Source organism: Coregonus lavaretus, assembly GCF_964263955.1.
Source record: "Coregonus lavaretus genome assembly, chromosome: 35".
In the NCBI taxonomy this organism is placed as follows: Eukaryota; Metazoa; Chordata; class Actinopteri; order Salmoniformes; family Salmonidae; genus Coregonus; species Coregonus lavaretus.
The window spans coordinates 12,876,972-12,949,060 of record NC_140022.1 but is presented as its reverse complement, the minus strand read 5'-3'; the positions used below and the strand labels follow the sequence as shown (position 1 = coordinate 12,949,060).

General features: G+C 43.2%; 2 protein-coding genes across 2 annotated transcripts; both read left to right on the top strand.

The window, feature by feature from the left end:
• The first annotated feature begins 41,440 nt into the window (after nucleotides 1-41,440).
• On the top strand, nucleotides 41,441-53,887 carry LOC311109676 (glycogenin-1-like). Its single transcript, XM_084152640.1, has 7 exons — nucleotides 41,441-41,585; nucleotides 42,436-42,571; nucleotides 42,741-42,915; nucleotides 42,999-43,161; nucleotides 50,005-50,131; nucleotides 50,602-50,827; nucleotides 53,124-53,887. Exons 1-7 carry the CDS (start codon nucleotides 41,579-41,581, stop codon nucleotides 53,292-53,294), a joined length of 1,005 nt encoding a protein of 334 aa, XP_084008766.1. The 5' UTR covers nucleotides 41,441-41,578; the 3' UTR covers nucleotides 53,295-53,887.
• A 9,403-nt stretch (nucleotides 53,888-63,290) lies between these two features.
• LOC311109666 (serine/threonine-protein kinase PAK 2-like) lies at nucleotides 63,291-71,255 on the top strand. The gene is made up of 8 exons (XM_084152622.1): nucleotides 63,291-63,471; nucleotides 66,795-66,990; nucleotides 67,197-67,306; nucleotides 67,484-67,625; nucleotides 69,167-69,183; nucleotides 69,267-69,389; nucleotides 69,615-69,735; nucleotides 71,071-71,255. The coding sequence occupies exons 2-8, from the start codon at nucleotides 66,813-66,815 to the stop codon at nucleotides 71,136-71,138; spliced, it is 759 nt and encodes a 252-aa protein (XP_084008748.1). The 5' UTR covers nucleotides 63,291-63,471; nucleotides 66,795-66,812; the 3' UTR covers nucleotides 71,139-71,255.
• Nucleotides 71,256-72,089: the final 834 nt, after the last annotated feature.

Genomic DNA, 72,089 nt, shown 5'->3' with positions numbered 1-72,089 from the left:
GTTGTTGTTTTTTAGGGTTTATCAAGGGATCTTACCTGTAACCTGTGGCTTGACTTTCAATGCGGCGAGTTCCGATTCCCTTGCAGACTATCTTTTTTCACTGACAAACACCGACCAGTTGTGCATTCCGAGATCCTTTTGTTATTTGCCTGTTTGTGGCCGCCTGTGAGCTTGCGTGATTCTTGCAATTTTCTTTCAACCTCTCATCAACTAGCTGTTTTTGCAGAATGTCAAAAATAGGATAGTTATTCACTACTCATACTAACTGTTATTTCCATTATCTGAAGTAATTTATTCATCAACTGGTTATTACAAAGCAGCATGACATGCAGGCGCTAAAGGTTTGTCAGAAGTGGGATTCGAACCCACGCCTCCAGGGGAGACTGCGACCTGAACGCAGCGCCTTAGACCGCTCGGCCATCCTGACTACATACAATTTAGTTGGGTATCGGGATGAACAGTATCGGTTAAAAGTAGGATTAGGTTTGCTGGTGCTAGTGTCTTCAGAATATGTGTCTGGAAGTATCGACAACCGTCAGGGTAAGAGTGCCAACAGGTCCACATGTCAAAATGGGGGAAATCTTAGCAAATGGCTTAGTGGTGATTCATGAGAATCGTTTTTTTTTTTTTTTTTAGGGTTTATCAAGGGATCTTACCTGTAACCTGTGGCTTGACTTTCAATGCGGCGAGTTCCGATTCCCTTGCAGACTATCTTTTTTCACTGACAAACACCGACCAGTTGTCCATTCCGAGATCCTTTTGTTATTTGCCTGTTTGTGGCCGCCTGTGAGCTTGCGTGATTCTTGCAATTTTCTTTCAACCTCTCATCAACTAGCTGTTTTTGCAGAATGTCAAAAATAGGATAGTTATTCACTACTCATACTAACTGTTATTTCCATTATCTGAAGCAATTTATTCATCAACTGGTTATTACAAAGCAGCATGACATGCAGGCGCTAAAGGTTTGTCAGAAGTGGGATTCGAACCCACGCCTCCAGGGGAGACTGCGACCTGAACGCAGCGCCTTAAACCGCTCGGCCATCCTGACTACATACAATTTAGTTGGGTATCGGGATGAACAGTATCGGTTAAAAGTAGGATTAGGTTTGCTGGTGCTAGTGTCTTCAGAATATGTGTCTGGAAGTATCGACAACCGTCAGGGTAAGAGTGCCAACAGGTCCACATGTCAAAATGGGGGAAATCTTAGCAAATGGCTTAGTGGTGATTCATGAGAATCGTTTTTTTTTTTTTTTTAGGGTTTATCAAGGGATCTTACCTGTAACCTGTGGCTTGACTTTCAATGCGGCGAGTTCCGATTCCCTTGCAGACTATCTTTTTTCACTGACAAACACCGACCAGTTGTGCATTCCGAGATCCTTTTGTTATTTGCCTGTTTGTGGCCGCCTGTGAGCTTGCGTGATTCTTGCAATTTTCTTTCAACCTCTCATCAACTAGCTGTTTTTGCAGAATGTCAAAAATAGGATAGTTATTCACTACTCATACTAACTGTTATTTCCATTATCTGAAGTAATTTATTCATCAACTGGTTATTACAAAGCAGCATGACATGCAGGCGCTAAAGGTTTGTCAGAAGTGGGATTCGAACCCACGCCTCCAGGGGAGACTGCGACCTGAACGCAGCGCCTTAGACCGCTCGGCCATCCTGACTACATACAATTTAGTTGGGTATCGGGATGAACAGTATCGGTTAAAAGTAGGATTAGGTTTGCTGGTGCTAGTGTCTTCAGAATATGTGTCTGGAAGTATCGACAACCGTCAGGGTAAGAGTGCCAACAGGTCCACATGTCAAAATGGGGGAAATCTTAGCAAATGGCTTAGTGGTGATTCATGAGAATCGTTTTTTTTTTTTTTTTTAGGGTTTATCAAGGGATCTTACCTGTAACCTGTGGCTTGACTTTCAATGCGGCGAGTTCCGATTCCCTTGCAGACTATCTTTTTTCACTGACAAACACCGACCAGTTGTGCATTCCGAGATCCTTTTGTTATTTGCCTGTTTGTGGCCGCCTGTGAGCTTGCGTGATTCTTGCAATTTTCTTTCAACCTCTCATCAACTAGCTGTTTTTGCAGAATGTCAAAAATAGGATAGTTATTCACTACTCATACTAAATGTTATTTCAATTATCTGAAGTAATTTATTCATCAACTGGTTATTACAAAGCAGCATGACATGCAGGCGCTAAATGTTTGTCAGAAGTGGGATTCGAACCCACGCCTCCAGGGGAGACTGCGACCTGAACGCAGCACCTTAGACCGCTCGGCCATCCTGACTACATACAATTTAGTTGGGTATCGGGATGAACAGTATCGGTTAAAAGTAGGATTAGGTTTGCTGGTGCTAGTGTCTTCAGAATATGTGTCTGGAAGTATCGACAACCGTCAGGGTAAGAGTGCCAACAGGTCCACATGACAAAATGGGGGAAATCTTAGCAAATGGCTTAGTGGTGATTCATGAGAATCGTTTTGTTGTTGTTTTTTAGGGTTTATCAAGGGATCTTACCTGTAACCTGTGGCTTGACTTTCAATGCGGCGAGTTCCGATTCCCTTGCAGACTATCTTTTTTCACTGACAAACACCGACCAGTTGTGCATTCCGAGATCCTTTTGTTATTTGCCTGTTTGTGGCCGCCTGTGAGCTTGCGTGATTCTTGCAATTTTCTTTCAACCTCTCATCAACTAGCTGTTTTTGCAGAATGTCAAAAATAGGATAGTTATTCACTACTCATACTAACTGTTATTTCCATTATCTGAAGTAATTTATTCATCAACTGGTTATTACAAAGTAGCATGACATGCAGGCGCTAAAGGTTTGTCAGAAGTGGGATTCGAACCCACGCCTCCAGGGGAGACTGCGACCTGAACGCAGCGCCTTAGACCGCTCGGCCATCGTGACTACATACAATTTATTTGGGTATCGGGATGAACAGTATCGGTTAAAAGTAGGATTAGGTTTGCTGGTGCTAGTGTCTTCAGAATATGTGTCTGGAAGTATCGACAACCGTCAGGGTAAGAGTGCCAACAGGTCCACATGTCAAAATGGGGGAAATCTTAGCAAATGGCTTAGTGGTGATTCATGAGAATCGTTTTGTTGTTGTTTTTTAGGGTTTATCAAGGGATCTTACCTGTAACCTGTGGCTTGACTTTCAATGCGGCGAGTTCCGATTCCCTTGCAGACTATCTTTTTTCACTGACAAACACCGACCAGTTGTGCATTCCGAGATCCTTTTGTTATTTGCCTGTTTGTGGCCGCCTGTGAGCTTGCGTGATTCTTGCAATTTTCTTTCAACCTCTCATCAACTAGCTGTTTTTGCAGAATGTCAAAAATAGGATAGTTATTCACTACTCATACTAACTGTTATTTCCATTATCTGAAGTAATTTATTCATCAACTGGTTATTACAAAGCAGCATGACATGCAGGCGCTAAAGGTTTGTCAGAAGTGGGATTCGAACCCACGCCTCCAGGGGAGACTGCGACCTGAACGCAGCGCCTTAGACCGCTCGGCCATCCTGACTACATACAATTTAGTTGGGTATCGGGATGAACAGTATCGGTTAAAAGTAGGATTAGGTTTGCTGGTGCTAGTGTCTTCAGAATATGTGTCTGGAAGTATCGACAACCGTCAGGGTAAGAGTGCCAACAGGTCCACATGTCAAAATGGGGGAAATCTTAGCAAATGGCTTAGTGGTGATTCATGAGAATCGTTTTGTTGTTGTTTTTTAGGGTTTATCAAGGGATCTTACCTGTAACCTGTGGCTTGACTTTCAATGCGGCGAGTTCCGATTCCCTTGCAGACTATCTTTTTTCACTGACAAACACCGACCAGTTGTGCATTCCGAGATCCTTTTGTTATTTGCCTGTTTGTGGCCGCCTGTGAGCTTGCGTGATTCTTGCAATTTTCTTTCAACCTCTCATCAACTAGCTGTTTTTGCAGAATGTCAAAAATAGGATAGTTATTCACTACTCATACTAACTGTTATTTCCATTATCTGAAGTAATTTATTCATCAACTGGTTATTACAAAGCAGCATGACATGCAGGCGCTAAAGGTTTGTCAGAAGTGGGATTCGAACCCACGCCTCCAGGGGAGACTGCGACCTGAACGCAGCGCCTTAGACCGCTCGGCCATCCTGACTACATACAATTTAGTTGGGTATCGGGATGAACAGTATCGGTTAAAAGTAGGATTAGGTTTGCTGGTGCTAGTGTCTTCAGAATATGTGTCTGGAAGTATCGACAACCGTCAGGGTAAGAGTGCCAACAGGTCCACATGTCAAAATGGGGGAAATCTTAGCAAATGGCTTAGTGGTGATTCATGAGAATCGTTTTTTTTTTTTTTTTTAGGGTTTATCAAGGGATCTTACCTGTAACCTGTGGCTTGACTTTCAATGCGGCGAGTTCCGATTCCCTTGCAGACTATCTTTTTTCACTGACAAACACCGACCAGTTGTGCATTCCGAGATCCTTTTGTTATTTGCCTGTTTGTGGCCGCCTGTGAGCTTGCGTGATTCTTGCAATTTTCTTTCAACCTCTCATCAACTAGCTGTTTTTGCAGAATGTCAAAAATAGGATAGTTATTCACTACTCATACTAACTGTTATTTCCATTATCTGAAGTAATTTATTCATCAACTGGTTATTACAAAGCAGCATGACATGCAGGCGCTAAAGGTTTGTCAGAAGTGGGATTCGAACCCACGCCTCCAGGGGAGACTGCGACCTGAACGCAGCGCCTTAGACCGCTCGGCCATCCTGACTACATACAATTTAGTTGGGTATCGGGATGAACAGTATCGGTTAAAAGTAGGATTAGGTTTGCTGGTGCTAGTGTCTTCAGAATATGTGTCTGGAAGTATCGACAACCGTCAGGGTAAGAGTGCCAACAGGTCCACATGTCAAAATGGGGGAAATCTTAGCAAATGGCTTAGTGGTGATTCATGAGAATCGTTTTGTTGTTGTTTTTTAGGGTTTATCAAGGGATCTTACCTGTAACCTGTGGCTTGACTTTCAATGCGGCGAGTTCCGATTCCCTTGCAGACTATCTTTTTTCACTGACAAACACCGACCAGTTGTGCATTCCGAGATCCTTTTGTTATTTGCCTGTTTGTGGCCGCCTGTGAGCTTGCGTGATTCTTGCAATTTTCTTTTCTTTCAACCTCTCATCAACTAGCTGTTTTTGCAGAATGTCAAAAATAGGATAGTTATTCACTACTCATACTAACTGTTATTTCCATTATCTGAAGTAATTTATTCATCAACTGGTTATTACAAAGCAGCATGACATGCAGGCGCTAAAGGTTTGTCAGAAGTGGGATTCGAACCCACGCCTCCAGGGGAGACTGCGACCTGAACGCAGCGCCTTAGACCACTCGGCCATCCTGACTACATACAATTTAGTTGGGTATCGGGATGAACAGTATCGGTTAAAAGTAGGATTAGGTTTGCTGGTGCTAGTGTCTTCAGAATATGTGTCTGGAAGTATCGACAACCGTCAGGGTAAGAGTGCCAACAGGTCCACATGTCAAAATGGGGGAAATCTTAGCAAATGGCTTAGTGGTGATTCATGAGAATCGTTTTGTTGTTGTTTTTTAGGGTTTATCAAGGGATCTTACCTGTAACCTGTGGCTTGACTTTCAATGCGGCGAGTTCCGATTCCCTTGCAGACTATCTTTTTTCACTGACAAACACCGACCAGTTGTGCATTCCGAGATCCTTTTGTTATTTGCCTGTTTGTGGCCGCCTGTGAGCTTGTGTGATTCTTGCAATTTTCTTTCAACCTCTCATCAACTAGCTGTTTTTGCAGAATGTCAAAAATAGGATAGTTATTCACTACTCATACTAACTGTTATTTCCATTATGTGAAGTAATTTATTCATCAACTGGTTATTACAAAGCAGCATGACATGCAGGCGCTAAAGGTTTGTCAGAAGTGGGATTTGAACCCACTTCTCCAGGGGAGACTGCGACCTGAACGCAGCGCCTTAGACCGCTCGGCCATCCTGACTACATACAATTTAGTTGGGTATCGGGATGAACAGTATCGGTTAAAAGTAGGATTAGGTTTGCTGGTGCTAGTGTCTTCAGAATATGTGTCTGGAAGTATCGACAACCGTCAGGGTAAGAGTGCCAACAGGTCCACATGTCAAAATGGGGGAAATCTTAGCAAATGGCTTAGTGGTGATTCATGAGAATCGTTTTGTTGTTGTTTTTTAGGGTTTATCAAGGGATCTTACCTGTAACCTGTGGCTTGACTTTCAATGCGGCGAGTTCCGATTCCCTTGCAGACTATCTTTTTTCACTGACAAACACCGACCAGTTGTGCATTCCGAGATCCTTTTGTTATTTGCCTGTTTGTGGCCGCCTGTGAGCTTGCGTGATTCTTGCAATTTTCTTTCAACCTCTCATCAACTAGCTGTTTTTGCAGAATGTCAAAAATAGGATAGTTATTCACTACTCATACTAACTGTTATTTCCATTATCTGAAGTAATTTATTCATCAACTGGTTATTACAAAGCAGCATGACATGCAGGCGCTAAAGGTTTGTCAGAAGTGGGATTCGAACCCACGCCTCCAGGGGAGACTGCGACCTGAACGCAGCGCCTTAGACCGCTCGGCCATCCTGACTACATACAATTTAGTTGGGTATCGGGATGAACAGTATCGGTTAAAAGTAGGATTAGGTTTGCTGGTGCTAGTGTCTTCAGAATATGTGTCTGGAAGTATCGACAACCGTCAGGGTAAGAGTGCCAACAGGTCCACATGTCAAAATGGGGGAAATCTTAGCAAATGGCTTAGTGGTGATTCATGAGAATCGTTTTTTTTTTTTTTTTTAGGGTTTATCAAGGGATCTTACCTGTAACCTGTGGCTTGACTTTCAATGCGGCGAGTTCCGATTCCCTTGCAGACTATCTTTTTTCACTGACAAACACCGACCAGTTGTGCATTCCGAGATCCTTTTGTTATTTGCCTGTTTGTGGCCGCCTGTGAGCTTGCGTGATTCTTGCAATTTTCTTTCAACCTCTCATCAACTAGCTGTTTTTGCAGAATGTCAAAAATAGGATAGTTATTCACTACTCATACTAACTGTTATTTCCATTATCTGAAGTAATTTATTCATCAACTGGTTATTACAAAGCAGCATGACATGCAGGCGCTAAAGGTTTGTCAGAAGTGGGATTCGAACCCACGCCTCCAGGGGAGACTGCGACCTGAACGCAGCGCCTTAGACCGCTCGGCCATCCTGACTACATACAATTTAGTTGGGTATCGGGATGAACAGTATCGGTTAAAAGTAGGATTAGGTTTGCTGGTGCTAGTGTCTTCAGAATATGTGTCTGGAAGTATCGACAACCGTCAGGGTAAGAGTGCCAACAGGTCCACATGTCAAAATGGGGGAAATCTTAGCAAATGGCTTAGTGGTGATTCATGAGAATCGTTTTGTTGTTGTTTTTTAGGGTTTATCAAGGGATCTTACCTGTAACCTGTGGCTTGACTTTCAATGCGGCGAGTTCCGATTCCCTTGCAGACTATCTTTTTTCACTGACAAACACCGACCAGTTGTGCATTCCGAGATCCTTTTGTTATTTGCCTGTTTGTGGCCGCCTGTGAGCTTGCGTGATTCTTGCAATTTTCTTTTCTTTCAACCTCTCATCAACTAGCTGTTTTTGCAGAATGTCAAAAATAGGATAGTTATTCACTACTCATACTAACTGTTATTTCCATTATCTGAAGTAATTTATTCATCAACTGGTTATTACAAAGCAGCATGACATGCAGGCGCTAAAGGTTTGTCAGAAGTGGGATTCGAACCCACGCCTCCAGGGGAGACTGCGACCTGAACGCAGCGCCTTAGACCACTCGGCCATCCTGACTACATACAATTTAGTTGGGTATCGGGATGAACAGTATCGGTTAAAAGTAGGATTAGGTTTGCTGGTGCTAGTGTCTTCAGAATATGTGTCTGGAAGTATCGACAACCGTCAGGGTAAGAGTGCCAACAGGTCCACATGTCAAAATGGGGGAAATCTTAGCAAATGGCTTAGTGGTGATTCATGAGAATCGTTTTGTTGTTGTTTTTTAGGGTTTATCAAGGGATCTTACCTGTAACCTGTGGCTTGACTTTCAATGCGGCGAGTTCCGATTCCCTTGCAGACTATCTTTTTTCACTGACAAACACCGACCAGTTGTGCATTCCGAGATCCTTTTGTTATTTGCCTGTTTGTGGCCGCCTGTGAGCTTGTGTGATTCTTGCAATTTTCTTTCAACCTCTCATCAACTAGCTGTTTTTGCAGAATGTCAAAAATAGGATAGTTATTCACTACTCATACTAACTGTTATTTCCATTATGTGAAGTAATTTATTCATCAACTGGTTATTACAAAGCAGCATGACATGCAGGCGCTAAAGGTTTGTCAGAAGTGGGATTTGAACCCACTTCTCCAGGGGAGACTGCGACCTGAACGCAGCGCCTTAGACCGCTCGGCCATCCTGACTACATACAATTTAGTTGGGTATCGGGATGAACAGTATCGGTTAAAAGTAGGATTAGGTTTGCTGGTGCTAGTGTCTTCAGAATATGTGTCTGGAAGTATCGACAACCGTCAGGGTAAGAGTGCCAACAGGTCCACATGTCAAAATGGGGGAAATCTTAGCAAATGGCTTAGTGGTGATTCATGAGAATCGTTTTGTTGTTGTTTTTTAGGGTTTATCAAGGGATCTTACCTGTAACCTGTGGCTTGACTTTCAATGCGGCGAGTTCCGATTCCCTTGCAGACTATCTTTTTTCACTGACAAACACCGACCAGTTGTGCATTCCGAGATCCTTTTGTTATTTGCCTGTTTGTGGCCGCCTGTGAGCTTGCGTGATTCTTGCAATTTTCTTTCAACCTCTCATCAACTAGCTGTTTTTGCAGAATGTCAAAAATAGGATAGTTATTCACTACTCATACTAACTGTTATTTCCATTATCTGAAGTAATTTATTCATCAACTGGTTATTACAAAGCAGCATGACATGCAGGCGCTAAAGGTTTGTCAGAAGTGGGATTCGAACCCACGCCTCCAGGGGAGACTGCGACCTGAACGCAGCGCCTTAAACCGCTCGGCCATCCTGACTACATACAATTTAGTTGGGTATCGGGATGAACAGTATCGGTTAAAAGTAGGATTAGGTTTGCTGGTGCTAGTGTCTTCAGAATATGTGTCTGGAAGTATCGACAACCGTCAGGGTAAGAGTGCCAACAGGTCCACATGTCAAAATGGGGGAAATCTTAGCAAATGGCTTAGTGGTGATTCATGAGAATCGTTTTTTTTTTTTTTTTTAGGGTTTATCAAGGGATCTTACCTGTAACCTGTGGCTTGACTTTCAATGCGGCGAGTTCCGATTCCCTTGCAGACTATCTTTTTTCACTGACAAACACCGACCAGTTGTGCATTCCGAGATCCTTTTGTTATTTGCCTGTTTGTGGCCGCCTGTGAGCTTGCGTGATTCTTGCAATTTTCTTTCAACCTCTCATCAACTAGCTGTTTTTGCAGAATGTCAAAAATAGGATAGTTATTCACTACTCATACTAACTGTTATTTCCATTATCTGAAGTAATTTATTCATCAACTGGTTATTACAAAGCAGCATGACATGCAGGCGCTAAAGGTTTGTCAGAAGTGGGATTCGAACCCACGCCTCCAGGGGAGACTGCGACCTGAACGCAGCGCCTTAGACCGCTCGGCCATCCTGACTACATACAATTTAGTTGGGTATCGGGATGAACAGTATCGGTTAAAAGTAGGATTAGGTTTGCTGGTGCTAGTGTCTTCAGAATATGTGTCTGGAAGTATCGACAACCGTCAGGGTAAGAGTGCCAACAGGTCCACATGTCAAAATGGGGGAAATCTTAGCAAATGGCTTAGTGGTGATTCATGAGAATCGTTTTTTTTTTTTTTTTTAGGGTTTATCAAGGGATCTTACCTGTAACCTGTGGCTTGACTTTCAATGCGGCGAGTTCCGATTCCCTTGCAGACTATCTTTTTTCACTGACAAACACCGACCAGTTGTGCATTCCGAGATCCTTTTGTTATTTGCCTGTTTGTGGCCGCCTGTGAGCTTGCGTGATTCTTGCAATTTTCTTTCAACCTCTCATCAACTAGCTGTTTTTGCAGAATGTCAAAAATAGGATAGTTATTCACTACTCATACTAACTGTTATTTCCATTATCTGAAGTAATTTATTCATCAACTGGTTATTACAAAGCAGCATGACATGCAGGCACTAAAGGATTGTCAGAAGTGGGATTCGAACCCACGCCTCCAGGGGAGACTGCGACCTGAACGCAGCGCCTTAGACCGCTCAGCCATCCTGACTACATACAATTTAGTTGGGTATCGGGATGAACAGTATCGGTTAAAAGTAGGATTAGGTTTGCTGGTGCTAGTGTCTTCAGAATATGTGTCTGGAAGTATCGACAACCGTCAGGGTAAGAGTGCCAACAGGTCCACATGTCAAAATGGGGGAAATCTTAGCAAATGGCTTAGTGGTGATTCATGAGAATCGTTTTGTTGTTGTTTTTTAGGGTTTATCAAGGGATCTTACCTGTAACCTGTGGCTTGACTTTCAATGCGGCGAGTTCCGATTCCCTTGCAGACTATCTTTTTTCACTGACAAACACCGACCAGTTGTGCATTCCGAGATCCTTTTGTTATTTGCCTGTTTGTGGCCGCCTGTGAGCTTGCGTGATTCTTGCAATTTTCTTTCAACCTCTCATCAACTAGCTGTTTTTGCAGAATGTCAAAAATAGGATAGTTATTCACTACTCATACTAACTGTTATTTCCATTATCTGAAGTAATTTATTCATCAACTGGTTATTACAAAGTAGCATGACATGCAGGCGCTAAAGGTTTGTCAGAAGTGGGATTCGAACCCACGCCTCCAGGGGAGACTGCGACCTGAACGCAGCGCCTTAGACCGCTCGGCCATCGTGACTACATACAATTTATTTGGGTATCGGGATGAACAGTATCGGTTAAAAGTAGGATTAGGTTTGCTGGTGCTAGTGTCTTCAGAATATGTGTCTGGAAGTATCGACAACCGTCAGGGTAAGAGTGCCAACAGGTCCACATGTCAAAATGGGGGAAATCTTAGCAAATGGCTTAGTGGTGATTCATGAGAATCGTTTTGTTGTTGTTTTTTAGGGTTTATCAAGGGATCTTACCTGTAACCTGTGGCTTGACTTTCAATGCGGCGAGTTCCGATTCCCTTGCAGACTATCTTTTTTCACTGACAAACACCGACCAGTTGTGCATTCCGAGATCCTTTTGTTATTTGCCTGTTTGTGGCCGCCTGTGAGCTTGCGTGATTCTTGCAATTTTCTTTCAACCTCTCATCAACTAGCTGTTTTTGCAGAATGTCAAAAATAGGATAGTTATTCACTACTCATACTAACTGTTATTTCCATTATCTGAAGTAATTTATTCATCAACTGGTTATTACAAAGCAGCATGACATGCAGGCGCTAAAGGTTTGTCAGAAGTGGGATTCGAACCCACGCCTCCAGGGGAGACTGCGACCTGAACGCAGCACCTTAGACCGCTCAGCCATCCTGACTACATACAATTTAGTTGGGTATCGGGATGAACAGTATCGGTTAAAAGTAGGATTAGGTTTGCTGGTGCTAGTGTCTTCAGAATATGTGTCTGGAAGTATCGACAACCGTCAGGGTAAGAGTGCCAACAGGTCCACATGTCAAAATGGGGGAAATCTTAGCAAATGGCTTAGTGGTGATTCATGAGAATCGTTTTTTTTTTTTTTTTTAGGGTTTATCAAGGGATCTTACCTGTAACCTGTGGCTTGACTTTCAATGCGGCGAGTTCCGATTCCCTTGCAGACTATCTTTTTTCACTGACAAACACCGACCAGTTGTGCATTCCGAGATCCTTTTGTTATTTGCCTGTTTGTGGCCGCCTGTGAGCTTGCGTGATTCTTGCAATTTTCTTTCAACCTCTCATCAACTAGCTGTTTTTGCAGAATGTCAAAAATAGGATAGTTATTCACTACTCATACTAACTGTTATTTCCATTATCTGAAGTAATTTATTCATCAACTGGTTATTACAAAGCAGCATGACATGCAGGCGCTAAAGGTTTGTCAGAAGTGGGATTCGAACCCACGCCTCCAGGGGAGACTGCGACCTGAACGCAGCGCCTTAGACCGCTCGGCCATCCTGACTACATACAATTTAGTTGGGTATCGGGATGAACAGTATCGGTTAAAAGTAGGATTAGGTTTGCTGGTGCTAGTGTCTTCAGAATATGTGTCTGGAAGTATCGACAACCGTCAGGGTAAGAGTGCCAACAGGTCCACATGTCAAAATGGGGGAAATCTTAGCAAATGGCTTAGTGGTGATTCATGAGAATCGTTTTGTTGTTGTTTTTTAGGGTTTATCAAGGGATCTTACCTGTAACCTGTGGCTTGACTTTCAATGCGGCGAGTTCCGATTCCCTTGCAGACTATCTTTTTTCACTGACAAACACCGACCAGTTGTGCATTCCGAGATCCTTTTGTTATTTGCCTGTTTGTGGCCGCCTGTGAGCTTGCGTGATTCTTGCAATTTTCTTTTCTTTCAACCTCTCATCAACTAGCTGTTTTTGCAGAATGTCAAAAATAGGATAGTTATTCACTACTCATACTAACTGTTATTTCCATTATCTGAAGTAATTTATTCATCAACTGGTTATTACAAAGCAGCATGACATGCAGGCGCTAAAGGTTTGTCAGAAGTGGGATTCGAACCCACGCCTCCAGGGGAGACTGCGACCTGAACGCAGCGCCTTAGACCACTCGGCCATCCTGACTACATACAATTTAGTTGGGTATCGGGATGAACAGTATCGGTTAAAAGTAGGATTAGGTTTGCTGGTGCTAGTGTCTTCAGAATATGTGTCTGGAAGTATCGACAACCGTCAGGGTAAGAGTGCCAACAGGTCCACATGTCAAAATGGGGGAAATCTTAGCAAATGGCTTAGTGGTGATTCATGAGAATCGTTTTGTTGTTGTTTTTTAGGGTTTATCAAGGGATCTTACCTGTAACCTGTGGCTTGACTTTCAATGCGGCGAGTTCCGATTCCCTTGCAGACTATCTTTTTTCACTGACAAACACCGACCAGTTGTGCATTCCGAGATCCTTTTGTTATTTGCCTGTTTGTGGCCGCCTGTGAGCTTGCGTGATTCTTGCAATTTTCTTTCAACCTCTCATCAACTAGCTGTTTTTGCAGAATGTCAAAAATAGGATAGTTATTCACTACTCATACTAACTGTTATTTCCATTATCTGAAGTAATTTATTCATCAACTGGTTATTACAAAGCAGCATGACATGCAGGCGCTAAAGGTTTGTCAGAAGTGGGATTCGAACCCACGCCTCCAGGGGAGACTGCGACCTGAACGCAGCGCCTTAAACCGCTCGGCCATCCTGACTACATACAATTTAGTTGGGTATCGGGATGAACAGTATCGGTTAAAAGTAGGATTAGGTTTGCTGGTGCTAGTGTCTTCAGAATATGTGTCTGGAAGTATCGACAACCGTCAGGGTAAGAGTGCCAACAGGTCCACATGTCAAAATGGGGGAAATCTTAGCAAATGGCTTAGTGGTGATTCATGAGAATCGTTTTTTTTTTTTTTTTTAGGGTTTATCAAGGGATCTTACCTGTAACCTGTGGCTTGACTTTCAATGCGGCGAGTTCCGATTCCCTTGCAGACTATCTTTTTTCACTGACAAACACCGACCAGTTGTGCATTCCGAGATCCTTTTGTTATTTGCCTGTTTGTGGCCGCCTGTGAGCTTGCGTGATTCTTGCAATTTTCTTTCAACCTCTCATCAACTAGCTGTTTTTGCAGAATGTCAAAAATAGGATAGTTATTCACTACTCATACTAACTGTTATTTCCATTATCTGAAGTAATTTATTCATCAACTGGTTATTACAAAGCAGCATGACATGCAGGCGCTAAAGGTTTGTCAGAAGTGGGATTCGAACCCACGCCTCCAGGGGAGACTGCGACCTGAACGCAGCGCCTTAGACCGCTCGGCCATCCTGACTACATACAATTTAGTTGGGTATCGGGATGAACAGTATCGGTTAAAAGTAGGATTAGGTTTGCTGGTGCTAGTGTCTTCAGAATATGTGTCTGGAAGTATCGACAACCGTCAGGGTAAGAGTGCCAACAGGTCCACATGTCAAAATGGGGGAAATCTTAGCAAATGGCTTAGTGGTGATTCATGAGAATCGTTTTTTTTTTTTTTTTTAGGGTTTATCAAGGGATCTTACCTGTAACCTGTGGCTTGACTTTCAATGCGGCGAGTTCCGATTCCCTTGCAGACTATCTTTTTTCACTGACAAACACCGACCAGTTGTGCATTCCGAGATCCTTTTGTTATTTGCCTGTTTGTGGCCGCCTGTGAGCTTGCGTGATTCTTGCAATTTTCTTTCAACCTCTCATCAACTAGCTGTTTTTGCAGAATGTGAAAAATAGGATAGTTATTCACTACTCATACTAACTGTTATTTCCATTATCTGAAGTAATTTATTCATCAACTGGTTATTACAAAGCAGCATGACATGCAGGCGCTAAAGGATTGTCAGAAGTGGGATTCGAACCCACGCCTCCAGGGGAGACTGCGACCTGAACGCAGCGCCTTAGACCGCTCAGCCATCCTGACTACATACAATTTAGTTGGGTATCGGGATGAACAGTATCGGTTAAAAGTAGGATTAGGTTTGCTGGTGCTAGTGTCTTCAGAATATGTGTCTGGAAGTATCGACAACCGTCAGGGTAAGAGTGCCAACAGGTCCACATGTCAAAATGGGGGAAATCTTAGCAAATGGCTTAGTGGTGATTCATGAGAATCGTTTCGTTGTTGTTTTTTAGGGTTTATCAAGGGATCTTACCTGTAACCTGTGGCTTGACTTTCAATGCGGCGAGTTCCGATTCCCTTGCAGACTATCTTTTTTCACTGACAAACACCGACCAGTTGTGCATTCCGAGATCCTTTTGTTATTTGCCTGTTTGTGGCCGCCTGTGAGCTTGCGTGATTCTTGCAATTTTCTTTCAACCTCTCATCAACTAGCTGTTTTTGCAGAATGTCAAAAATAGGATAGTTATTCACTACTCATACTAACTGTTATTTCCATTATCTGAAGTAATTTATTCATCAACTGGTTATTACAAAGCAGCATGACATGCAGGCGCTAAAGGTTTGTCAGAAGTGGGATTCGAACCCACGCCTCCAGGGGAGACTGCGACCTGAACGCAGCGCCTTAGACCGCTCGGCCATCCTGACTACATACAATTTAGTTGGGTATCGGGATGAACAGTATCGGTTAAAAGTAGGATTAGGTTTGCTGGTGCTAGTGTCTTCAGAATATGTGTCTGGAAGTATCGACAACCGTCAGGGTAAGAGTGCCAACAGGTCCACATGTCAAAATGGGGGAAATCTTAGCAAATGGCTTAGTGGTGATTCATGAGAATCGTTTTTTTTTTTTTTTTTAGGGTTTATCAAGGGATCTTACCTGTAACCTGTGGCTTGACTTTCAATGCGGCGAGTTCCGATTCCCTTGCAGACTATCTTTTTTCACTGACAAACACCGACCAGTTGTGCATTCCGAGATCCTTTTGTTATTTGCCTGTTTGTGGCCGCCTGTGAGCTTGCGTGATTCTTGCAATTTTCTTTCAACCTCTCATCAACTAGCTGTTTTTGCAGAATGTCAAAAATAGGATAGTTATTCACTACTCATACTAACTGTTATTTCCATTATCTGAAGTAATTTATTCATCAACTGGTTATTACAAAGCAGCATGACATGCAGGCGCTAAAGGTTTGTCAGAAGTGGGATTCGAACCCACGCCTCCAGGGGAGACTGCGACCTGAACGCAGCGCCTTAGACCGCTCGGCCATCCTGACTACATACAATTTAGTTGGGTATCGGGATGAACAGTATCGGTTAAAAGTAGGATTAGGTTTGCTGGTGCTAGTGTCTTCAGAATATGTGTCTGGAAGTATCGACAACCGTCAGGGTAAGAGTGCCAACAGGTCCACATGTCAAAATGGGGGAAATCTTAGCAAATGGCTTAGTGGTGATTCATGAGAATCGTTTTTTTTTTTTTTTTTTAGGGTTTATCAAGGGATCTTACCTGTAACCTGTGGCTTGACTTTCAATGCGGCGAGTTCCGATTCCCTTGCAGACTATCTTTTTTCACTGACAAACACCGACCAGTTGTGCATTCCGAGATCCTTTTGTTATTTGCCTGTTTGTGGCCGCCTGTGAGCTTGCGTGATTCTTGCAATTTTCTTTCAACCTCTCATCAACTAGCTGTTTTTGCAGAATGTCAAAAATAGGATAGTTATTCACTACTCATACTAACTGTTATTTCCATTATCTGAAGTAATTTATTCATCAACTGGTTATTACAAAGCAGCATGACATGCAGGCGCTAAAGGTTTGTCAGAAGTGGGATTAGAACCCACGCCTCCAGGGGAGACTGCGACCTGAACGCAGCGCCTTAGACCGCTCGGCCATCCTGACTACATACAATTTAGTTGGGTATCGGGATGAACAGTATCGGTTAAAAGTAGGATTAGGTTTGCTGGTGCTAGTGTCTTCAGAATATGTGTCTGGAAGTATCGACAACCGTCAGGGTAAGAGTGCCAACAGGTCCACATGTCAAAATGGGGGAAATCTTAGCAAATGGCTTAGTGGTGATTCATGAGAATCGTTTTGTTGTTGTTTTTTAGCGTTTATCAAGGGATCTTACCTGTAACCTGTGGCTTGACTTTCAATGCGGCGAGTTCCGATTCCCTTGCAGACTATCTTTTTTCACTGACAAACACCGACCAGTTGTGCATTCCGAGATCCTTTTGTTATTTGCCTGTTTGTGGCCGCCTGTGAGCTTGCGTGATTCTTGCAATTTTCTTTCAACCTCTCATCAACTAGCTGTTTTTGCAGAATGTCAAAAATAGGATAGTTATTCACTACTCATACTAACTGTTATTTCCATTATCTGAAGTAATTTATTCATCAACTGGTTATTACAAAGTAGCATGACATGCAGGCGCTAAAGGTTTGTCAGAAGTGGGATTCGAACCCACACCTCCAGGGGAGACTGCGACCTGAACGCAGCGCCTTAGACCGCTCGGCCATCCTGACTACATACAATTTAGTTGGGTATCGGGATGAACAGTATCGGTTAAAAGTAGGATTAGGTTTGCTGGTGCTAGTGTCTTCAGAATATGTGTCTGGAAGTATCGACAACCGTCAGGGTAAGAGTGCCAACAGGTCCACATGTCAAAATGGGGGAAATCTTAGCAAATGGCTTAGTGGTGATTCATGAGAATCGTTTTGTTGTTGTTTTTTAGGGTTTATCAAGGGATCTTACCTGTAACCTGTGGCTTGACTTTCAATGCGGCGAGTTCCGATTCCCTTGCAGACTATCTTTTTTCACTGACAAACACCGACCAGTTGTGCATTCCGAGATCCTTTTGTTATTTGCCTGTTTGTGGCCGCCTGTGAGCTTGCGTGATTCTTGCAATTTTCTTTCAACCTCTCATCAACTAGCTGTTTTTGCAGAATGTCAAAAATAGGATAGTTATTCACTACTCATACTAACTGTTATTTCCATTATCTGAAGTAATTTATTCATCAACTGGTTATTACAAAGCAGCATGACATGCAGGCGCTAAAGGTTTGTCAGAAGTGGGATTCGAACCCACGCCTCCAGGGGAGACTGCGACCTGAACGCAGCGCCTTAGACCGCTCAGCCATCCTGACTACATACAATTTAGTTGGGTATCGGGATGAACAGTATCGGTTAAAAGTAGGATTAGGTTTGCTGGTGCTAGTGTCTTCAGAATATGTGTCTGGAAGTATCGACAACCGTCAGGGTAAGAGTGCCAACAGGTCCACATGTCAAAATGGGGGAAATCTTAGCAAATGGCTTAGTGGTGATTCATGAGAATCGTTTTGTTGTTGTTTTTTAGGGTTTATCAAGGGATCTTACCTGTAACCTGTGGCTTGACTTTCAATGCGGCGAGTTCCGATTCCCTTGCAGACTATCTTTTTTCACTGACAAACACCGACCAGTTGTGCATTCCGAGATCCTTTTGTTATTTGCCTGTTTGTGGCCGCCTGTGAGCTTGCGTGATTCTTGCAATTTTCTTTCAACCTCTCATCAACTAGCTGTTTTTGCAGAATGTCAAAAATAGGATAGTTATTCACTACTCATACTAACTGTTATTTCCATTATCTGAAGTAATTTATTCATCAACTGGTTATTACAAAGCAGCATGACATGCAGGCGCTAAAGGTTTGTCAGAAGTGGGATTCGAACCCACGCCTCCAGGGGAGACTGCGACCTGAACGCAGCGCCTTAGACCGCTCGGCCATCCTGACTACATACAATTTAGTTGGGTATCGGGATGAACAGTATCGGTTAAAAGTAGGATTAGGTTTGCTGGTGCTAGTGTCTTCAGAATATGTGTCTGGAAGTATCGACAACCGTCAGGGTAAGAGTGCCAACAGGTCCACATGTCAAAATGGGGGAAATCTTAGCAAATGGCTTAGTGGTGATTCATGAGAATCGTTTTGTTGTTGTTTTTTAGGGTTTATCAAGGGATCTTACCTGTAACCTGTGGCTTGACTTTCAATGCGGCGAGTTCCGATTCCCTTGCAGACTATCTTTTTTCACTGACAAACACCGACCAGTTGTGCATTCCGAGATCCTTTTGTTATTTGCCTGTTTGTGGCCGCCTGTGAGCTTGCGTGATTCTTGCAATTTTCTTTCAACCTCTCATCAACTAGCTGTTTTTGCAGAATGTCAAAAATAGGATAGTTATTCACTACTCATACTAACTGTTATTTCCATTATCTGAAGTAATTTATTCATCAACTGGTTATTACAAAGCAGCATGACATGCAGGCGCTAAAGGTTTGTCAGAAGTGGGATTCGAACCCACGCCTCCAGGGGAGACTGCGACCTGAACGCAGCGCCTTAGACCGCTCGGCCATCCTGACTACATACAATTTAGTTGGGTATCGGGATGAACAGTATCGGTTAAAAGTAGGATTAGGTTTGCTGGTGCTAGTGTCTTCAGAATATGTGTCTGGAAGTATCGACAACCGTCAGGGTAAGAGTGCCAACAGGTCCACATGTCAAAATGGGGGAAATCTTAGCAAATGGCTTAGTGGTGATTCATGAGAATCGTTTTGTTGTTGTTTTTTAGGGTTTATCAAGGGATCTTACCTGTAACCTGTGGCTTGACTTTCAATGCGGCGAGTTCCGATTCCCTTGCAGACTATCTTTTTTCACTGACAAACACCGACCAGTTGTGCATTCCGAGATCCTTTTGTTATTTGCCTGTTTGTGGCCGCCTGTGAGCTTGCGTGATTCTTGCAATTTTCTTTCAACCTCTCATCAACTAGCTGTTTTTGCAGAATGTCAAAAATAGGATAGTTATTCACTACTCATACTAACTGTTATTTCCATTATCTGAAGTAATTTATTCATCAACTGGTTATTACAAAGCAGCATGACATGCAGGCGCTAAAGGTTTGTCAGAAGTGGGATTCGAACCCACGCCTCCAGGGGAGACTGCGACCTGAACGCAGCGCCTTAGACCGCTCGGCCATCCTGACTACATACAATTTAGTTGGGTATCGGGATGAACAGTATCGGTTAAAAGTAGGATTAGGTTTGCTGGTGCTAGTGTCTTCAGAATATGTGTCTGGAAGTATCGACAACCGTCAGGGTAAGAGTGCCAACAGGTCCACATGTCAAAATGGGGGAAATCTTAGCAAATGGCTTAGTGGTGATTCATGAGAATCGTTTCGTTGTTGTTTTTTAGGGTTTATCAAGGGATCTTACCTGTAACCTGTGGCTTGACTTTCAATGCGGCGAGTTCCGATTCCCTTGCAGACTATCTTTTTTCACTGACAAACACCGACCAGTTGTGCATTCCGAGATCCTTTTGTTATTTGCCTGTTTGTGGCCGCCTGTGAGCTTGCGTGATTCTTGCAATTTTCTTTCAACCTCTCATCAACTAGCTGTTTTTGCAGAATGTCTAAAATAGGATAGTTATTCACTACTCATACTAACTGTTATTTCCATTATCTGAAGTAATTTATTCATCAACTGGTTATTACAAAGCAGCATGACATGCAGGCGCTAAAGGTTTGTCAGAAGTGGGATTCGAACCCACGCCTCCAGGGGAGACTGCGACCTGAACGCAGCGCCTTAGACCGCTCGGCCATCCTGACTACATACAATTTAGTTGGGTATCGGGATGAACAGTATCGGTTAAAAGTAGGATTAGGTTTGCTGGTGCTAGTGTCTTCAGAATATGTGTCTGGAAGTATCGACAACCGTCAGGGTAAGAGTGCCAACAGGTCCACATGTCAAAATGGGGGAAATCTTAGCAAATGGCTTAGTGGTGATTCATGAGAATCGTTTTGTTGTTGTTTTTTAGGGTTTATCAAGGGATCTTACCTGTAACCTGTGGCTTGACTTTCAATGCGGCGAGTTCCGATTCCCTTGCAGACTATCTTTTTTCACTGACAAACACCGACCAGTTGTGCATTCCGAGATCCTTTTGTTATTTGCCTGTTTGTGGCCGCCTGTGAGCTTGCGTGATTCTTGCAATTTTCTTTCAACCTCTCATCAACTAGCTGTTTTTGCAGAATGTCAAAAATAGGATAGTTATTCACTACTCATACTAACTGTTATTTCCATTATCTGAAGTAATTTATTCATCAACTGGTTATTACAAAGCAGCATGACATGCAGGCGCTAAAGGTTTGTCAGAAGTGGGATTTGAACCCACGCCTCCAGGGGAGACTGCGACCTGAACGCAGCGCCTTAGACCGCTCAGCCATCCTGACTACATACAATTTAGTTGGGTATCGGGATGAACAGTATCGGTTAAAAGTAGGATTAGGTTTGCTGGTGCTAGTGTCTTCAGAATATGTGTCTGGAAGTATCGACAACCGTCAGGGTAAGAGTGCCAACAGGTCCACATGTCAAAATGGGGGAAATCTTAGCAAATGGCTTAGTGGTGATTCATGAGAATCGTTTTTTTTTTTTTTTTTAGGGTTTATCAAGGGATCTTACCTGTAACCTGTGGCTTGACTTTCAATGCGGCGAGTTCCGATTCCCTTGCAGACTATCTTTTTTCACTGACAAACACCGACCAGTTGTGCATTCCGAGATCCTTTTGTTATTTGCCTGTTTGTGGCCGCCTGTGAGCTTGCGTGATTCTTGCAATTTTCTTTCAACCTCTCATCAACTAGCTGTTTTTGCAGAATGTCAAAAATAGGATAGTTATTCACTACTCATACTAACTGTTATTTCCATTATCTGAAGTAATTTATTCATCAACTGGTTATTACAAAGCAGCATGACATGCAGGCGCTAAAGGTTTGTCAGAAGTGGGATTCGAACCCACGCCTCCAGGGGAGACTGCGACCTGAACGCAGCGCCTTAGACCGCTCGGCCATCCTGACTACATACAATTTAGTTGGGTATCGGGATGAACAGTATCGGTTAAAAGTAGGATTAGGTTTGCTGGTGCTAGTGTCTTCAGAATATGTGTCTGGAAGTATCGACAACCGTCAGGGTAAGAGTGCCAACAGGTCCACATGTCAAAATGGGGGAAATCTTAGCAAATGGCTTAGTGGTGATTCATGAGAATCGTTTTGTTGTTGTTTTTTAGGGTTTATCAAGGGATCTTACCTGTAACCTGTGGCTTGACTTTCAATGCGGCGAGTTCCGATTCCCTTGCAGACTATCTTTTTTCACTGACAAACACCGACCAGTTGTGCATTCCGAGATCCTTTTGTTATTTGCCTGTTTGTGGCCGCCTGTGAGCTTGCGTGATTCTTGCAATTTTCTTTCAACCTCTCATCAACTAGCTGTTTTTGCAGAATGTCAAAAATAGGATAGTTATTCACTACTCATACTAACTGTTATTTCCATTATCTGAAGTAATTTATTCATCAACTGGTTATTACAAAGTAGCATGACATGCAGGCGCTAAAGGTTTGTCAGAAGTGGGATTCGAACCCACGCCTCCAGGGGAGACTGCGACCTGAACGCAGCGCCTTAGACCGCTCGGCCATCCTGACTACATACAATTTAGTTGGGTATCGGGATGAACAGTATCGGTTAAAAGTAGGATTAGGTTTGCTGGTGCTAGTGTCTTCAGAATATGTGTCTGGAAGTATCGACAACCGTCAGGGTAAGAGTGCCAACAGGTCCACATGTCAAAATGGGGGAAATCTTAGCAAATGGCTTAGTGGTGATTCATGAGAATCGTTTTTTTTTTTTTTTTTAGGGTTTATCAAGGGATCTTACCTGTAACCTGTGGCTTGACTTTCAATGCGGCGAGTTCCGATTCCCTTGCAGACTATCTTTTTTCACTGACAAACACCGACCAGTTGTGCATTCCGAGATCCTTTTGTTATTTGCCTGTTTGTGGCCGCCTGTGAGCTTGCGTGATTCTTGCAATTTTCTTTCAACCTCTCATCAACTAGCTGTTTTTGCAGAATGTCAAAAATAGGATAGTTATTCACTACTCATACTAACTGTTATTTCCATTATCTGAAGTAATTTATTCATCAACTGGTTATTACAAAGCAGCATGACATGCAGGCGCTAAAGGTTTGTCAGAAGTGGGATTCGAACCCACGCCTCCAGGGGAGACTGCGACCTGAACGCAGCGCCTTAGACCGCTCGGCCATCCTGACTACATACAAATTAGTTGGGTATCGGGATGAACAGTATCGGTTAAAAGTAGGATTAGGTTTGCTGGTGCTAGTGTCTTCAGAATATGTGTCTGGAAGTATCGACAACCGTCAGGGTAAGAGTGCCAACAGGTCCACATGTCAAAATGGGGGAAATCTTAGCAAATGGCTTAGTGGTGATTCATGAGAATCGTTTTGTTGTTGTTTTTTAGCGTTTATCAAGGGATCTTACCTGTAACCTGTGGCTTGACTTTCAATGCGGCGAGTTCCGATTCCCTTGCAGACTATCTTTTTTCACTGACAAACACCGACCAGTTGTGCATTCCGAGATCCTTTTGTTATTTGCCTGTTTGTGGCCGCCTGTGAGCTTGCGTGATTCTTGCAATTTTCTTTCAACCTCTCATCAACTAGCTGTTTTTGCAGAATGTCAAAAATAGGATAGTTATTCACTACTCATACTAACTGTTATTTCCATTATCTGAAGTAATTTATTCATCAACTGGTTATTACAAAGTAGCATGACATGCAGGCGCTAAAGGTTTGTCAGAAGTGGGATTCGAACCCACGCCTCCAGGGGAGACTGCGACCTGAACGCAGCGCCTTAGACCGCTCGGCCATCCTGACTACATACAATTTAGTTGGGTATCGGGATGAACAGTATCGGTTAAAAGTAGGATTAGGTTTGCTGGTGCTAGTGTCTTCAGAATATGTGTCTGGAAGTATCGACAACCGTCAGGGTAAGAGTGCCAACAGGTCCACATGTCAAAATGGGGGAAATCTTAGCAAATGGCTTAGTGGTGATTCATGAGAATCGTTTTGTTGTTGTTTTTTAGGGTTTATCAAGGGATCTTACCTGTAACCTGTGGCTTGACTTTCAATGCGGCAAGTTCCGATTCCCTTGCAGACTATCTTTTTTCACTGACAAACACCGACCAGTTGTGCATTCCGAGATCCTTTTGTTATTTGCCTGTTTGTGGCCGCCTGTGAGCTTGCGTGATTCTTGCAATTTTCTTTCAACCTCTCATCAACTAGCTGTTTTTGCAGAATGTCAAAAATAGGATAGTTATTCACTACTCATACTAACTGTTATTTCCATTATCTGAAGTAATTTATTCATCAACTGGTTATTACAAAGCAGCATGACATGTAGGCGCTAAAGGTTTGTCAGAAGTGGGATTTGAACCCACGCCTCCAGGGGAGACTGCGACCTGAACGCAGCGCCTTAGACCGCTCGGCCATCGTGACTATATACAATTTAGTTGGGTATCGGGATGAACAGTATCGGTTAAAAGTAGGATTAGGTTTGCTGGTGCTAGTGTCTTCAGAATATGTGTCTGGAAGTATCGACAACCGTCAGGGTAAGAGTGCCAACAGGTCCACATGTCAAAATGGGGGAAATCTTAGCAAATGGCTTAGTGGTGATTCATGAGAATCGTTTTGTTGTTGTTTTTTAGGGTTTATCAAGGGATCTTACCTGTAACCTGTGGCTTGACTTTCAATGCGGCGAGTTCCGATTCCCTTGCAGACTATCTTTTTTCACTGACAAACACCGACCAGTTGTGCATTCCGAGATCCTTTTGTTATTTGCCTGTTTGTGGCCGCCTGTGAGCTTGCGTGATTCTTGCAATTTTCTTTCAACCTCTCATCAACTAGCTGTTTTTGCAGAATGTCAAAAATAGGATAGTTATTCACTACTCATACTAACTGTTATTTCCATTATCTGAAGTAATTTATTCATCAACTGGTTATTACAAAGCAGCATGACATGCAGGCGCTAAAGGTTTGTCAGAAGTGGGATTCGAACCCACGCCTCCAGGGGAGACTGCGACCTGAACGCAGCGCCTTAGACCGCTCAGCCATCCTGACTACATACAATTTAGTTGGGTATCGGGATGAACAGTATCGGTTAAAAGTAGGATTAGGTTTGCTGGTGCTAGTGTCTTCAGAATATGTGTCTGGAAGTATCGACAACCGTCAGGGTAAGAGTGCCAACAGGTCCACATGTCAAAATAGGGGAAATCTTAGCAAATGGCTTAGTGGTGATTCATGAGAATCGTTTTGTTGTTGTTTTTTAGGGTTTATCAAGGGATCTTACCTGTAACCTGTGGCTTGACTTTCAATGCGGCGAGTTCCGATTCCCTTGCAGACTATCTTTTTTCACTGACAAACACCGACCAGTTGTGCATTCCGAGATCCTTTTGTTATTTGCCTGTTTGTGGCCGCCTGTGAGCTTGCGTGATTCTTGCAATTTTCTTTCAACCTCTCATCAACTAGCTGTTTTTGCAGAATGTCAAAAATAGGATAGTTATTCACTACTCATACTAACTGTTATTTCCATTATCTGAAGTAATTTATTCATCAACTGGTTATTACAAAGCAGCATGACATGCAGGCGCTAAAGGTTTGTCAGAAGTGGGATTCGAACCCACTCCTCCAGGGGAGACTGCGACCTGAACGCAGCGCCTTAGACCGCTCGGCCATCCTGACTACATACAATTTAGTTGAGTATCGGGATGAACAGTATCGGTTAAAAGTAGGATTAGGTTTGCTGGTGCTAGTGTCTTCAGAATATGTGTCTGGAAGTATCGACAACCGTCAGGGTAAGAGTGCCAACAGGTCCACATGTCAAAATGGGGGAAATCTTAGCAAATGGCTTAGTGGTGATTCATGAGAATCGTTTTGTTGTTGTTTTTTAGCGTTTATCAAGGGATCTTACCTGTAACCTGTGGCTTGACTTTCAATGCGGCGAGTTCCGATTCCCTTGCAGACTATCTTTTTTCACTGACAAACACCGACCAGTTGTGCATTCCGAGATCCTTTTGTTATTTGCCTGTTTGTGGCCGCCTGTGAGCTTGCGTGATTCTTGCAATTTTCTTTCAACCTCTCATCAACTAGCTGTTTTTGCAGAATGTCAAAAATAGGATAGTTATTCACTACTCATACTAACTGTTATTTCCATTATCTGAAGTAATTTATTCATCAACTGGTTATTACAAAGTAGCATGACATGCAGGCGCTAAAGATTTGTCAGAAGTGGGATTCGAACCCACGCCTCCAGGGGAGACTGCGACCTGAACGCAGCGCCTTAGACCGCTCGGCCATCCTGACTACATACAATTTAGTTGGGTATCGGGATGAACAGTATCGGTTAAAAGTAGGATTAGGTTTGCTGGTGCTAGTGTCTTCAGAATATGTGTCTGGAAGTATCGACAACCGTCAGGGTAAGAGTGCCAACAGGTCCACATGTCAAAATGGGGGAAATCTTAGCAAATGGCTTAGTGGTGATTCATGAGAATCGTTTTGTTGTTGTTTTTTAGGGTTTATCAAGGGATCTTACCTGTAACCTGTGGCTTGACTTTCAATGCGGCAAGTTCCGATTCCCTTGCAGACTATCTTTTTTCACTGACAAACACCGACCAGTTGTGCATTCCGAGATCCTTTTGTTATTTGCCTGTTTGTGGCCGCCTGTGAGCTTGCGTGATTCTTGCAATTTTCTTTCAACCTCTCATCAACTAGCTGTTTTTGCAGAATGTCAAAAATAGGATAGTTATTCACTACTCATACTAACTGTTATTTCCATTATCTGAAGTAATTTATTCATCAACTGGTTATTACAAAGCAGCATGACATGTAGGCGCTAAAGGTTTGTCAGAAGTGGGATTTGAACCCACGCCTCCAGGGGAGACTGCGACCTGAACGCAGCGCCTTAGACCGCTCGGCCATCGTGACTACATACAATTTAGTTGGGTATCGGGATGAACAGTATCGGTTAAAAGTAGGATTAGGTTTGCTGGTGCTAGTGTCTTCAGAATATGTGTCTGGAAGTATCGACAACCGTCAGGGTAAGAGTGCCAACAGGTCCACATGTCAAAATGGGGGAAATCTTAGCAAATGGCTTAGTGGTGATTCATGAGAATCGTTTTGTTGTTGTTTTTTAGGGTTTATCAAAGGATCTTACCTGTAACCTGTGGCTTGACTTTCAATGCGGCGAGTTCCGATTCCCTTGCAGACTATCTTTTTTCACTGACAAACACCGACCAGTTGTGCATTCCGAGATCCTTTTGTTATTTGCCTGTTTGTGGCCGCCTGTGAGCTTGCGTGATTCTTGCAATTTTCTTTCAACCTCTCATCAACTAGCTGTTTTTGCAGAATGTCAAAAATAGGATAGTTATTCACTACTCATACTAACTGTTATTTCCATTATCTGAAGTAATTTATTCATCAACTGGTTATTACAAAGCAGCATGACATGCAGGCGCTAAAGGTTTGTCAGAAGTGGGATTCGAACCCACGCCTCCAGGGGAGACTGCGACCTGAACGCAGCGCCTTAGACCGCTCAGCCATCCTGACTACATACAATTTAGTTGGGTATCGGGATGAACAGTATCGGTTAAAAGTAGGATTAGGTTTGCTGGTGCTAGTGTCTTCAGAATATGTGTCTGGAAGTATCGACAACCGTCAGGGTAAGAGTGCCAACAGGTCCACATGTCAAAATAGGGGAAATCTTAGCAAATGGCTTAGTGGTGATTCATGAGAATCGTTTTGTTGTTGTTTTTTAGGGTTTATCAAGGGATCTTACCTGTAACCTGTGGCTTGACTTTCAATGCGGCGAGTTCCGATTCCCTTGCAGACTATCTTTTTTCACTGACAAACACCGACCAGTTGTGCATTCCGAGATCCTTTTGTTATTTGCCTGTTTGTGGCCGCCTGTGAGCTTGCGTGATTCTTGCAATTTTCTTTCAACCTCTCATCAACTAGCTGTTTTTGCAGAATGTCAAAAATAGGATAGTTATTCACTACTCATACTAACTGTTATTTCCATTATCTGAAGTATTTTATTCATCAACTGGTTATTACAAAGCAGCATGACATGCAGGCGCTAAAGGTTTGTCAGAAGTGGGATTCGAACCCACTCCTCCAGGGGAGACTGCGACCTGAACGCTGCGCCTTAGACCGCTCGGCCATCCTGACTACATACAATTTAGTTGAGTATCGGGATGAACAGTATCGGTTAAAAGTAGGATTAGGTTTGCTGGTGCTAGTGTCTTCAGAATATGTGTCTGGAAGTATCGACAACCGTCAGGGTAAGAGTGCCAACAGGTCCACATGTCAAAATGGGGGAAATCTTAGCAAATGGCTTAGTGGTGATTCATGAGAATCGTTTTGTTGTTGTTTTTTAGCGTTTATCAAGGGATCTTACCTGTAACCTGTGGCTTGACTTTCAATGCGGCGAGTTCCGATTCCCTTGCAGACTATCTTTTTTCACTGACAAACACCGACCAGTTGTGCATTCCGAGATCCTTTTGTTATTTGCCTGTTTGTGGCCGCCTGTGAGCTTGCGTGATTCTTGCAATTTTCTTTCAACCTCTCATCAACTAGCTGTTTTTGCAGAATGTCAAAAATAGGATAGTTATTCACTACTCATACTAACTGTTATTTCCATTATCTGAAGTAATTTATTCATCAACTGGTTATTACAAAGTAGCATGACATGCAGGCGCTAAAGATTTGTCAGAAGTGGGATTCGAACCCACGCCTCCAGGGGAGACTGCGACCTGAACGCAGCGCCTTAGACCGCTCGGCCATCCTGACTACATACAATTTAGTTGGGTATCGGGATGAACAGTATCGGTTAAAAGTAGGATTAGGTTTGCTGGTGCTAGTGTCTTCAGAATATGTGTCTGGAAGTATCGACAACCGTCAGGGTAAGAGTGCCAACAGGTCCACATGTCAAAATGGGGGAAATCTTAGCAAATGGCTTAGTGGTGATTCATGAGAATCGTTTTGTTGTTGTTTTTTAGGGTTTATCAAGGGATCTTACCTGTAACCTGTGGCTTGACTTTCAATGCGGCAAGTTCCGATTCCCTTGCAGACTATCTTTTTTCACTGACAAACACCGACCAGTTGTGCATTCCGAGATCCTTTTGTTATTTGCCTGTTTGTGGCCGCCTGTGAGCTTGCGTGATTCTTGCAATTTTCTTTCAACCTCTCATCAACTAGCTGTTTTTGCAGAATGTCAAAAATAGGATAGTTATTCACTACTCATACTAACTGTTATTTCCATTATCTGAAGTAATTTATTCATCAACTGGTTATTACAAAGCAGCATGACATGTAGGCGCTAAAGGTTTGTCAGAAGTGGGATTTGAACCCACGCCTCCAGGGGAGACTGCGACCTGAACGCAGCGCCTTAGACCGCTCGGCCATCGTGACTACATACAATTTAGTTGGGTATCGGGATGAACAGTATCGGTTAAAAGTAGGATTAGGTTTGCTGGTGCTAGTGTCTTCAGAATATGTGTCTGGAAGTATCGACAACCGTCAGGGTAAGAGTGCCAACAGGTCCACATGTCAAAATGGGGGAAATCTTAGCAAATGGCTTAGTGGTGATTCATGAGAATCGTTTTGTTGTTGTTTTTTAGGGTTTATCAAAGGATCTTACCTGTAACCTGTGGCTTGACTTTCAATGCGGCGAGTTCCGATTCCCTTGCAGACTATCTTTTTTCACTGACAAACACCGACCAGTTGTGCATTCCGAGATCCTTTTGTTATTTGCCTGTTTGTGGCCGCCTGTGAGCTTGCGTGATTCTTGCAATTTTCTTTCAACCTCTCATCAACTAGCTGTTTTTGCAGAATGTCAAAAATAGGATAGTTATTCACTACTCATACTAACTGTTATTTCCATTATCTGAAGTAATTTATTCATCAACTGGTTATTACAAAGCAGCATGACATGCAGGCGCTAAAGGTTTGTCAGAAGTGGGATTCTAACCCACGCCTCCAGGGGAGACTGCGACCTGAACGCAGCGCCTTAGACCGCTCGGCCATCCTGACTACATACAATTTAGTTGGGTATCGGGATGAACAGTATCGGTTAAAAGTAGGATTAGGTTTGCTGGTGCTAGTGTCTTCAGAATATGTGTCTGGAAGTATCGACAACCGTCAGGGTAAGAGTGCCAACAGGTCCACATGTCAAAATGGGGGAAATCTTAGCAAATGGCTTAGTGGTGATTCATGAGAATCGTTTTGTTGTTGTTTTTTAGGGTTTATCAAGGGATCTTACCTGTAACCTGTGGCTTGACTTTCAATGCGGCGAGTTCCGATTCCCTTGCAGACTATCTTTTTTCACTGACAAACACCGACCAGTTGTGCATTCCGAGATCCTTTTGTTATTTGCCTGTTTGTGGCCGCCTGTGAGCTTGCGTGATTCTTGCAATTTTCTTTCAACCTCTCATCAACTAGCTGTTTTTGCAGAATGTCAAAAATAGGATAGTTATTCACTACTCATACTAACTGTTATTTCCATTATCTGAAGTAATTTATTCATCAACTGGTTATTACAAAGCAGCATGACATGCAGGCGCTAAAGGTTTGTCAGAAGTGGGATTCGAACCCACGCCTCCAGGGGAGACTGCGACCTGAACGCATCGCCTTAGACCGCTCAGCCTTCCTGACTACATACAATTTAGTTGGGTATCGGGATGAACAGTATCGGTTAAAAGTAGGATTAGGTTTGCTGGTGCTAGTGTCTTCAGAATATGTGTCTGGAAGTATCGACAACCGTCAGGGTAAGAGTGCCAACAGGTCCACATGTCAAAATGGGGGAAATCTTAGCAAATGGCTTAGTGGTGATTCATGAGAATCGTTTTGTTGTTGTTTTTTAGGGTTTATCAAAGGATCTTACCTGTAACCTGTGGCTTGACTTTCAATGCGGCGAGTTCCGATTCCCTTGCAGACTATCTTTTTTCACTGACAAACACCGACCAGTTGTGCATTCCGAGATCCTTTTGTTATTTGCCTGTTTGTGGCCGCCTGTGAGCTTGCGTGATTCTTGCAATTTTCTTTCAACCTCTCATCAACTAGCTGTTTTTGCAGAATGTCAAAAATAGGATAGTTATTCACTACTCATACTAACTGTTATTTCCATTATCTGAAGTAATTTATTCATCAACTGGTTATTACAAAGCAGCATGACATGCAGGCGCTAAAGGTTTGTCAGAAGTGGGATTCAAACCCACGCCTCCAGGGGAGACTGCGACCTGAACGCAGCGCCTTAGACCGCTCGGCCATCCTGACTACATACAATTTAGTTGGGTATCGGGATGAACAGTATCGGTTAAAAGTAGGATTAGGTTTGCTGGTGCTAGTGTCTTCAGAATATGTGTCTGGAAGTATCGACAACCGTCAGGGTAAGAGTGCCAACAGGTCCACATGTCAAAATGGGGGAAATCTTAGCAAATGGCTTAGTGGTGATTCATGAGAATCGTTTTGTTGTTGTTTTTTAGGGTTTATCAAGGGATCTTACCTGTAACCTGTGGCTTGACTTTCAATGCGGCGAGTTCCGATTCCCTTGCAGACTATCTTTTTTCACTGACAAACACCGACCAGTTGTGCATTCCGAGATCCTTTTGTTATTTGCCTGTTTGTGGCCGCCTGTGAGCTTGCGTGATTCTTGCAATTTTCTTTCAACCTCTCATCAACTAGCTGTTTTTGCAGAATGTCAAAAATAGGATAGTTATTCACTACTCATACTAACTGTTATTTCCATTATCTGAAGTAATTTATTCATCAACTGGTTATTACAAAGCAGCATGACATGCAGGCGCTAAAGGTTTGTCAGAAGTGGGATTCGAACCCACGCCTCCAGGGGAGACTGCGACCTGAACGCATCGCCTTAGACCGCTCAGCCTTCCTGACTACATACAATTTAGTTGGGTATCGGGATGAACAGTATCGGTTAAAAGTAGGATTAGGTTTGCTGGTGCTAGTGTCTTCAGAATATGTGTCTGGAAGTATCGACAACCGTCAGGGTAAGAGTGCCAACAGGTCCACATGTCAAAATGGGGGAAATCTTAGCAAATGGCTTAGTGGTGATTCATGAGAATCGTTTTGTTGTTGTTTTTTAGGGTTTATCAAAGGATCTTACCTGTAACCTGTGGCTTGACTTTCAATGCGGCGAGTTCCGATTCCCTTGCAGACTATCTTTTTTCACTGACAAACACCGACCAGTTGTGCATTCCGAGATCCTTTTGTTATTTGCCTGTTTGTGGCCGCCTGTGAGCTTGCGTGATTCTTGCAATTTTCTTTCAACCTCTCATCAACTAGCTGTTTTTGCAGAATGTCAAAAATAGGATAGTTATTCACTACTCATACTAACTGTTATTTCCATTATCTGAAGTAATTTATTCATCAACTGGTTATTACAAAGCAGCCTGACATGCAGGCGCTAAAGGTTTGTCAGAAGTGGGATTCGAACCCACGCCTCCAGGGGAGACTGCGACCTGAACGCAGCGCCTTAGACCGCTCGGCCATCCTGACTACATACAATTTAGTTGGGTATCGGGATGAACAGTATCGGTTAAAAGTAGGATTAGGTTTGCTGGTGCTAGTGTCTTCAGAATATGTGTCTGGAAGTATCGACAACCGTCAGGGTAAGAGTGCCAACAGGTCCACATGTCAAAATGGGGGAAATCTTAGCAAATGGCTTAGTGGTGATTCATGAGAATCGTTTTGTTGTTGTTTTTTAGGGTTTATCAAGGGATCTTACCTGTAACCTGTGGCTTGACTTTCAATGCGGCGAGTTCCGATTCCCTTGCAGACTATCTTTTTTCACTGACAAACACCGACCAGTTGTGCATTCCGAGATCCTTTTGTTATTTGCCTGTTTGTGGCCGCCTGTGAGCTTGCGTGATTCTTGCAATTTTCTTTCAACCTCTCATCAACTAGCTGTTTTTGCAGAATGTCAAAAATAGGATAGTTATTCACTACTCATACTAACTGTTATTTCCATTATCTGAAGTAATTTATTCATCAACTGGTTATTACAAAGCAGCATGACATGCAGGCGCTAAAGGTTTGTCAGAAGTGGGATTCAAACCCACGCCTCCAGGGGAGACTGCGACCTGAACGCATCGCCTTAGACCGCTCAGCCATCCTGACTACATACAATTTAGTTGGGTATCGGGATGAACAGTATCGGTTAAAAGTAGGATTAGGTTTGCTGGTGCTAGTGTCTTCAGAATATGTGTCTGGAAGTATCGACAACCGTCAGGGTAAGAGTGCCAACAGGTCCACATGTCAAAATGGGGGAAATCTTAGCAAATGGCTTAGTGGTGATTCATGAGAATCGTTTTGTTGTTGTTTTTTAGGGTTTATCAAGGGATCTTACCTGTAACCTGTGGCTTGACTTTCAATGTGGCGAGTTCCGATTCCCTTGCAGACTATCTTTTTTCACTGACAAACACCGACCAGTTGTGCATTCCGAGATCCTTTTGTTATTTGCCTGTTTGTGGCCGCCTGTGAGCTTGCGTGATTCTTGCAATTTTCTTTCAACCTCTCATCAACTAGCTGTTTTTGCAGAATGTCAAAAATAGGATAGTTATTCACTACTCATACTAACTGTTATTTCCATTATCTGAAGTAATTTATTCATCAACTGGTTATTACAAAGCTGCATGACATGCAGGCGCTAAAGGTTTGTCAGAAGTGGGATTCGAACCCACGCCTCCAGGGGAGACTGCGACCTGAACGCAGCGCCTTAGACCACTCGGCCATCCTGACTACATACAATTTAGTTGGGTATCGGGATGAACAGTATCGGTTAAAAGTAGGATTAGGTTTGCTGGTGCTAGTGTCTTCAGAATATGTGTCTGGAAGTATCGACAACCGTCAGGGTAAGAGTGCCAACAGGTCCACATGTCAAAATGGGGGAAATCTTAGCAAATGGCTTAGTGGTGATTCATGAGAATCGTTTTGTTGTTGTTTTTTAGGGTTTATCAAGGGATCTTACCTGTAACCTGTGGCTTGACTTTCAATGCGGCGAGTTCCGATTCCCTTGCAGACTATCTTTTTTCACTGACAAACACCGACCAGTTGTGCATTCCGAGATCCTTTTGTTATTTGCCTGTTTGTGGCCGCCTGTGAGCTTGCGTGATTCTTGCAATTTTCTTTTAACCTCTCATCAACTAGCTGTTTTTGCAGAATGTCAAAAATAGGATAGTTATTCACTACTCATACTAACTGTTATTTCCATTATCTGAAGTAATTTATTCATCAACTGGTTATTACAAAGCAGCATGACATGCAGGCGCTAAAGGTTTGTCAGAAGTGGGATTCGAACCCACGCCTCCAGGGGAGACTGCGACCTGAACGCAGCGCCTTAGACCGCTCGGCCATCCTGACTACATACAATTTAGTTGGGTATCGGGATGAACAGTATCGGTTAAAAGTAGGATTAGGTTTGCTGGTGCTAGTGTCTTCAGAATATGTGTCTGGAAGTATCGACAACCGTCAGGGTAAGAGTGCCAACAGGTCCACATGTCAAAATGGGGGAAATCTTAGCAAATGGCTTAGTGGTGATTCATGAGAATCGTTTTGTTGTTGTTTTTTAGGGTTTATCAAGGGATCTTACCTGTAACCTGTGGCTTGACTTTCAATGCGGCGAGTTCCGATTCCCTTGCAGACTATCTTTTTTCACTGACAAACACCGACCAGTTGTGCATTCCGAGATCCTTTTGTTATTTGCCTGTTTGTGGCCGCCTGTGAGCTTGCGTGATTCTTGCAATTTTCTTTCAACCTCTCATCAACTAGCTGTTTTTGCAGAATGTCAAAAATAGGATAGTTATTCACTACTCATACTAACTGTTATTTCCATTATCTGAAGTAATTTATTCATCAACTGGTTATTACAAAGCAGCATGACATGCAGGCGCTAAAGGTTTGTCAGAAGTGGGATTCGAACCCACGCCTCCAGGGGAGACTGCGACCTGAACGCAGCGCCTTAGACCGCTCGGCCATCCTGACTACATACAATTTAGTTGGGTATCGGGATGAACAGTATCGGTTAAAAGTAGGATTAGGTTTGCTGGTGCTAGTGTCTTCAGAATATGTGTCTGGAAGTATCGACAACCGTCAGGGTAAGAGTGCCAACAGGTCCACATGTCAAAATGGGGGAAATCTTAGCAAATGGCTTAGTGGTGATTCATGAGAATCGTTTTGTTGTTGTTTTTTAGGGTTTATCAAGGGATCTTACCTGTAACCTGTGGCTTGACTTTCAATGCGGCGAGTTCCGATTCCCTTGCAGACTATCTTTTTTCACTGACAAACACCGACCAGTTGTGCATTCCGAGATCCTTTTGTTATTTGCCTGTTTGTGGCCGCCTGTGAGCTTGCGTGATTCTTGCAATTTTCTTTCAACCTCTCATCAACTAGCTGTTTTTGCAGAATGTCAAAAATAGGATAGTTATTCACTACTCATACTAACTGTTATTTCCATTATCTGAAGTAATTTATTCATCAACTGGTTATTACAAAGCAGCATGACATGCAGGCGCTAAAGGTTTGTCAGAAGTGGGATTCGAACCCACGCCTCCAGGGGAGACTGCGACCTGAACGCAGCGCCTTAGACCACTCGGCCATCCTGACTACATACAATTTAGTTGGGTATCGGGATGAACAGTATCGGTTAAAAGTAGGATTAGGTTTGCTGGTGCTAGTGTCTTCAGAATATGTGTCTGGAAGTATCGACAACCGTCAGGGTAAGAGTGCCAACAGGTCCACATGTCAAAATGGGGGAAATCTTAGCAAATGGCTTAGTGGTGATTCATGAGAATCGTTTTGTTGTTGTTTTTTAGGGTTTATCAAGGGATCTTACCTGTAACCTGTGGCTTGACTTTCAATGCGGCGAGTTCCGATTCCCTTGCAGACTATCTTTTTTCACTGACAAACACCGACCAGTTGTGCATTCCGAGATCCTTTTGTTATTTGCCTGTTTGTGGCCGCCTGTGAGCTTGCGTGATTCTTGCAATTTTCTTTCAACCTCTCATCAACTAGCTGTTTTTGCAGAATGTCAAAAATAGGATAGTTATTCACTACTCATACTAACTGTTATTTCCATTATCTGAAGTAATTTATTCATCAACTGGTTATTACAAAGTAGCATGACATGCAGGCGCTAAAGGTTTGTCAGAAGTGGGATTCGAACCCACGCCTCCAGGGGAGACTGCGACCTGAACACAGCGCCTTAGACCGCTCGGCCATCCTGACTACATACAATTTAGTTGGGTATCGGGATGAACAGTATCGGTTAAAAGTAGGATTAGGTTTGCTGGTGCTAGTGTCTTCAGAATATGTGTCTGGAAGTATCGACAACCGTCAGGGTAAGAGTGCCAACAGGTCCACATGTCAAAATGGGGGAAATCTTAGCAAATGGCTTAGTGGTGATTCATGAGAATCGTTTTGTTGTTGTTTTTTAGGGTTTATCAAAGGATCTTACCTGTAACCTGTGGCTTGACTTTCAATGCGGCGAGTTCCGATTCCCTTGCAGACTATCTTTTTTCACTGACAAACACCGACCAGTTGTGCATTCCGAGATCCTTTTGTTATTTGCCTGTTTGTGGCCGCCTGTGAGCTTGCGTGATTCTTGCAATTTTCTTTCAACCTCTCATCAACTAGCTGTTTTTGCAGAATGTCAAAAATAGGATAGTTATTCACTACTCATACTAACTGTTATTTCCATTATCTGAAGTAATTTATTCATCAACTGGTTATTACAAAGCAGCATGACATGCAGGCGCTAAAGGTTTGTCAGAAGTGGGATTCGAACCCACGCCTCCAGGGGAGACTGCGACCTGAACGCAGCGCCTTAGACCGCTCGGCCATCCTGACTACATACAATTTAGTTGGGTATCGGGATGAACAGTATCGGTTAAAAGTAGGATTAGGTTTGCTGGTGCTAGTGTCTTCAGAATATGTGTCTGGAAGTATCGACAACCGTCAGGGTAAGAGTGCCAACAGGTCCACATGTCAAAATGGGGGAAATCTTAGCAAATGGCTTAGTGGTGATTCATGAGAATCGTTTTGTTGTTGTTTTTTAGGGTTTATCAAGGGATCTTACCTGTAACCTGTGGCTTGACTTTCAATGCGGCGAGTTCCGATTCCCTTGCAGACTATCTTTTTTCACTGACAAACACCGACCAGTTGTGCATTCCGAGATCCTTTTGTTATTTGCCTGTTTGTGGCCGCCTGTGAGCTTGCGTGATTCTTGCAATTTTCTTTCAACCTCTCATCAACTAGCTGTTTTTGCAGAATGTCAAAAATAGGATAGTTATTCACTACTCATACTAACTGTTATTTCCATTATCTGAAGTAATTTATTCATCAACTGGTTATTACAAAGCAGCATGACATGCAGGCGCTAAAGATTTGTCAGAAGTGGGATTTGAACCCACGCCTCCAGGGGAGACTGCAACCTGAACGCAGCGCCTTAGACCGCTCGGCCATCGTGACTACATACAATTTAGTTGGGTATCGGGATGAACAGTATCGGTTAAAAGTAGGATTAGGTTTGCTGGTGCTAGTGTCTTCAGAATATGTGTCTGGAAGTATCGACAACCGTCAGGGTAAGAGTGCCAACAGGTCCACATGTCAAAATGGGGGAAATCTTAGCAAATGGCTTAGTGGTGATTCATGAGAATCGTTTTGTTGTTGTTTTTTAGGGTTTATCAAAGGATCTTACCTGTAACCTGTGGCTTGACTTTCAATGCGGCGAGTTCCGATTCCCTTGCAGACTATCTTTTTTCACTGACAAACACCGACCAGTTGTGCATTCCGAGATCCTTTTGTTATTTGCCTGTTTGTGGCCGCCTGTGAGCTTGCGTGATTCTTGCAATTTTCTTTCAACCTCTCATCAACTAGCTGTTTTTGCAGAATGTCAAAAATAGGATAGTTATTCACTACTCATACTAACTGTTATTTCCATTATCTGAAGTAATTTATTCATCAACTGGTTATTACAAAGCAGCATGACATGCAGGCGCTAAAGGTTTGTCAGAAGTGGGATTCGAACCCACGCCTCCAGGGGAGACTGCGACCTGAACGCTGCGCCTTAGACCGCTCAGCCATCCTGACTACATACAATTTAGTTGGGTATCGGGATGAACAGTATCGGTTAAAAGTAGGATTAGGTTTGCTGGTGCTAGTGTCTTCAGAATATGTGTCTGGAAGTATCGACAACCGTCAGGGTAAGAGTGCCAACAGGTCCACATGTCAAAATGGGGGAAATCTTAGCAAATGGCTTAGTGGTGATTCATGAGAATCGTTTTGTTGTTGTTTTTTAGGGTTTATCAAGGGATCTTACCTGTAACCTGTGGCTTGACTTTCAATGCGGCGAGTTCCGATTCCCTTGCAGACTATCTTTTTTCACTGACAAACACCGACCAGTTGTGCATTCCGAGATCCTTTTGTTATTTGCCTGTTTGTGGCCGCCTGTGAGCTTGCGTGATTCTTGCAATTTTCTTTCAACCTCTCATCAACTAGCTGTTTTTGCAGAATGTCAAAAATAGGATAGTTATTCACTACTCATACTAATTGTTATTTCCATTATCTGAAGTAATTTATTCATCAACTGGTTATTACAAAGCAGCATGACATGCAGGCGCTAAAGGTTTGTCAGAAGTGGGATTCGAACCCACGCCTCCAGGGGAGACTGCGACCTGAACGCAGCGCCTTCGATCGCTCGGCAATCCTGACTACATACAATTTAGTTGGGTATCGGGATGAACAGTATCGGTTAAAAGTAGGATTAGGTTTGCTGGTGCTAGTGTCTTCAGAATATGTGTCTGGAAGTATCGAAAACCGTCAGGGTAAGAGTGCCAACAGGTCCACATGTCAAAATGGGGGAAATCTTAGCAAATGGCTTAGTGGTGATTCATGAGAATCGTTTTGTTGTTGTTTTTTAGGGTTTATCAAGGGATCTTACCTGTAACCTGTGGCTTGACTTTCAATGCGGCGAGTTCCGATTCCCTTGCAGACTATCTTTTTTCACTGACAAACACCGACCAGTTGTGCATTCCGAGATCCTTTTGTTATTTGCCTGTTTGTGGCCGCCTGTGAGCTTGCGTGATTCTTGCAATTTTCTTTCAACCTCTCATCAACTAGCTGTTTTTGCAGAATGTCAAAAATAGGATAGTTATTCACTACTCATACTAACTGTTATTTCCATTATCTGAAGTAATTTATTCATCAACTGGTTATTACAAAGCAGCATGACATGCAGGCGCTAAAGGTTTGTCAGAAGTGGGATTCGAACCCACGCCTCCAGGGGAGACTGCGACCTGAACGCAGCGCCTTCGACCGCTCGGCAATCCTGACTACATACAATTTAGTTGGGTATCGGGATGAACAGTATCGGTTAAAAGTAGGATTAGGTTTGCTGGTGCTAGTGTCTTCAGAATATGTGTCTGGAAGTATCGAAAACCGTCAGGGTAAGAGTGCCAACAGGTCCACATGTCAAAATGGGGGAAATCTTAGCAAATGGCTTAGTGGTGATTCATGAGAATGGTTTTGTTGTTGTTTTTTAGGGTTTATCAAGGGATCTTACCTGTAACCTGTGGCTTGACTTTCAATGCGGCGAGTTCCGATTCCCTTGCAGACTATCTTTTTTCACTGACAAACACCGACCAGTTGTGCATTCCGAGATCCTTTTGTTATTTGCCTGTTTGTGGCCGCCTGTGAGCTTGCGTGATTCTTGCAATTTTCTTTCAACCTCTCATCAACTAGCTGTTTTTGCAGAATGTCAAAAATAGGATAGTTATTCACTACTCATACTAACTGTTATTTCCATTATCTGAAGTAATTTATTCATCAACTGGTTATTACAAAGCAGCATGACATGCAGGCGCTAAAGGTTTGTCAGAAGTGGGATTTGAACCCACTTCTCCAGGGGAGACTGCGACCTGAACGCAGCGCCTTAGACCGCTCTGCCATCCTGACTACATACAATCTAGTTGGGTATCGGGATGAACAGTATCGGTTAAAAGTAGGATTAGGTTTGCTGGTGCTAGTGTCTTCAGAATATGTGTCTGGAAGTATCGACAACCGTCAGGGTAAGAGTGCCAACAGGTCCACATGTCAAAATGGGGGAAATCTTAGCAAATGGCTTAGTGGTGATTCATGAGAATCGTTTTGTTGTTGTTTTTTAGGGTTTATCAAGGGATCTTACCTGTAACCTGTGGCTTGACTTTCAATGCGGCGAGTTCCGATTCCCTTGCAGACTATCTTTTTTCACTGACAAACACCGACCAGTTGTGCATTCCGAGATCCTTTTGTTATTTGCCTGTTTGTGGCCGCCTGTGAGCTTGCGTGATTCTTGCAATTTTCTTTCAACCTCTCATCAACTAGCTGTTTTTGCAGAATGTCAAAAATAGGATAGTTATTCACTACTCATACTAACTGTTATTTCCATTATCTGAAGTAATTTATTCATCAACTGGTTATTACAAAGCAGCATGACATGCAGGCGCTAAAGGTTTGTCAGAAGTGGGATTCGAACCCACGCCTCCAGGGGAGACTGCGACCTGAACGCAGCGCCTTAGACCGCTCGGCCATCCTGACTACATACAATTTAGTTGGGTATCGGGATGAACAGTATCGGTTAAAAGTAGGATTAGGTTTGCTGGTGCTAGTGTCTTCAGAATATGTGTCTGGAAGTATCCACAACCGTCAGGGTAAGAGTGCCAACAGGTCCACATGTCAAAATGGGGGAAATCTTAGCAAATGGCTTAGTGGTGATTCATGAGAATCGTTTTGTTGTTGTTTTTTAGGGTTTATCAAGGGATCTTACCTGTAACGACTTTCAATGCGGCGAGTTCCGATTCCCTTGCAGACTATCTTTTTTCACTGATAAACACCGACCAGTTGTGCATTCCGAGATCCTTTTGTTATTTGCCTGTTTGTGGCCGCCTGTGAGCTTGCGTGATTCTTGCAATTTTCTTTCAACCTCTCATCAACTAGCTGTTTTTGCAGAATGTCAAAAATAGGATAGTTATTCACTACTCATACTAACTGTTATTTCCATTATCTGAAGTAATTTATTCATCAACTGGTTATTACAAAGCAGCATGACATGCAGGCGCTAAAGGTTTTTCAGAAGTGGGATTCGAACCCACGCCTCCAGGGGAGACTGCAACCTAAATGCAGCGCCTTTGACCGCTCGGCCTGACTACGAGAAACTTAGTTGGGCGTCGGGATGAAGAGCATGCCGTAAAAGTAGACATAGTTATGACCTCCCGAGAGCGCCACAGAGACCAGTAAATGCACCATACAGACCTGCATTTTCAACATGAGATGGTCATTGGTTTTGTGTGGACCCCAAATGTTCATTCATTTTGATGGCATCTTGTGCATGTGCGTTTGAAATTATATAAGTGACAGTGTATCGGGTAACAGTAGAAATAGGCATAGGCTACTAATAATTTTCCCTCGCTCAGCCATCACCAAAGATAAATAAATCATTTATCCTCGATTAGTCAGCCCAGGGTGCCGATACACCATCTCACCACTAAGTGTCGCTAAAGGAACATGGGAACTGGTCTAATAAGCAATTAGTAGGCACAGCTTTTCTGACTTACCATAAATAACACTGATTGACGTAATTATCGTCGTATTATGTACTGCTATTTCCCCTTTCGTTCTTAAGTATGATCACTAGGCCTATCTCTAAGTTCAAATATATGTTCAAAAAACTGTAGGAAAACTAAAATAATCACTAAAACTTGGAAACATTTCGATTCTAAATTGTGTGTGTGTGTTTGTGTTGTGGATTGTGGGGGGCGTGTGTGCTGTCACGGATCACATGACGCGGAATATGGCCTCCTGACTTGATTCCGTTCTCTTGACAATCGCCAGCTGTGTCTTCTAGCTCAGTTGCTACCGAAAAACTCCCGTTAAACACTTAATCGAGCACTCCAGACCCTCCCGAGCTACGGCCACACCGAATAACGGATCATGGCGGGTAAGACAGCAGGTTCATAAGGATGACAGGAATCGCCTATAACCATTAAAATGTGACAACAGTGTTGCTATATTATGTTAGGTTGTTTTATATTATTATTGTTTGATAATATTATATAAGCCTATGCTTTGGAGCTATAGCCGAATAACACGAAAATTCCAGTAGCTTTGTTTTGCCATCAATCTGCAACACAGTGATTATATATAGTTTGGTTGGTGCGCATATTCTACGCAGTTACACAGTCCTCCCATTTATATGTAGATTGTCGTTTTTATGCCGCGATGTATTTAAAGTAACGTTATCCGTGTGGGCAACAAATATGATGACATCGTGTGCTTGTTGTGTTTACCGTGCTGCAGTGTCTGTGCGGCTCGGCCATTGCTGAATTCCAACTCTCTCCTCCATCCCAAAGTGTGCACTTGTTCACGCTGCGTAGTGATATATCAAACACGCATTTTTGCTATGTGTCTATGTAATCTACAATATGTACCCGAGATCTCATACGTAGTGGTGAGTTTATTTTTTAAGGATTAAAAACATCACTCGTTTTGAACACGACGCGTTTCTTGTCTGTATGGTCAATCTCACAAGTGGAAACGGCCCGTGCAGAACTGCCTTTGACATTTCCACCACAAGTTCACATATGGTAGTTATATTACAGTGTGTAAACTATAGGGCTATTCTCTGGTAGGGACGGGTAGAGGTTATATGGTTACCCTAGCTGTAGTCCTATAGGCCATTTGATATGATGTATCGATATAAGCCATGTAGAGAGGGTGCAGGTGCCAAATAACTAGTCAAATACATGGTTGTGTATGTGTGTTATAATACTGTGTGTGTGTGTGATCAGACCAAGCATATGTGACTCTGGCCACGAATGACAACTATGCTAAAGGAGCGATGGTTCTGGGGAGGTCGCTACGCAAAAATAACACAACCAAACAACTGGTGGTTCTGATTGGACCGCACGTAGCAGAGCCCTGCAGGTAACACACAACCATGCTCGCACTCATACATACTCACACACACACACACCATTATCTATGTTCAGTGTTTGACACACCCATGGCCTTGTCTCTGTTAGTTTTGTATTGGCCAAGCCTGAGTACACCTGAGCAGGTAACACACAACTCAAACTGTGTGTGTGTGTTGCAGGGCCGTGCTGAGGAGCATCTACGACGAGGTGTGTGTGGTGGAAGTCTTGGACTCTGGGGACACGGTCCACCTGGCCCTGATGAAGAGACCGGACCTGGGAGTGACTTTCACCAAGCTACACTGCTGGACACTCACACACTACACCAAGTGTGTGTTTATGGACGCAGACACACTGGTGAGCACTCACACTCCTTACTCAGTACAAATTACAGCAAATATGTGTTCAGGGCTCAGTATTGTGTGTGTGTGTGTACGCAGGTGTTGTCCAACATTGATGAGCTGTTTGAGAGGGAGGAGTTATCTGCGGCGCCTGATCCTGGTTGGCCAGACTGTTTCAACTCAGGCGTGTTCGTCTTTAAACCGTCCAATGAAACATACCGCAGCCTTATGACACACTGCACTGAGAACGGCAGCTTTGACGGTGAGTCAGTTCTGTGTGTTTTTATTTATTTATTCATCCATGTGAGTCCCATTTGAGATATGAATGTGTTTTTCAAGGAAGCGCTGGACAAGAGCAAGCAGCAGCAGCTGCAGTACAGAATAAAATACATGGTACAAAGTGTGTGTATCCGGGGTGGCGCAATACACACTATATCGCCTATGGATTTTCCTTGGACTCTGCTGCCAACAAGCTCCTATAGATCCTAAAATACCTGTCATGTTCTCGTCTAACCTCTCCCCCTCCCCACTCTCTCTCTCTCTCTCTCTCTCTCTCTCTCTCTCCTCTCTCTTTTCTTCTCTCAATTCAATTCAATAGACTTTATTGACATGGCAAGTTAAATTACTTACATTGTCAAAGTATACATATAACAAAAATGGTGGGACCAACAGCAATAATAATAGTAGTAGTGGAAATGGGATTACCATTAACAGCAACTACAACAACAATATTAATGAGAATAACAATACATTAAAGCAATAGTAGTCAACCAGTCTCAACATGACTGTGAAGACACATACAGTGAGGGGAAAAAAGTATTTGATCCCCTGCTGATTTTGTACGTTTGCCCACTGACAAAGAAATGATCAGTCTATAATTTTAATGGTAGGTTTATTTGAACAGTGAGAGACAGAATACCAACAAAAAGATCCAGAAAAACGCATGTCAAAAATGTTATAAATTGATTTGCATTTTAATGAGGGAAATAAGTATTTGACCCCCTCTCAATCAGAAAGATTTCTGGCTCCCAGGTGTCTTTCATACAGGTAACTCTTAAAGGGAGTGCTCCTAATCTCAGTTTGTTACCTGTATAAAAGACACCTGTCCACAGAAGCAATCAATCAATCAGATTCCAAACTCTCCACCATGGCCAAGACCAAAGAGCTCTCCAAGGATGTCAGGGACAAGATTGTAGACCTACACAAGGCTGGAATGGGCTACAAGACCATCGCCAAGCAGCTTGGTGAGAAGGTGACAACAGTTGGTGCAATTATTCGCAAATGGAAGAAACACAAAAGAACTGTCAATCTCCATCGGCCTGGGGCTCCATGCAAGATCTCACCTCGTGGAGTTGCAATGATCATGAGAACGGTGAGGAATCAGCCCAGACCTACACGGGAGGATCTTGTCAGTGATCTCAAGGCAGCTGGAACCATAGTCACCAAGAAAACAATTGGTAACACACTACGCCGTGAAGGACTGAAATCCTGCAGCGCCCGCACGGTCCTTCTGCTCAAGTAAGCACATACAGGGCCATCTGAAGTTTGCCAATGAACATCTGAATGATTCAGAGGAGAACTGGGTGAAAGTGTTGTGGTCAGATGAGACCAAAATCGAGCTCTTTGGCATCAACTCAACTCGCCGTGTTTGGAGGAGGAGGAATGCTGCCTATGACCCCAAGAACACCATCTCCACCGTCAAACATGGAGGTGGAAACATTATGCTTTGGGGGTGTTTTACTGCTAAGGGGACAGGACAACTTCACCGCATCAAAGGGACGATGGACGGGGCCATATACCGTCAAATCTTGGGTGAGAACCTCCTTCCCTCAGCCAGGGCATTGAAAATGGGTCGTGGATGGGTATTCCAGCATGACAATGACCCAAAACACACGGCCAAGGCAACAAAGGAGTGGCTCAAGAAGAAGCACATTAAGGTCCTGGAGTGGCCTAGCCAGTCTCCAGACCTTAATCCCATAGAAAATCTGTGGAGGGAGCTGAAGGTTTGAGTTGCCAAACGTCAACCTCAAAACCTTAATGACTTGGAGAAGATCTGCAAAGAGGAGTGGAACAAAATGCCTCCTGAGATGTGTGCAAACCTGGTGGCCAACTACAAGAAACGTCTGACCTCTGTGATTGCCATCAAGGGTTTTGCCACCAAGTACTAAGTCATGTTTTGCAGTGGGGTCAAATACTTATTTCCCTCATTAAAATGCAAATCAATTTATAACATTTTTTACATGTGTTTTTCTGGATTTTTTGTTGTTATTCTGTCTCTCACTGTTCAAATAAACCTACCATTAAAATTATAGACTGATCATTCCTTTGTCAGTGGGCAAACGTATAAAATCAGCAGGGGATCAAATACTTTTTTCCCTCACTGTAGATGGTTGTAAAATTTGATGGCTCTTTTTTCTAATCGAATAAGGAGGGGGTATTGGCCCAATTCTGATCTAAATGTTATTTGGAGTTTTTCTTTGCACTTGCAATACAGTCTTGCAAAACTCTGCATTTAGTATTTTGATTGGATTTTTGTCCCATTTGGTAAATTCAGTATTAGAGAGCGGACCCCAAACTTCGCTGCCATATAGAGCAATTGGTTCTATAACTGATTGGAACATTTTGAGCCAGATTCTAATTGGAATTTCGATTTTAATATTCCTTTTAATTGCATAGAATGCTCTTCTTGCTTTGTCTCTCAGCTCATTCACAGCCATCTGAAAGCTTCCTGTGTTGCTGATATTTAGTCCTAGATACGTGTAATGCTGTGTTCTAATAGAACTGTGTCCAAATAGAATTTATATTTGCATCCTGATTTCCGGACCTTTTTTGGAATATCATTATATTCGTTTTTCTTAGATTAACGGTCAGGGCCCAGGTCTGGCAGAACCTGTGCAGATGATCTAGATGCTGCTGTAACCCCTCCTTAGTGGGAGACCGTAGCACCAGGTCATCTGCATACAGAAGACACTTGATTTCAGTGTTGTGTAGGGTGAGACCAGGTGCTGCCGATTCTTCTAATGTTTTTGCCAATTCATTAATGTAGATGTTAAATAGTGTTGGACTTATTGGCAGCCCTGTTTCACTCCACGTCCCTGAGAGAAGAAGTCTGTTTGCTTGTTGCCGATTTTAACCACATTTGTTTAGTTGATTTAATAACCTCATATGTTTTCCCTCCAATACCACTTTCTATTAGTTTGTAAAAAAGACCTTTGTGCCAAATTGAATCAAATGCTTTCTTGAAGCCTACAAAACACGAATAGATTTTTCCTTTTGTTTTGGTTTACTTGTTTGTCAATTAGAGTGTGGAGGGTGTAAATGTGGTCTGTTGTATGATACGTTTTTACAAATCCAATCTGGCTTCTGCTTAGGACGTTGTGTTCATCAAGGAAATTATGTAGTCTGCTGTTTATGATACGCAAATTCCTCTGTAATTATTTGGGTCAAATGTGTCTCCATTTTTATAAATTGGTGTGATCAATCCTTGGTTCCAAATATCGGGGAAAAAACTTGCAGTTATGATAATGTTGAAGAGTTTGAGTATAGCCAATTTGAATTTGTGGTCTGTATATTTGATCATTTCATTTAAAATACCATCAGCACCACAGGCCTTTTTGGGTTGGAGAGTGCAAAGTCTTTCCAATAATTCTTGTTCTGTAATTGGGGTATCCACAGGATTCTGATATTCTTTGACTGCTGATTCAAGGATTTGTAATTTTTCTTGTATATCTTGTTGTTCTGGGCTCTTTGTTATATTGCTGTAGAGATTTGCACAGTGATTTCTCCACATATCCCCATTTTGGATAGCCAATTTCTCATTATGAGGTTTGTTTAATTTATTCAAATTCTCCCAGAAGTGGTTTGATTCTATGGATTCCTCAATTACATCCAGCTGATTTCTAATGTGCTGTTCCTTTTTTGTTCTTAGGGTGTGTTTGTATTACTTCAGTGTTTCCCCATATTGAAGGCGTATATTTTTGTTGTCTGGGTCTCTGTGTTTTTGATTAGATATATTTCTCAATTACTTTCTTAGATTTTTGCAATCATTATCAAACCATTTTTTATTATCTATTATTTTTGGTTTGCTCTTATGTTTCTTTAGATTAGCCAAGGAGGCTAATTTGTCAAATATAAAGTTTATGTTCCAAACAGCCAAATGTACACCTTCATTGCTGTAGGAGAATGTTAAGGCTAAAAAGTTGTCCAGGAGAGATTGTATTTTTTGGCTACTAATTGCTTTTTGGTAGATTTCTGTACTGTTTGCACTCCATCTATAGGCCTGTTTAGTACCATGTAATTTATTGGGCCGTGATGCTTCATGGTTGGGTTTTGCTCTTCTCAGTTACACTGTGATTTTACTGTGGTCTGAGAGAGGTGTTAGTGGGCTGACTGTGAAGGCTCTGAGAGACTCTGGGTTGAGGTCGGTGTTGAAGTAGTCTACAGTACTGCTGCCAAGGGATGAGCTGTAGGTGTACCTACCAAAAGAGTCCCCTCTTAGCCTACCATTAACTATGTACAGACCCAGTGTTCGACAGAGCTTCAGGAGCTGTACTCCATTTTAGTTTTTCACTTTGTCATAGTTGTTTCTGGGGGGGGTATGTGGGGAGGGAAAGGTTGTTGCTTCCTGGTAGATGTGTCTAGTTCTTCTGCTGTTCTAGCATTCAGGTCTCCACAGACCAGCACATTGCCTTGGGCCTGAAAGTGACTAATCTCCCCCTCTAGAATGGAGAAACTCTTCATTGAAGTAGGGTGACTCTGAGGGTGGAATGTATGTAGCACAGAGGAAGATGTTTTTATCTGTTAAGATAGCCTCCTTGTTGATTTTAAGCCAGAAGGAATTCTCCTGTTTTGATCAATTCGATTGAATTAGTTAGTTCAGATTTATACCATATTAGCATTCCCCCTGAGTCTCTGCCCTGTGTGATTCCTTTTAATTTGGTGGATGGTACGATTATCTCCCTATATCCTAGTGGACAGCCAGTGGAAACATCACCTCTGCACCATGTTTCCTGTAGTACTACAATATCAACATCATCAATTTCTTTAAGGAAGTCTGGGTTTCTGCTCTTTAGCCCAAAAGCAGAGGACTTCAATCCTTGTAAATTCCAACATGCAACGTAAAAATATTTCATAACTGTTTTTTCTTTACCTTCAAAATGAGATGAACACTCACAATCCAACAAGAACTATTAAAATAGGATGTTTCAATTAACGTAAACTCTTATTATGCAAATGTAATTTGTTTATCATTTAAGATAGTATTTGTGTCATGCCACTTGGGTGGATGTAGTGTGAGGATGGTGGAGTTCTTGTGCTCATCTTACCATGACCCACGGCCTATCACATGTGAGCATAGTAGATTCAGCATTTGTTTGATGTCACTCATTTCGTTGGTGGGAGCTGAGCCAGTTGCTCCTCTCACAGCTTGTGCATAGCTCTGCCTGCCGGGCTGTGGCTCCTCCAAGGGTGGGGGGGTGGGGGGGGGGTCTGAAGCTGGGCTGGGGTGGTCTGTGCTGCGCTGGCTGTGGTGGGCATTGAGATTGGTGGTGCTGTGGTCGTGGCTGTGGGGTCCAGGGTGCTGGTCCGGGGTGTTGTCTCGGTGATCTCGGGGGGGTGGAGATGGCTCCGCTGTTCTTGGGTGGAGAGGTCGAGATGCGGTTTAAAGCGACATCCTTGAGAGTCTTAGCAAGGATGGGGACTGTCTCCCTGTACAGGTGAACATGGTCATAGAGACAGTCCAGATCGAGGGTGGGATGGTGGACCAGGTGTACATTGGGTCGCAGGGCACAGTCCCGGGAGAGGCTGGCGTTTTATTCTTTGGATTGTGGCAGGGTGGAAGTCCTTCCTCTGTAGAAGGGTTGACACCACGATCCTTGAGTTGGGGAATATTGCGGAGGCCTTCTCAACCACTCCCCGTAGTGAAGTCGCCATCCTCTCCTGCTGAGCACGCAGGTCGTTGCTTCCGGTGTGTATGATTATGTGGCTTGGTGACCCGAGCTGGGCCTTATCAAGCAGCGCCATGGCACTCTTGAGTTGTTGGGCACCACACCTTTCTCGTTTTGTGTCTAGGGAAAAGTGTATTCTCCTGAACAAACTTCCCATTTGAGTCCATCAACAGGACAATCTCACCCAGTGTTTCTTCTGGACTGGAGTGGGTAGAGTTGGGGCTGGTGGGTGTTGGAGCTGGGGTGTGGCTGGTCTGTGTGAGTGCCGCTGTCAGTGGGAGGCTGTTCTGTGGGCTGGGGGAGGCGTGCAGCCGGCAGGGCTGGGGAGGCCTGGCTGGTTGAGGTGGGCTCCTCTGCTGTGTGAGGGCAGGTCATAGAGTGGTGATCTAGCTGCTCCTGCAGCCTGTCCTCTGTTCTCTTTCTCTCCTGCAGCTCCTCTCTTAGTGTGGTCAGCTCGTTATTACTGCTCTGCCTGTCTTTTTGGAGCTCTCTCTCCTCCTTTGTTAGATCAGCCAGCTCTCTCTTGAGTCCGTCTCTCTCTTGCTGAACTTCTTTCAGCTGTGTTGCAAGGCTGCTGTCCTGCTCTGTCCGCACCTTGGTTAGGAGCTCCTCTAAGGTGTGGATGTCTGGTTGCTGTTTGCTCTCACTCTCCCTGAGCAGGACCACCTCCCCCTCCAGTTTGGTGAACTGATCCCTCATGGCAGCCATGGTGGTGAGGAGGGCCTGAGCCTGCTCTGCACTGAGGGGGTCGCTCTCCTCCTGGGGCGTGTCCTCCACTATGGTGGGAAGAGGTGCTGGATGTGCCTTTTTGGGTGGGAATAGTGGGGATGAGGGTGGTGCTGGTGGAGTTTGTCTTGTGGGAGGGCATGTCACTGGTGGTGTCCTTCTCTCTCTGCTCTCTCCTTAATGGTCTGAAAGTCTGTTTCAAACAGCCTAAGGTTACCTTGCACCATGACAGTCCCAGTCTTGTAGAGGTTGATTGTTATCACGGTGCTGTCAGGGTCGTCTGTCTCTGACTTTCAGCTTCCACCCATTACAGATTCCCTCTTTCTTTATGGATGGGTAGTGAGAGCAGACTGCTGAGAGCCATGCATTTGGCTGGTCAGTGAGAAAGATGAGATTACTCACATCTCTCTCTCTCTATCTCTCTATCTCTCTAGGTGGGGACCAAGGGGTTCTGAACAGTTTCTTCAATACCTGGTCAACAGCAGACATTTCCAAACACCTGCCTTTTATCTACAACCTCAGCAGTATCGCTATATACACCTATCTACCAGCCTTCAAACAGTAGGTACACACACATATATACACACACACATGCTCCAGTGTTGTGTCACAGTAGAAGTTGTTTCACACTTTTTAGCTCCAAATCCCTGTCTCTCAACAGTGTGTGTGTCAGAGAGAGAGAGAGTGACTGATAGACAGAGTGACAGAGACCGAGTGAGTGAGAGTGAGCGAAAGAGAGAGTAAAAGAGTGAGTGAGAGAGAGGATCTGTTTTGTTGTTTATAAGGTAAGCTAAGCCAAGGTCAGTTGAAAGGGTGTCTGGTGTTGAGTTTCAAGAGAGGAGTGGCTCAGGCCTGCCCTCAAATAACACACACTGGTACTACCGGCAAGCCCAAACCACAGTGTAGCTTTGTCACATACATACACACTCTCCTAGTTAAGCCTAATTTATTCTATAAGTACGCAACGCACGAACGCACACTTCACACACACACACACTAAGACTTACAACCTCTGGTGTGTGTGTTTGTAGGTACGGTCGTGAGGCTAAGGTGGTCCACTTCCTGGGGAAGGTGAAGCCGTGGAACTACTCCTATGACACCCAGACCGGGAAGGTCAAAGGTCATACCCTGACCCCTGGCTTGGGTGACCTGCACCCTGACTTCCTAGTTCAGTGGTGGAACCTCTACTCCTCTGGTGTCCTACCTGCTCTCAGAGACGCATATGGAGACGCACTGTTCTGCTCTGGCTGCACTGAGGTACTGTGTGTGTGTGTGTGTGTGTGTGTGTGTGAGTTTGACTCACCCCTGGCCCATCTTCTCATAGTGGGTGTACTTCTTCTTGGGATCTCCAGTACTGACAATGGTTTCTGAATCTTGAAAGATGTACAATAACACTGGTGAGATATGTTCAGTGCCTTCGGAAAGTATTCACACCCGTTGACTTTTTCCACGTTTTGTTGTGTTACAACCTAAATTTAAAACAGATTAATTTGAGATGTTGTGTCACTGGTCTACACACAATACCCCATAATGTCAAAGTGGAATTATGTTTAATATTTTACAAATTAATAAAAAATGAAAAGTTGAAATGTCTTGAGTCAAAGTATTCAACCGCTTTGTTATGGCAAGCCTAAATAAGTGACTGAACAAATCACATAAGTTGCATGGACTCACTGTGTTTAACATGATTTTTGAATGACTACCTCATCTCTGTACCCCACACATACAATTTATATGTAAGGTCCCTCAGTCGAGCAGTGAATTTCAAAAACAGATTCAACCACAAAGAACAGGGAGGTTTTTAATGCCTCACAAAGAAGGGCACCTATTGGTAGATGGTTAAAAATAAACAGATTGAATATCCCTTTGAGCATGGTGAAGTTATGAATTACACTTTGGATGGTGTATCAATACACCCAGTCACTACAAAGATACAGGCGTCCTTCCGAACTCAGGGATTTCATCATGAGGATAATGGTGACTTTAAAACAGTTACAGAGTTTAATGGCTGTGATAGGAGAAAACTGAGGATGGATCAACAACCTTGTAGTTACTCCACAATACTAACTTAATTTACAATGTGAAAAGAAGGAAGCCTGTAAAGAATAAAACATATTCCAAAACATGCATTCTGTTTGCAATAAGGCATTAAAGTAAAACTGCTAAAAATGTGTCAAATAAATTAACTTTGTCCTGAATACAAAGCATTATGTTTGGGGCAAATCCAACACATCACTGAGTACCACGCTTCATATTTTCAAGCATGGTGGTGGCTGCATCATGTTATGGGTATGCTTGTCATCGGCAATGACTAGGGAGTTTTTTAGGATAAAAAGAAACGGAATAGAGCTAAGCACAGGCAAAATCCTAAAGGGGAAACCTGGTTCAGTCTGCTTGGGATACAAATTCACCTTTCAGCAGGACAGTAACCTAAAACACAAGGCCAAGTATACATTGGAGTTGCTTACCAAGACGACATTGAATGTTCCTGAGTGGCCTAGTTAGACAGTTTTTGACTTAAATCGGCTTGAAAATCCATGGCAAGACTTGAAAATAGCTGTCTAGCAATGATCAACAACCAACTTGACAGAGCTTAAAGAATATTTAAAGAATTTGCAAATATTGTACAATCCAGGTGTGCAAAGCTCTTAGACTTATCCAGAAAGACTCACAGCTGTAATCGCTGCTAAAGTTGATTCTAACGTATTGACTCAGGTGTGTGAATACTTACTTGTGTAAATTTAAATATATATAAAAATATATATAATATTTCATTTTCAATAAATTTGCTAACATTTCAAAAAACATGTTTTCACTTTGTCATTATGGGGTATGGTGTGTAGATGGGTGAGGAAAAAATAATTTTAATCCATTTTGAATTCAGGCTGTAACAACCAAATTTGGAATAAGTCAAGGGGTATGAATACTTTCTGAAGGCACTGTATGTTTTGAGGGGAACTGTTGAAGGACAGTGTGTGTGTGTGAGTACAGTGTGTTCACAGTGTAATCGCACAGAAGTTTAAGTACAGTATTTGCTGGTTTCAGTCGCTGATGATGATGATGATGGTGTGTGTGTTGACCCTCTGTAGTGGCAGGTCATTGACATGGTAACCTCTCTCCATGTCTCTCATGGATACTTTAAACAGGTAATCTAAGGGCATGTCTCAAATGCACTCTATGCCCTATGTAGTGCAATAATGATATTGCAGTAGGGTGATGATGTAGTCACCTATGTAGTGCTATACTTTTGACACCCTAGTCCAACTCTAGTAACCGGCCGGCTGTGCTTATTGGAGTTGCCACGGTAACAGGAAGAAGCTGATTGGCTCTTCGCTCCCACTGACCCCGGCTCCTGCCCTTAGTTCTGTTTCTCTGTAGAGGAAGCTGCTGACCTCAGTGATGGCGACACGGTGCTCTGCTATTGGTCAACGCTTTGGGTTGAGGGGAAACGCTTCATGGCTGTCACTGTAGCCCTTGTATTAGTGAGTATTTCTCCATGTCTCAGATTGCTCATCTTGTTTGCCTCCCCTGTCTCTCCCTCCACCCCCTGTAGGATGAGGTCTGTGACAGTGTGGTTGAGATCATCCGCCCCCCGCCTCCCCCCCAGGCCCCCCAGGTGTCCAGTGAGGAGAGGAGGCAGCGATGGGAGGCGGGCCAGGCGGATTACATGGGAGCCGACTCCTTCGAAAGCATCCAGAAGAAACTAGACTGCTTCCTCAAGTAGAGGGCCAGAGGAGGGCATCCATTGGCAGGCCTGAGACACGTTATTCAGGGCGGGGATCAACTGCCAATCGACCAATCAGAAGAGAAAGCTGTAGAGCATGACGTATTGAAAAATAGTCCCATCATGGGTCTCTCTCTCTCTGTTTTCTCTCACTGTGCGTGTGTATGTCTGTGCGTGTGTATGTCTGTGCGTGTGTATGTATGTGCGTGTGTGCGTGCGTCTGTGTGTGGCCTGGTCCTGCAGAAACAACCCCTGCAGAGACTGGTCCAGTCAGTGTTTGAACACCAGTTTACTACACTATGCAGCCCCATACCACCACCTCAGCGCAGAAGCCTTGGTCAGTAAGTAATGACTCCGTAATAAACTCACTGTGACTCTGCCTCACCAAGTCCCATCCAGACCCCATGACTCTAACAGCTCTAACCCAGTTACTCAGTCAAGCCTGATAATGATAGAGATAGGGCAGTCGTGTAACTCTTTAAAGTATTCAGAGATGCATGGGTATGAAGTATTTTAGTCTATGAAAGGGAAGAATGTTTATTTTGTTTATTATTGTGTGTGAGAGTGTAATATTAATAAAAGTTTGCATCCCAGTGGTTATTTTCTCTCTCTGTATGCGTGTTGTGCATGGTTGTTTCTGTATATTATGATTATTGTGAAGGAAGCACATTTCTAAAGTGTAAAACCCACCGTAGCACTTTCCTCTCCCAACTGGGAGAAGTTGTCATTTCGCCATGTCCTGTTTGTTGTCATCACATCCTGTTGGCGTCGTCACTTCCTGTTGGGTTTCATCACTTCCTGTGTAGTCTGACCAATTGCCTTACCGCCATCAGACTCTTATTACACAATTAGGCCTATCCTCATTGTCACCGTTCGCTGTTTACAGAAAACACTCCTCTGCTGCTGCCATACCTCCCCCTCCACCTCTACTCCATTCAACCCTCCTACAGACTTACCTCCACGCTTCCCCTGTTCCACTCTACTCCCTCTCCTCCATCCTCAACATGTCACTCCCCCAACTCAATTCACCCCTCCTACAGCCCCACCTTGTCAATCCCCCCCTCCACCACCATTCTGCCTCCACCCTCCAACATCCCCACCCTGATGTCTCTTCCTCTCCCTGAAGTGTGTACCTTCACTCCCTCTTGTGGATTTAAAAGGAATGGACTGGTGTGAGGAAAATCCTATCAGAAATTATTTTAACATGGTGAAACCTCGTCCATGATTAATCCAATGCTTTAACATCCATGAAGGGGACTGAGTGAGCAAGTCAAGTGCACACAGGGGTACAGTAGAGAATCATAACACACACACAGCCTATTATGATCTAGCCCACAAACGGCTCTATAGAGAAGTTTCCAAACGCTGTAAAGCCTTGTGTGTTCTGAACACACCCCAGTAGTTCTATCACTGTTTCTGTTCTCTGTAGAAGCCTAATAAAGGACTGGTGAAGAAGTCTGAATCTGTCTTTTTATTCTAGCTATGTGGCTACTACTAACACAGCCTAGCTACTAGTACTACTGAACTGTGTGTGTGTGCATCGGAGCAGACTTTATCTCCCAGTGTGTTAAAGAATATTCTGTGACACCATAGTGTTCCTATCTGTGTGTGTGCGCGCTCAATGATGGTATTGAAATCATAACAAATGGTTCTGATTTTAGGTGCGCTCTGTTTCAGACCTGGGATAAATATAGTTTTTAACTGTGCTTTGTGGAAAGTAAAAATCTTTCCGGGGGAACAAATAGCTACTTTGGAGGTGACTACAACTATTTGAATACAGATTCCAAAAACGGACCACTTCTTAAAACGAAGTACAGACCTCAGAAAGTGACTATTTTTCAAAACTATTTCAATACGGATCTGATAAAGCAACTACTTTTTTTTACAAATATTTGAATACAGATATCAGGAAGTGAGTCCTTTTCTGAAACTATTGGATTGGCTGCCTTCAACTAATGGCAGGGCTGAATCTGGAACGGCATGTTGAAGATAGAAATAGAATGAATAGAGCACACACAATTGCCCATACTATTCCAATCTATCTGACAGCATATTGGATCTATGCTTAGCCAAAACAACTTCTAAACACACACTATAACATCTTTAAATGGATAGTTTACTCAGAATACAAACTAACATGATTTTCAACCTACCTTGTCTGTAGTTGATTCAAGAAGGCAGTTTTGAGATATTTAGTTTCCTTTCGACACTTAATAGCCATATTTTGTTACTGTTAGCATTCTCAGTAACACTTAACATTAAACTGTTCTTGTGCCTGTGTAATAAAACTGTAATTACTTTTGGAGCAACATTTTATTAGGATGTTATTACATAATCCTTTGGTAATCACATTTGAATTGGATCGCAATGAGCTGAGAGTTTTTAACTACTGTACACGAGGAATAGTGACTTCCTTATTCCACTTCTGTAATAACTGTAATAACATTTCCAAAGTCCTACATAACAACAATGTTGCTATTGTAATAATCACAAAGTTAATACACATGTATAAGAAATTGATGTCACTCATTATGAAAATATATTTGTTATTAGTTATTTTGAAGCTGCAAAAGTGGTTTTCTCTAATGTTGAGGGGGTTCCATGTCCTCCATGTATTTAATTCTAGGCTATATTAAGAGTAATATCTAAGAGCCCTCCAAACCATGTGCTTATGCTACACTATGTAGTATATGTGATGAATACCTGGATAGAATAGTATATGTACAGCAATAGTTGAATAGGATGGCCTTGACTAGAATACAGAATGGGTAAAACATGGGTAAACAGTATTGTAAAAGCAGTATGTAAACATTATTAAAGTGACCAGTGTTCCGTTATTAAAGTGACCAGTGTGCATATGTACCGTCCGCAACTGCACCGTCCGCTACCGCAGGGCTCTCCAGAGGGTGGTGCGGTCAGCCCAACGCATCACCGGGAGCACACTGCCTGCCCTTCAGGACATCTACAGCACCCAGTGTTGTAGGAAGGCCAAGAACATTATCAAGGACCTCAGCCACTCGAGTCACGGACTGTTCACTCCGCTATCATCCAGAAGGCGAGGTCAGTACAGGTGCATCAAAGCTGGGACCGAGAGACTGAAAAACAGCTTCTATCTCAAGGCCATCAGACTGTTAAATAGAAATCACTAGCTGGCCTCCACCCAGTACCCAGCCCAGAACTTAGTCACTGTCACTAGCCGGCTACCACCCAGTTACTCATCCCTGCACCTTAGAGGCTGCTGCCACATAGACATGGAACACTGGTCACTTTAATAATGGAACACTGGTCACTTTAATAATGTTTACATAGTTTTACCCATTTCATATGTATATACTGTATTCTAGTCAAGGTCTATCCTATTTAACTATTGCTGTACATATACTATTCTATCCACGTATTCTTCAGATATACTGCATATTCTATCCACATACTGTCCATAATGTCTATACATCCCATCACATATACAGTACCAGTCAAAAGTTTGGACACACCTACTCATTCAAGGATTTGTCTTTATTTTACTATTTTCTACATTGTAGAATAATAATAATGAATACGTCAAAACTATAAAATAACACATATGGAATCATGTAGTAACCAAATAAGTGTTAAACAAATCAAAATATTTGTTATATTTGAGATTCTTCAAAGTAGCCACCCTTTGCCTTGATGACAGCTTTGCACACTATTGGCATTCTCTCAACCAGCTTCACCTGGAATGCTTTTCCAACAGTCTTGAAGGAGTTCCCACATATGCTGAGCACTTGTTGGCTGCTTTTCCTTCACTCTGCGGTCCAACTCATCCCATACAATCTCAATTGGGTTGAGGTCGGGGGATTGTGGAGGCCAGATCATCTGATGCAGCACTCCATCACTCTGCTTCTTGGTCAAATAGCCCTTACACAGCCTGGAGGTGTGTTGGGTCATTGTCCTGTTGAAAAACAAATGATTGTCCCACCAATCCCAAACCAGATGAGATGGCGTATCGATGCAGAATGCTGTGGTAGCCATGCTGGTTAAGTGTGCCTTGAATTCTAAATAAATCACAGACAGTGTCACCAGCAAAGCACCATCACACCTCCTCCTCCATGCTTCACGGTGGGAACTACACATGCGGAGATCATCTGTTCACCTACACTGCGTCTCACAAAGACACAGCGGTTGGAACCAAAAATCTTCAATTTGGACTCCAGACCAAAGGATAGATTTCCACTGGTTTAATGTCCATTGCTCGTGTTTCTTGGCCAAAGTAAGTCTCTTCTTCTTATTGGTTTCCTTTAGTAGTGGTTTCTTTGCAGCAATTCAACCATTAAGGCCTGATTCACGCAGTCTACTCTGAACAGTTGATGTTGAGATGTGTCTGTTACTTGAACTCTGTGAAGCACTTTTTTGGGCTGCAATTTCGGAGGCTTGTAACTCTAATGAACTTATCCTCTGCAGCAGAGGTAACTTTGGGTCTTCCTTTCCTGTGGTGGTCCTCATGAGAGCCAATTTCATCATAGCGCTTGATGGTTTTTGCGACTGCACTTGAAGAAACTTTCAAAGTTCTTCACATTTTCCGGATTGACTGACCTTCATGTCTTAAAGTAATGATGGACTGTAATTTATCTTTGATTATTTGAGCTGTTCTTGCCATAATATGGACTTGGTCTTTTACCAAATAGGGCTCTCTTCTGTATACCCCCCTCCCTACCTTGTCACAATACAACTGATTGGCTGAAACGCATTAAGAAGGAAAGAAATTCCACAAATTAACTCTTAAGAAGGCACACCTGTAAATTGAAATGCATTCCAGGTGACTACCTCATGAATCTGGTTGAGAGAATGCCAATAGTGTGCAAAGCTGTCATCAAGGCAAAGGGTGGTTACTTTGAACTTTTTCGGTTACTACATGATTCCATATGTGTTATTTCATAGTTTTGATGTCTTCACTATTATTCTACAATGTAAAAAATAAAGAAAAACCCTTGAATGAGTAGGTGTGTCCAAACTTTTGACTGGTACTCTATACAGTGATTGTATTTGAAAGTATTTGATCCCCTGCTGAGTTTGTACGTTTGCCCACTGACAAAGAAATGATCAGTCTATAATTTTAATGGTAGGTTTATTTGAACAGTGAGAGACAGAATAACAACAACAAAATCCAGAAAAACGCATGTCAAAAATGTTATAAATTGATTTGCATTTTAATGAGTGTCACGAGAATTTCTATCTCTAATTCAACCTAAACTTGAATCATTACCAGCGGTTGTAAGGCTCTGGTTTTAATCATAAATGATTCAAGGTCCACAACCAGCAAGAATGATCTGTATATTTAATCATGGAGAGCTCTGGCGCCAAAAAACATACATACAGCTTTTATATCCCTTGACACACAAAGGCACTTTGCTCCGCACACCTTTAAACAGTTTCTTAGTCCCCTTCACCCTGGAATGCTTTCTCAACAGTTTCTAACTTCCCCCCCTCTGTTAGTGGGTTGACACTACAAGATAACTCTAACACCGTTCACACATTTATACTGTATTTGGGGTGAAATCCTTTAGTCATTATTCTTAAAATACAAATTAATCTATCAATGAGGGCAATAAGTATTTGACCCCTCTGCAAAACATGACTTAGTACTTGGTGGCAAAACCCTTGTTGGCAACCACAGAGGTCAGACGTTTCTTGTAGTTGGCCACCAGGTTTGCACACATCTCAGGAGGGATTTTGTCCCACTCCTCTTTGCAGATCTTCTCCAAGTCATTAAGGTTTCGAGGCTGACGTTTGGCAACTCGAACCTTCAGCTCCCTCCACAGATTTTCTATGGGATTAAGGTCTGGAGACTGGCTAGGCCACTCCAGGACCTTAATGTGCTTCTTCTTGAGCCACTCCTTTGTTGCCTTGGCCGTGTGTTTTGGGTCATTGTCATGCTGGAATACCCATCCACGACCCATTTTCAATGCCCTGGCTGAGGGAAGGAGGTTCTCACCCAAGATTTGACGGTACATGGCCCCGTCCATCGTCCCTTTGATGCGGTGAAGTTGTCCTGTCCCCTTAGCAGAAAAACACCCCCAAAGCATAATGTTTCTACCTCCATGTTCGATGGTGGGGATGGTGTTCTTGGGGTCATAGGCAGCATTCCTCCTCCTCCAAACACGGCGAGTTGAGTTGATGCCAAAGAGCTCCATTTTGGTCTCATTTGACCACAACACTTTCACCCAGTTCTCCTCTGAATCATTCAGATGTTCATTGGTAAACTTCAGACGGGCCTGTATATGTGCTTTCTTGAGCAGGGGGACCTTGCGGGCGCTGCAGGATTTCAGTCCTTCACGACGTAGTGTGTTACCAATTATTTTCTTGGTGACTATGATCCCAGCTGTCTTGAGATCATTGACAAGATCCTCCCGTGTAGTTCTGGGCTGATTCTTCACCGTTCTCATGATCATTGCAACTCCACGAGGTGAGATCTTGCATGGAGCCCCAGGCCGAGGGAGATTTACAGTTATTTTGTGTTTCTTCCATTTGCGAATAATCGCACCAACTGTTGTCACCTTCTCACCAAGCTGCTTGGCGATGGTCTTGTAGCCCATTCCAGCCTTGTGTAGGTCTACAATCTTGTCCCTGACATCCTTGGAGAGCTCTTTGGTCTTGGCCATGGTGGAGAGTTTGGAATCTGATTGATTGATTGCTTCTGTGGACAGGTGTCTTTTATACAGGTAACAAGCTGAGATTAGGAGCACTCCCTTTAATAGTGTGCTCCTAATCTCAGCTCATTACCTGTATAAAAGACACCTGGGAGCCAGAAATCTTTCTGATTGAGAGGGGGTCAAATACTTATTTCCCTCATTAAAATGCAAATCAATTTATAACATTTTTGACATGTGTTTTTCTGGATTTTTTTGTTGTTATTCTGTCTCTCACTGTTCAAATAAACCTACCATTAAAATTATAGTCTGATAATTTCTTTGTCAGTGGGCAAACGTACCAAATCAGCAGGGGATCAAATACTTTTTTCCCTCACTGTATATACTGTATGTATATATACACTACCGTTCAAAAGTTTGGGGTCACTCAGAAATGTCCTTGTTGATCGGAAATACAGTGTAGACATTGTTAATGTTGTAAATGGCTATTGTAGCTGGAAACGGCTGATTTTTAATGGAATACAGTGGCTTGCGAAAGTTTCCCAGTCCCTGCTGATGAAAAACGTCCCTGCAGCATGATGCTGCCACACCATGGTGTTCTCGGGGTGATGAGAGGTGTTGGGTTTGCGCCAGACATAGCGTTTTCCTTGATGGCCAAAAAGCTCAATTTAAGTCTCATCTGACCAGAGTACCATCTTCCATATGTTTGGGGAGTCTCCCACATGCCTTTTGGCGAATACCAAACGTGTTTGCTTATTTGTTTCTTTAAGCAATGGGTCTTTTCTGGCCACTCTTCCGTAAAGCCCAGCTCTGTGCAGTGTACGGCTTAAAGTGGTCCTATGGACAGATACTCCAATCTCCGCTGTGGAGCTTTGCAGCTCCTTCAGGGTTATCTTTGGTCTCTTTGTTGCCTCTCTGATTAATGCCCTCTTTGCCTGGTCTGTGAGTTTTGGTGGGCAGCTCTCTCTTGGCAGGTTTGTTGTGGTGCCATGTTCTTTCCATTTTTGAATAATGGATTTAATGGTGCTCCGTGGGATGTTCAAAGTTTCTGATATTTGTTTATAACCCAGCCCTGATCTGTACTTCTCCACAACTTTGTCCCTGACCTGTTTGGAGAGCTCCTTGGTCTTCATGGTGCCGCTTGCTTGGTGGTGCCCCTTACTTAATGGTGTTGCAGACTCTGGGGCCTTTCAGAACAGGTGTATATATACTGAGATCATGTGACACTTAGATTGCACACAGGTTATTTTATTCAACTAATTATGTGACTTATGAAGGTAATTGGTTGCACCAGATCTTATTTAGGGCCTACATAGCAAAGGGGATGAATACATATGCACGCACCACTTTTCCGTTATTTATTTTTATTATAATTTTTTGAAATAAGTTATTCACTTCACCAATTTGGACAATTTTGTGTCTGTCCATTACATGAAATAAAAATAAAAATTGATTACAGGATCAAAATCGCCAGAAACAAATAACTTTCTTCTGAAACTCGTCAGTCTATTCTTGTCCTGAGAAATGAAGGCTATTCCATGCGAGAAATTGCCAAGAAACTGAAGATCTCGTACAACGCTGTGTCCTACTCCATTCACAGAACAGCTGGCTCTAACCAGAATAGAAAGAGGAGTGGGAGTCCCCGGTACACAACTGAGCAAGAGGACAAATACATTAGAGTGTCTAGTTTGAGAAACAGACGCCTCACAGGTCCTCAACTGGTAGCTTCATTAAATAGTACCCGCAAAACACCAGTCTCAACGTCAACAGTGAAGAGGCGACTCCGGGATGCTGACCTTCTAGGCAGAGTTGCATAGAAGAAGCCATATCTCAGACTGGCCTATAAAAATAAAATATTAAGATGGGCAGATATTCCATAAAAAATCAGCCGTTTCCAGCTACAATAGCCATTTACAACATTAACAATGTCTACATTGTATTTCTGATCAATTTGATGTTATTTTAATGGACAAAACAATTGCTTTTCTTTCTAAAACAAGGACATTTCTAAGTGACCCCATACTCTTGAACAGTAGTGTATATTAGGAAATATATAAATATTAGGACAAGCAATATTATTTGGTTTTCTGAGAGGTAGGCCTATTCAAAATACTTTCAGATATTATTTGTTTTTCTCTGACCTGGATTTGAATATCAAAGAAAATATACTGAATAAAAATCTAAACGCAACCTGCAACAATTTCAAAGATTTGACTGAGTTACAGTTCATAAGGAATCAATCAATAGAAATAAATAAACTAGGCTCTAATTTATGGATTTCACATGACTTGGCAAGGGTGCAGCCATGGGTAGGCCTGGGAGGGCATAGACCCACTCACTTGGGAGCCAGGCCCACCCATTGGGGAGCCAGGCCAAGCCAATCAAAATGAGTTTTTCAACACAAAAGGGCTTTATTACAGACAGAAATACTCCTCAGCACCCCCTCAGACAATCCCGCAGGTGAAGTAGCCGAATGTGGAGGTCCTGGGTTGGCGTGGTTACATGTGGTCTGCGTTGTGAGGCCGGTTGGACATACTGCCAAATTCTCTAAAATGACGTTGGAGGTGGCTTATGGTAGAGAAATGAACATTCAATTCTCTGGCAACAGCTCTGGTGGACATTCCTGCAGGCAGCATGCCAATTGCACACTCCCTCAAAACTTGATACATCTGTAGTCTTGTGTTGTGTGACAAAACTGCACATTTGAGTGGCCTTTTCCACAGCACAAGGTGCACATGTGTAATGTTCATGCTGTTTAATCAGCTTCTTGATATGCCACACCTGTCAGGTGGATGGATTATCTTGGCAAAGAAGAAATGCTCACTAACAGAGATGTAAACAAATTTGTGCACAAAATTGGAGAGAAATAAGCTGTTTGTGCATATGGAAAATGTATTTTTACATTTATATTTTTGTTCAGTATAGTTGCCTTTTAGTTGAAACTCTATATAAACTATATTAGACTACCTCGAGTATTTAAAAGTTGGTATTTTCTACTAAACTACAAAATAATTTACAACTATTTTCGGCCCAGGTCTGCTCTGTTTAGCTTGATCAATGTTGTTGGCACTTTAGATATAAAGAAATGGTAACAACAAACCTGCGTTTAACTCAGATGTAGTCTTTAGATTGGATATGCGGATTTCGATGCTCTAAAGCTCTTGTATGAAACTTGCCAGAAAAATGCAAACAACATTTTCAAAATCAATGTACGACCAGGACAGAGAAAGGCTGTTTTGAAAAACCGCTCACTCGGCGCGCCGGCGTGGAAACTAAATCGAGCGTACCGTTCTGTCTGGGCTTGCTCTGTGGTTCGTTCCGTTTCCGCCCTGTCATCCTGTCTTTTCTCAGGTCCTCGGGTCCCAATTCCAGAAGAGGGCAGCTAAACAAGTGAAAACAGCACTAGAAAACCGACTACAGTTTATTAGCTAAAATCTGAAGTAAATCACAGCACCAGATCAGTGTACCGCGGAGAGACAAAGAGAGGAGGCGGGGCGGGGTTTCAGGCGTTTTACATGAGACGAGATATTGCTTCCTACTTCAGCTTACTGGTGAGTAAAAGGCGCACATTACAACATGGCTAAGCTATCCAGCTATCTGCTTAAACTAGCCGTACTATCAGACTTCTGTTAGCTACTGAGACTCACTAGTGAACATAACATAATATTGCATTTCACATGGTTATAAACGTTTTATTACAGTGGATATAGTGCACCGATTCACATAGGCCTTGCTGGTCAACTATTTTTTATAGTGGACAAACACCCACCTATAATAGCCTGGCTGTAACACTATAATTAAATGGACATATTAAGCCCAGCCATATAGCTACTTTTATAGTGGACATATCACACCCACCTAGCATACATGCTAGTTATAACCCTATTATATTATTATTATTATAGTGGAGATATCACACCCACCTATTATATAGCCTGGCTATAAACATATTATTATATTATTATTATAGTGGAGATATCACACCCACCTATTATATAGCCTGGCTATAAACATATTATTATATTATTATTATAGTGGAGATATCACACCCACCTATTATATAGCCTGGCTATAAACATATTATTAAAGACCTAGTAGAGGACATATCACACCCATTCACATACATCTGTTATTACAGTTGATATACTGTACATAGCCCAAGGCAACTGATTACAAGTTAGTGGGTGGATGGATGGGGTTTTGGCAGCTATTAACTCAACTAACTTTGTTATCCAACTATAATTCTCATTATTTGTATCATTTCAGTAAGCCTACCACTGTCTGTGTGCATCACTTGTAGCCTACCACTGTCTGTGTGCATCACATGTAGCCTACCACTGTCTGTGTGCATCATATGTAACCTACCACTGTCTGTGTGCATCACATGTAGCCTACCACTGTCTGTGTGCATCACATGTAACCTACCACTGCCTGTGTGCATCACATGTAGCCTACCACTGTCTGTGTGCATCATATGTAACCTACCACTGTCTGTGTGCATCACATGTAGCCTACCACTGTATGTGTGCATCATATGTAACCTACCACTGTCTGTGTGCATCACATGTAGCCTACCACTGTCTGTGTGCATCACATGTAACCTACCACTGTCTGTGTGCATCACATGTAGCCTACCACTGTCTGTGTGCATCACATGTAACCTACCACTGTCTGTGTGCATCACATGCAACCTACCACTGTCTGTGTGCATCACATGTAGCCTACCATTGTAAGTGGAATTCTGACGTGTTCTGAAGTGTGATGTGTGCTGGAATGAATGAATACAGTATGAATGGATTGTCTACTCTGTGTAGCCTGGCATGGAGGTGTCTGTGTTTGTGTTTCTGTGTGTGTGTCCTGTGCGGTAAGCTATTTCCTTTTATAGACGTTGAACACAAAAGGCTGCTTCACTCTACTTCCTGTAAAAAACGTTGACTATGTTTGCTTCCTGCTTCTGTCTGATTGGTCAGTTTGGCCGTGTGACCCTCGGGGCCTCTGGGAGTTCCAGGATGAGGAAGTGGGTTTCCCCTAGAAACCGAGAGGAGAGAGTAGAATGTAGAAAGTACGAAAGTATAGAAACGAAGAGAGTAGAATGTAACGGAGAGAGTAGGCCTACAATATAGAAACAGAGGGTGGGTTCAGATTCCCTCTCCTATCCTTGAAGTCTGCACTTGTTCATAGTGTGCATTTGTTCACTCCCTCTTATGGATATAAAAGCATTAGATTGGCTGGGACGAAGCAATATGGTGACAATTCCCTGCAGCCTATCAGAGGGCATGATGGTGGTATAACCAAATTCATTCGTTTCTGTGGCCTTAGGGAAGTGCCTGCGCGTACACACACACAAATGCACGTACACAGACAAACAAACACAAACACACAGACACCAACCCAAACCTTGGAGCAATGGAATTCCTAATTCCTAAGGTAGGAGTTCCAGCCTGGACAGCACCCATTATTACCCTCACACACACAAACACACGCTGCCTGACACGTTGCTAGGCTGGAGCAGGGCGTAACCATGGAGATGAGCTAGAACTGCTGGGCATGATAGAACTGGCTGAGTCTGAGACCACTGTGGAATGAGACTGCCTGTTATAACATGTCCTGGAGAGAGAGAGAGAGAGAGAGAGAGAGAGGGGGAAAGAGAGGGGGAAAGAGGGGGAAAGAGAAAGAAAGAAACCAAGAGCGACAGGGACTGAGAGAGACAGAGTAATAAGGTACCCACACGGATATTACAAGCAAAACTAAAGCTGTTGTTGACCTACTCTTCTGAAAAGCACAGGGGAGAGGACAGAAAGGGTAAGTAGGAGGGAGAGGGGTGAGGAAAGGGGGAGATACAGCTAATGTAGTTGTTGATGTCTGGATACTGTCTGATCGGAGATACAAAGGTATAGACAGAGAGACAGAGGGAGAAGTATGCTAGCGTGTTGTTCTGAAAAATGGATGCACTCACTAACTGTAAGTCGCTCTGGATAAGAGCGTCTGCTAAATGACTAAAAATGTAAAAATGTAAATGTTCTGACAGTGTGTAATGTTGACTGTGTCTTTTTGGTAGAGGGGGGAGAGAAAAACATTGGAAATCGAAAAGCAGTTGTACTGGCACACTTGGACGGACGGAAACACACACACACTCACACACACACACACACACACACACACACACACACACACACACACACACACACACACACACACACACACACACACACACACACACACACACACACACACACACACACACACACACACACACACACACACACACACACACACACACACACACACACACACACACATAAAGTGTAGTGTGTCAGCAGGGTCTGAGACAGGAAGTGATGAAAGCTCTGTGAGCTAGATGTAGGCTATTTCCTGTTGATGGTGATGATGTCACTGTGCCTTATTCCTTTGAAAGGGAACTCTGTCGTGTTTTTCTATGAGAGAGAAGAGGTTGTGGTGTGCAGGTGAAAAGGTGTTAGACATGAGATTTTACCTTATTTGGAGCCGAAAACATCCAGCTGCTCTGCAATGCATTACACACTAACTCACTCTCACACACACACACACACACACACACACACACACACACACACACACACACACACACACACACACACACACACACACATATACACACACACACACACACACACACACACACACACACATATACACACACACACACACACATAACATGTACTTCCCTCATCCACTCTTTGTTCCCTCTTACACACAGACACACACACACACACACACGGACACGAACACGGACACACACTCCAAACACACACCTTCTCACTCTCTGTCGGTGTGTCAAGGCGTGTTAGTGGTTTCTCTTTTTCTCTGACAGCGGTGTGTCTCTCTCCCTCTCCAGGTGTGTGTGTGTGTGTAGATGTGTGACAGCGGTGTGTGTGAAGACAAGCCCCCCGCCCCCCCTGTCAGAATGAACAGCCAAGGAGGCGGAGCCAAGGACTCCGTGTCGGGCAACTACAACTCTCGGTCCCTCCCCTCTGTTCCTGAGGAGAAACCGAAACGAAATAAAATCATCTCCATGTTCGCCTCAGAGAAAGGTACACACACACTTGCTAATGGCTGTCAACCGAAGCCGATGATGATGACACATACACACACGCACATACACACACACACACGCACACACACACACATACACACATACACACATACACATACACACACAGAACCACACAGACAGACGTCTAAGCTATGTTGAGTGTGTATATTAACTAGATTATATTTGTGTGTGTGTGTGTGTCAGGAGGCAAGAAGAAGGATCGTGATAAGGACAACAGACCAGAGATCTCTTCTCCGTCAGACTTTGAACACACCATCCATGTCGGCTTCGACACTGTCACAGGAGAGTTCACAGTAAGTTTGTCTTTGTTTCTCTTAGTGTGTGTGTTTAAGTATTAATCTGTCTGTGTGTGTGTGTGTGTGTGTGTGTGTGTCTGTGGCGTATATATGAGTGTATGTGTGTGTGCGTGTGTGTGTTTGAGTATTAATCTGTGTGTGTGTGTGTGTGTGTGTGTGTGTGTGTGTGTGTAGGGCATGCCGGAGCAGTGGTCCAAACTGCTCCAGACGTCTAACATCAGTAAGTCGGAGCAGAAGCAGAATCCTCAGGCTGTTCTGGACATTCTCAAGTTCTACGACTCCTCCACCGCAAAACAGAAATACCTCTCCTTCTCAGGTTGGTCCATCTCTCTCTCTCTCTCTCTCTCTCTCTCTCTCTCTCTCTCTCTCTCTCTCTCTCTCTCTCTCTCTCTCTCTCTCTCTCTCTCTCCCTACTCCCTGTTCACCCATGACTGCGTTGCCAAGCACGCCAACACCATCATTAAGTTTGCCGACGACACAACGGTGGTAGGCCTGATCACCAACAACGATGAGACAGCCTATAGGGAGGAGGTCAGAGACCTGGCAGTGTGGTGCCAGGACAACAAGCTCTCCCTCAACATCAGCAAGACAAAGGAGCTGATCGTGGACTACAGGAAAAGGCGGGCCGAACAGACCCCCATTAACATCGACGGGGCTGTAGTGGAGCGGGTCGAGAGCTTCAAGTTCCTTGGTGTCCACATCACCAACAAACTATCATGGTCCAAACACACCAAGACAGTCGTGAAGAGGGCACAACAACGCCTATTCCCCCTCAGGAGACTGAAAAGATTTGGCATGGGTCCCCAGATCCTCAAAAAGTTATACAGCTGCACCATCGAGAGCATCTTGACTGGTTGCATCACCGCCTGGTATGGCAACTGCTCGGCATCCGACTGCAAAGCACTAAAGAGGGTAGTGCGTACGGCCCAGTGCATCACTGGGAGCAATCTTCATGCCATCCAGGACCTCTATAGCAGGCGGTGTCAGAGGAAGTCCCTAAAAATTGTAAAAGACTCCAGCCACCCAAGTCATAGACTGTTCACTCTGCTACCACACGGCAAGCGGTACCGGAGCGTCAAGTGTAGGTCCAAAAGGCTCTTTAACAGCTTCTACCCCCAAGCCATAATCAAATATTTGCATTGACCCCCTTATTTACGCTGCTGCTACTCACTGTTTATTATCTATGCATAGTCACTTTACCCCTACCTACATGTACATATTACCTCAATTACCGGTACCGGTACCCCATGTATATAGCCTCGTTACTGTTATGTAATTGTGTTGCTTTTTTAAACTTTAGTTTATTTTTTAAAACTCGTATTTTCTTAAAACTTTGCATTGTTGGTGAAGGGCTTGTAAGTCAGCATTTCACGGTAAGCTACACATGTTGTATTCGGCGCATGTGACAAATACAATTTGATTTGATATGTCTGCATCCGAAATGGCACCCTTTTCCCTATATAGTGCACTACTTTTGTCCAGGGCCCAAGTACTGCACTGTAAAGGAAATAGGGTGCCATTTGGGAAGTACCCTGGGTCTCTTCTCTCATGTGAATGAATTAGTCATAAAGCTCTCAGATGTCTATAGGTGTGTCATTAAAACTCTCTCTCTCTCTCTCTCTCTCTCTCTCTCTCTCTCTCTCTCTCTCTCTCTCTCTCTCTCTCTCTCTCTCTCGCTCTCTCTCGCTCTCGCTCTCGCTCGCTCTCTCTCGCTCGCTCTCTCGCTCTCTCTCTCGCTCTCGCTCTCTCTCTCTCTCTCTCTCTCTCTCTCTCTCTCTCTCGCTCTCTCTCTCTCTCTCTCTCTCTCTCTCTTTCTCTCTCTCTCTCTCTATCTCTCTGTGTGTTCTCTTCCCTCAGAAAAAGATGCACAGTCGGTGAGTACTACACTACCACAAGAAAATTCCTAAGTACAAACTACTAAGGGCTTGTTCATTGCAACACTGTGTGTGTGTTCCAGCCAGGAAAGCAGGGTGCCGTGTCATCACCATCAGGCGGTAAGGACGGTGATGATGATGACGATGATGATGGAGACGAAGCTCCGCCCCCTATTGTGGCGCCGCGGCCCGAGCACACCAAATCAGTAAGTTACCCCGTACACACACACACACACACACACAAACAAACAAACAATGCCACAATGCCTGGAGAAGTGTTTCAGGAATGCTACTCTTCAGAGATGTCTAATGTGACTGCAATGAAGAAAACCTAGAACACAACTTGTGTGTGTGTGTGTGTGTGTGTGTGTGTGTGTGTGTGTGTGGTGTGTGTGTGTGTGTGTGTGTGTGTGTGTGTGTGTGTGTGGTAGGTGTACACCAAGTCTGTCATCGACCCACTTCCCCCGCTGCCAGAGCCTGACTCCGCCTCCAACAGGAACAAGAAGAAACAGCAGGGCAAGATGACTGACGAGGAAATCATGGAGAAACTACGTGAGGAAACACACACACACCTGGAACACACACACAGTGTTTTACACAAATAGAATGTATTGTGCATATATCACACGCATCATATTAACACAGACATACACAGTGAGGAAACACACACACACCTGGAACACACACACAGTGTTTTACACAAATAGAATGTATTGTGCATATATCACACGCATCATATTAACACAGACATACAGTATATATTATATTATATATATATATATAGTATATTCAGGCTCTGATCTGTCCCTACACCCAAACGAGGGCATTGCGTTCTTCCACCTCTGGCCTGCTGGTCCCCCTACCTCTGCGGAAGCACAGTTCTCGCTCAGCCCAGTCAAAACTGTTCGCTGGCTCTGGCACCCCAATGGTGGAACAAGCTCCCTCACGACGCCAGGACAGCGGAGTCACTGACCACCTTCCAGAGACACTTGAAACCCTACCTCTTTAAGGAATACCTGGGATAGTATAAAAGTAATCCTTCTACCCCCCCACCCCACCCCCACAAAAAAGAAATTAATAATAATAATAAATATATATATATATATATAAAAATAAAAAATACATAAGAAAAATACAACAATATATATATAAAACAAATGAAAATTAAAAATATACTCAAAAAATAAAAAAAATTACAAAAATATATTTAGAAAATAATAATTGTAAAGTGGTTGTCACAGTGGCTATCATAAGGTGAATGCACAAATTTGTAAGTCGCTCTGGATAAGAGCGTCTGCTAAATGACGTAAATGTAAATGTTTATCACACGCATTATATTAACACAGACATACAGTATATCACACATCATATTAACACAGACATACAGTATATCACACATCATATTAACACAGACATACAGTATATCACACATCATATTAACACAGACATACAGTATATCACACATCATATTAACACAGACATACAGTATATCACACATCATATTAACACAGACATACAGTATATCACACATCATATTAACACAGACATACAGTATATCACACATCATATTAACACAGACATACAGTATATCACACATCATATTAACACAGACATACAGTAAATCACACATCATATTAACACAGACATACAGTATATCACACATCATATTAACACAGACATACAGTATATTACACATCATATTAACACAGACATACAGTATATCACACATCATATTAACACAGACATACAGTATATCACACATCATATTAACACAGACATACAGTATATCACACATCATATTAACACAGACATACAGTATATCATACTGTATATACCGTGCATATGTCACACACACATCTGTCATCAGTCTGGTTCGATGTCTTTCAGGAACCATCGTCAGTATTGGAGATCCCAAGAAGAAGTACACACGCTATGAGAAGATCGGCCAGGGGTGAGACACACACAAACACACACACTGCAGAGGTAATTCCCTTTACATCAGGGGTGTCAAACGTCCGGCCCGCGGGCTGGATCAGGCCCGCAAACGGGTTTAATCCGGCCCGCGAGATGATAAAAAAAAAAAAATAATAATTATAAAAATTTTGTCAGGTATAAAAATGCGCTGCAATTTTTCAATAAAATAAACTGCTGTTCCAATTGCGTCCACTGGATGGCGCAATAGCAATTGTGTTAAGCAAGCAAACTGTTTATACCGGGGCAGAGCAAGTAGGTCAAGCACGTGCAGCCAATGAGCTACTTTGTTTTGCCTGCGATATTTATTACGGCTTCTACTTTTAACATTATGTGCTTTGGCACCCTCATTGCCCCAATATGTCTCTGTCAAAAAAGAGAAAAGTGGACGCAGAGTGCAGAGTGTTCCAAGAAAAATTGTCATCCTTCTATTTATTCACGGAATTGAATGGGAAAGCTGTATGTTTGGTGTGTTCAGAGCATGTTGCAGTGCTGAAAGAATATAACCTTCGTCGCCACTATGTGAGTCTTCATGCCGACAAATATGACAACTTTCAAGGACAGCGGAGATGAGAGAAGGTGAATGAACTGTTGGCGGGTCTGAAGAAACAGCAGTCTGTGTTTACTCACAGCCGAGACATCAGTGACGCTGCAGTGAAAGCTAGCTACCTCATTGCTAATGAAATCGCAGTGGCTTCAAAACCATTTAGTGAGGGTGAATTTGTAAAAACATGCATGGTGAAGGCAGCGGAGATTGTGTGCCCTGAAAAGCGGCAGGCTTTTGCAAATATCAGCCTGACAAGAAACACAGTTGCAGACAGGATTTCCGATCTTTCAGTGGATTTGGACAGCCAGTTGAAGCAAAAAGTAAAGTCATTTATTGCGTTTTCGGTTGCAATTGATGAAAGCACGGACATTACAGATGTTGCACAACT

Excerpts from the sequence above, each read along its gene's own strand:
- LOC311109676 (XM_084152640.1), top strand. Across the intron at positions 42,572-42,740 it reads CACGTAGCAGAGCCCTGCAG|GGCCGTGCTGAGGAGCATCT; the intron begins GTAACACACAAC and ends TGTGTGTTGCAG. Across the intron at positions 43,162-50,004 it reads TGAGAACGGCAGCTTTGACG|GTGGGGACCAAGGGGTTCTG; the intron begins GTGAGTCAGTTC and ends CTATCTCTCTAG.
- LOC311109666 (XM_084152622.1), top strand. The coding sequence starts at position 66,813 with ATGTGTGACAGCGGTGTGTGTGAAGACAAGCCCCCCGCCCCCCCTGTC. Across the intron at positions 67,307-67,483 it reads CTGTCACAGGAGAGTTCACA|GGCATGCCGGAGCAGTGGTC; the intron begins GTAAGTTTGTCT and ends GTGTGTGTGTAG. Across the intron at positions 69,390-69,614 it reads GGCCCGAGCACACCAAATCA|GTGTACACCAAGTCTGTCAT; the intron begins GTAAGTTACCCC and ends TGTGTGTGGTAG.